The following is a 72089-nucleotide window of genomic DNA, read 5'->3' on the forward strand; positions in this document are numbered from 1 at the left end:
GGAGGTACGTTCATGTTCGTTCATTTAATAAATAAAAGAACAAAAAAAAATTTTGTTCATGTTCGTTCATTTAATAAATAAACGAACATAAACGAACACGAACATAAACGAACACAAACATAAATGAACAACAGCATAAACGAACATAAACGTTGGAGATCCTACCTTCCATTGTTCTTTCATGAAAAATAGTCGACAATGCAAATCAACCAAATCTACAGTGATAAATAGCGTAAGAGTTGATTAGTAGTGATGAAATGTTTGAAGATATCAGATATTTCGATCAATCTTTTAAAGATATTAAATGATTCACACGACTTAAATTTAACGCTATAACATTTATCTTAGTGGTCCATGATTACATAACAATTATTTTCCACTACGTTTTTCTAATAAATTCGCCGGCTAAAAGTTTTGTGACATCAATGTCAGACTTTAGTGAGATTTGTTAATAATGATACATAACCATTGGCAGAGTAGAAAATTTAACATCATGAATATTTTGAACGGTACAAATTGAACTACAAGGCAATAACATAGATCCGAAATCCCTCCGATGCTACATATCTAACTGATATTATTGCTAAACCACCATTCAAAATTTTAACGTGCCTAAAGTCTACTCCACAACTAAAGGTCACACAAGAACTATGAAAACAAAAGTTCATTGTCAAAGTGTATTTTCTACATATTAATGGGTTTTTCCTGGAAAACCCATTACTTCCGCTATTACACTCTTTTTTCAGAAATTGCATAAAAACCTTTGTTTTGTTTTTTGTCAAATTCTATATATTTTTCTCTTTACTGATGCTCATATACTTTCGATTGTTACCTTTACCTTCCTATCTATTTCTAGAAAGAAGTATGATGTTTTATTGAGTTTTAGATGTGAAGATACCCACAATAACTTTACATATCAACTATTAAGCCAAATAAAACAGAGAAAGAGATGAAAACAGACTTGTAAAACTTCAGATTGCACTATAATATTACTTGTTTTGAAGCTTTCACCGATCGTCTCCACTCTCCAGTGAACACTAGGGTTTGGGAAAAAAAAGGGGAAAATGAATATAGGTGCGAGGTGCCTCATGAGTTAACATTATTGGATTTAATCTCCAAATAAAATTGGGTTAATTATGGAGTTGGTCATCAGAATATCATATTAATTAATATTTTTAAGATACTTACAAATTGGTCACCAAAATTGATTTAAGAAGATTGGGTTAAACATAAATGAACGAACATAACCGAACGAACATAAACGAACGTTCACGAACGTAAATGAACGAACGAGACCTATGTTCATGTTCGTTCATTTAGTTAAACGAACACAAAATCTTGTTCATGTTCGTTCATTTAATAAATAAACGCACATAAACGAACTTCCCGCCGCACGGTTCGCTGAACGTTCAGTTCATTTACAGGCCTATGCAGGTACATTCGGACTTGAATCGTTTATTCTCAAAATAGAGTTATAGGTAAAGTTATTGAATTGAAATCTGAAAGTTCATTTAACTCAATGTAATATATATGTATTTCTAAATAATTATTATTCGGTACATTTTCACTAATATTAAATCTAATAATTCTCTTGTTAACGTATTAATCGATTTTTGTGGTTACTATTGTTTTTATTAGATATTTTAGATTCGAGCCACAATATCTTCAAAGTGTATATGAGTCTGTTAACAATTGGCTGGGAGAGTTCCAAATAGATACTAATAAATAATCAATTCATATTAATACTCAATTGATAGTTCATTAAGAATCAATCTAGCAAAGCTCAATCCAAAAATCAGTACTTTCATATTTCATCCACAACTAAGAGTCATCTTAAGCTCACAAGTCAAACCTTGAGGCCAAAACCAAAAGTTCTATTATTGTTTGTATGTCATTGGGCATAAACAAGTGAGTGAGCTATTGAAATTTACATTCAGAAACATAATAAAAATGGTTTCTTTAAAAACTCAAACTAAGGATGGTCATGAGACTTGAACTAGACGGTTTCGATTCAATTCAATATGATCGCGACAGATTTTAAAAAACAATATGGGTTCGGGTCGGGTTTTTTAAAAAATATGTTTGGGTCGAGACGGGTCATATTCGAGTTTAGGGTGAAAAATACCCGACCCGACCCGAAAAGTAAAATATATTTATCTTATATATTTAGGGATAATTACAATAATAATCCTTTTGTCGAACCTAGTTTGATATAACAATTTTAGGGAAAAATGTTTTTGAGCTTAGTTGAATTTATTCAAAGTTTTCAAAAATAATTCAATGTCCATAAAATTGCATGAATAATACCAATACTATTCTTGCAGTACCGATGCCAAAAGTAAGAGAAATATTGATACTCCCTCGGTAGTATCGATACTACCCAATATTTTATAAAGTGTTCACATTCTAGTAAGTAAAAATGGTATCAATACTCAAGGAGTACTGATACTACTTAACACAGTAGTATTGATATCATGGCATCCTAGTATAGATATTGGTCAAGCCCAACGGTCTCTAACGTCTAGTTTATTTAAATATTACAAATGCAGTACCGATACTCTTAGCCCGACTACCGATACTCCTTGTTTTGGACAATTTTGTTTTGCAGAAAATTAATCTCCAACGGCTCTAAAACATCCATAATTACTAGAAATAACTACAAACTCATTCCAACATATAAAAACTAGTCTAGGACACTTGAAGAAGGTTACAAAACATATTCAAGCAATAAAGATCAAGAGAAAAACTTTTTCACTATTTATTCTTTTTTTTTCTTATACATAGCATGCATAGTGTGCTTTTGTCAGCTTAATTTGTAAACACCTGCATTTGAGAGGTTTTTCTTATTTACATTCTTTATTCTTTGTAAAAGGGGAGGAGTTTTAGTTTAGCCATTAAAAACTAGGAAAATTGTAAATATTACTCTTGAGCCTAGAAAAAGAAATAACAAATTAGTGAATTTGTTAGAAAACCCTTAGTGTGGTGCTAAGGTAGTGAATGTGGACTTGGTTTAGAAGTATAACCACTATAAATCATTTTGATCAACTTTCATATCTTTTCTCCTCAATTCAAAATATTTCAAAAAAGCCAATTCACCTCTTTTAGACAATATTTTTGGTTGTTCATGGAGCCTAAAAATCTCAACAGTTGGTATCAAAGCTTGACTCATTTGAAGTTCTTACAACCTCTTGAGATGATCCTCATAGAGCTCTATCATTTTTCCATTCTACCAAGAAGATGACTTCTGTGTCTGATCATACTACCTTGAAGACTCCCACTCCATCACAAGGCCTCCTTACTTCAATGGGTCGATTATGCCTATCAGAAGAATATGATGTTGTTGTTCATCGAAGTCACTGACCTTGCAATTTGGGATGCTATTGTTGACAGTTCTCTCACCCCTCTAAGAATCCAGTTGGATTGGACAAATGAAGATAGAGCTCTTGCCCAACTCAATGCCAAAGCAATGCACATCCTCATTTGTGCTCTTGGCTCGAACAAATATAATAAAGTATCTTCATGCTCTAATGCTAAGGAAATTTGGGACAAGTTGGAGGTGACTCCGAAAGAAAAAAGCCTAGTGAATAAGTTAAACATTGATATTCTCACTCTCAACTATGAGAACTTCAAGATGAAGCCCGATGAAGACATAAAGATGATGTCCATTGTTGAAGCATTCTTTTTAAGTGCCAAATAAAATTAGGGGTTTTTCAAAAAAAAATGGTTGCCTCAACTAATTTGGGACTCGAATTTAAAAACAGTAAAATCGGTTCGTAGAGTCGCCACCAATCTTTGACACGATTAAGTTTAACTTGCAACAAGGAGTTAATTTTCTACAGTTTAGGCATGCCTAAGAGCAGCACATTCATAACATTACCTGCATGTACACAATTTTACAAATGGTTCGAGCCAGTTTCAACAACTCAACTACGACGGGCTATTTTCCAAGGGAGGTCTTCAAGTCTAGAAGGAGACCCAAAATTGGTTGTGATTTAGCAATGAAGAACTACTTCCTAGCCTAGATTTCGACATAACTTAAGAAGAGCTATTTGTCGACCAAAGTTTTCAAGTTTAGTTCCAAGAAGAAAGATACTCAACTTGAGAGCACATTGACTGCATGATAACAATAAGGAACTATCTTCCAGTCAAAATTCAAATCAAGGTCTTTAAGTCTAGAAGAAGACCCACATTGGCTGCGATTTAGCAATTAGAAAGTACTTCCCAGCCTAGATTTCGACATAGCTTAAGTCGAGAAGAGCTATATGTCAATCAAAGCTTTCAAGTAAAAATCCACGACGAAGGATACTCAACTCGAGAGCACATTGACCACATGGTAGCAATAATAAACTATCTTTCAGTTAAAATTCTAACCGAGGTTTTTAAGTCTAGAAGAAAACAAACATTGGATGCGATTTAGCATCAAGGAACTACTTCCCAACCCATATTTTGACATAGATTAAGTTGAGAAAAGTTATCTATCGACTAAATCTTTCAATTTTAGTTTGTACTTCATAACGAATGATACTCAACTCGGAAGCGCATTGACTGCATGGTACCAACAAGGAACCATCTTTCGATCAAAATTCAAATAGAGGTCTTAAAGTCTAGAAGAAGACCTAAGACAGACTGCGATTTAGCAATAAGAAAATATTTCTCATTCCAGATTTTAAGTAAATATTTCAACTTCACAACGAATGATATCGAGCTCAAGTCACACAAAATTGAACTCACAATAGAGGGGTTTCCCACAACATAGCTTAAGTCAATAAGAGTTATCTGTCAACCAAAGCTTTCAAGTTCAACTCCACAACGGAGGATATCCAGTTTGAAAAACCAATTATCCAAAAATAACTTTAATATTCACATGCACACTAACTAATAATTTTGTTGACTTTTACATATTCAATTACCATGGGACCAAGATGAGCGAGAGGAAGATTCTCAAACCTCTATACTTAAAGATGTAAAAGATGTATACAAGACCTTACAATGGACTCAAAAAGGCCTAATCTTTCTTGAAGATGCAGATAAAGTGTAAGAGCATATCGATCGAAGGTTAAAGGAAAATAACAACACCATTGAATGAAGCTATATCAACCGAACAAAAATAATTATTTTTTATCTTTTCTCTATTCGCGTTACACACTAATGAGTAAAGAGGGATAGCTGTAATACCCGATTTTTTTCGGTCTACCTTTTTCCTAGGCCCAAAACATTTTATTAAAGTCAATTTTGAAGTTTAGAACATTAGCCAACTTGTAACACATTTTCATGTAAGATATATATGTTTTCAAGATATTACGTCTTCTTGAGATAGAACTAGATTTCAATTATCTTTCCAATTCATCTTGAAACGTCTCAATCGGACATCAGAAACTCAAGATATGCTCATTTTAGTAAAGACAATACGTGTAGAAAATTAGATACGGGTACAATACGGAAATTTTAATTAATTCAAATTTTCAATTATTTTATTGATTATTTGTGAATAAATTCAATTTTATACTTTCCATTATTTATTAAGGACAATTTAGGATCTTTTCATTATGTTAATATTACTTTTCTTAATTAGTGTATTTAACATTAATGAAAAGATTCAAGGGTTTTTTCTTTTAGGGTTTTTTGGAGTCTATAAATAGACACTCTTATTTTGTAACGAGGGGAGGAATTTTGAGTGAGGAAAGAAAAAATGAGAAGAAGAGAGTCACTCAAGGCATTGTAATCGAAGATTGAGAGCAATAAAAGAAGAATATTTGTTTAAAGATTAGACTCACGTTGTTTTTTCATAATCATAATTTATTTTATTTTTCAATATCAACTCTCAAAGGTAAGTAATCCAGATAATTTTTAAAAAAAAAAATTATTTAAATCTCAAATTTCTCAATTAAGACAATTGGGTAATCTTGTGATACTGAAAGGGCAATTTGAGGGTACTCATCATTCCTCGATTGTAATCGACTCTTGAATCCGACAATTCTCTGGTAAGGTGCAAATTTGGTAAATGGTAAATTTAAGGTGTCTGATCTACCTAATTTGAAAATGATCGGTAGTGACTCCATCACTCAATCCAAGTCAAGATGAGAATCTAGGACCACTCGAATGATCGTTGGAACACATGCCATATATAAAAAATTTGATGTTAAACATGTGTTTTTATGACACTTTAAGACCTATAGTAATTTTCTAAAGCTTTAAGCACATGATTAAAAACCAAACTAAGACATTTGAAATGATTTTTGTGTGTTTCCCGAACCTAAATAAGACATTTCTAGGTTCGAGTATCGATACTGGATGAACAGTATCAATAATAGTTGAATTGGGGAAAAATCTAAGGATTTCAAGCAAGGAGTATCGATATTCTAGAGTATCAATACTGCTCTCACAGTATCTTTACTCAAGGTGTACAATATTGATATTGAGCCCCATTTTTAGTAGCAGAAGTCATTTTTGGTATCAATACTAATAGGGGTATCGATACTTGACCCTAGGGTATCGATGCTACTCAATTTGGATGGTTAGAATTAACCTATTTATGGCTCGTAAGAGCTAATGATGGTCCGTAATGGTAGAACTTAGTCCGTGAGGCACGTAAATTGTCAAAGGGACCCAGAGACACTTATAGTCGTGGGTTACAACCAAAGTAACCATAGTAGGTGTAATGCGTCCAAGAATATTTGGTTGAAAACATATAAAATACCTAAGAATGAAGGACCGTTATAGAGGATACACTAGCAAGCAATATGATATAATAATCAGATTACGAAATAGCAGAGTTGCGTACCACTAGAATGTTAGCAAATGGTAAACGTACAATTGTCCCTCCAATTCGAGAGTGAATTGAGTGAAAGAGTGGTAAGAGTAGATACAATGTCGCTACCCAACAATGAACCCGAGTTAGATATCAGGCTAGCTAGTGTTACAGACAACAAACATCAAACATATTAATTGTCGTAAAATCACGTAACACATAGAGACTCCTCTAGAGACAGAGAACGACTAAAGCACCTTTAAGTAACGAACGACTAGAGTAGAGTCGCTTAGCAAACTAACATATGTAATAGACCAATAAACTCTTGTATAACGTTCTAGATGAGAGAACGGGCGAGGTAAAAGCTAGTGAGAGAATGACCTTACTTCAGTGTGTCCAGTTATGCTAGGTAGCTAGGCTACCTTAGTTATCATAGAGGCGTATTGTTAGGGCGCGAGGCCCAAATACTCACAAGGACTTGGTTAACGATGTCAGTGGCGTATGGCCTTTGGGCCATTAGATATGCATGTATAGTTGCATTAGTCTAATACAACAAATATCCTGAAAGCTTGGCTTGAAGGCTATGTGAGACTGAGCCAATGCTTCAGTTGAGCGGGAATTGTACCGATGTTATGTGACACTAGGTTCCCTTTCATGAACTACATGATGGCTACGTGAGGACTAGGAGATCATTCAACAGATTAGTAGAAATTTCACCAATGCTATGTGACATCGGGTTCCCTCAGTTAACTAGTTTTTGATGCCTATGTGAGACCAGATACTAGTCAATGTTGGATTCAGATAATGCACAGGAGTGTCAGTGACACATTTAGGAAATACGTAGCAGTTGCAGTCAGTAGGGTTAGAGACCTTTTAGTGGTGTACTCATGGCAAGGCCCTTAGTAGAGGATTAAGGGAAGCGTGAGACTCCTACTTCAGTGATAGATCAATTGATCCCTAAGTAGATAGCACTTGGTCAAGATCATGCATGTACCTACTGCTTAGTACCATGTCTTTAGCATGGTTATGTTTATGAGACTCATAATGTTGCTCTAGATTAGCGATTATACTACATGCTTTGTAAGTTTAGCGTTCAGATGTTTTCCATTCGCAGGTCAGTAGCTAGAGCTGTTCATGGAGCACTGTCATAGCAGGACTTCCAGAATCTCCTTCATAGTATTATACTGTAGCTTTAGTGGGCATATGTATTCATATGATCCTTATTATTCTATTCAGATTTATAACTCAGCGTTTCATTATTTGAGTTCTAAATTATGTGTCATTGAGTTCTGATTTATAAAATGTTTTGTAACTGTTTCGTATGTCTATCTTGATATCATGTGTTATGTTTGAAATGCAAATGAATAGTCTTTGAAAATCATGGGTTGTCTCGGCAGCCCAATGTGGCATTTTAGGCCCAATGATTTAGGGTGCTACATGACTTGACCTAAATATATATAATTCTTTTTCATCATGTAAAATAAAAATTTAATAAAAAATAAAATAAAAAGAGATGTTATTGCAATTATCTCTAAATATATAAAAGATAAGTATAATATTATATGGTTGGGTCAGATTTTTTACCTTAAACTTTAATCTAGTCCGAACTAATCAAATTCTAGTAAAACTCGACTCAATCTTACTCGAATCTGAATTTTAAAAAAATTGATCAAATTAAATTAAATTGAAGCCCATAAAGACGAGGGGAAATTCCCATCCCTAGGTTTGAAGATGAATATAAAATTTGGTTCATTTATTAACGGATGCAATTAACCCTGTCCCTCTGAATGCAAAACTTCCATATCAAACTACAATAAATTCAAAAGTCATTTAAGCTGACTAATCTCGTAACATACAACCATTAATGTAAAGTTCCATTGACATTTAATAAGTCTATATAAATTCCCAGCATCCCATTCCAAAAAAACCAACCACCAGTTCCTTGTTCCTTGCACAATGGGTTCATCTCAACAGCACCTCTTGCTCTTCGCAGCCATGGCATTGGCCATAGCCATCACTCCAGTTTTCTCGGTTCTCGGATGGGAAGAGAGATACTCGCCGGACCCGACAGTGTGTTGGGCGGAAACAGTGATGAAAGTAGATGGGTGCCAGCACGATATTTTCAAATCCCTGGTTGAAAATAAGATAAAAATCAGCTTTGGATGCTGCGAAGCGATTCTTAGTATGGATTACAGGTGCAGGAACTGGATTTTTAACCATGGAAGTTTCACGCCCGAGTTTGGTAATCAAATCAAAAGGTTTTGCGGTACCTTGGGCGTCACTCTTCCGCCTAGTTATCAGATTTATTATCCCGATCACGATGCACCTGATCACGGTGGCATGAGGGATTGAATGATTGTTTAAAGAGTTGAAAGTTGTTGTAAGAGAGTTCATATGTGGGAAGCAAAGTGAAATAATTTATAATTTAAAATAAAAAGGTGGTATTTTGAATCATAATTTATAATAGTTTAAGTTTTTAATATAAACAACTAATTTTGTTAAAAAATATATCTAGAATTATAATAAATGTTTATAACTGTAATCATAAACTAAATACATAATTAAGATATTTTACTACAATCATTGACATGCAAAATTACTCACTTGAGATCATATAATGACCATATACTGAAAAGGTTAAAAATCCAACCAAAATACTCGAACAAAGATAAATTACGAATATATCTGATTGTATGAACAAATGAACCACTAAATGGATCAAAATTACTAAAAGATCACTGACAAACCACGTTTCAAAGTCTAGTGACCTGATAAAACTATCAATGAACACAACCGCCTATCTCAATTCAATACGAGGGTTTAAAGCAAGAAAAATTATCAGGATAACAAATAAGCGTCATTTTAATCAGTAGAGATATTATCACATCCAATCCTAAAAAAAGATAAAACAAAAATAACTATCAAATGATAGAATCAAGCATTAACAACATATGTTTTTGCAATACTTTGAAGTGTAGCTGGCACATGTTCTCCGGCTATAAGATTTAAGAAAGAAAGTCTAAAACAGTGAAATATTTTAAGCATAAACCATCATACATATAAACTTGTATCTAAACACCAACGCTTTAATGATAAACTTTGTCAAAATGGTTTCGATTTCAGGCCTTTTGGCCATCCATTGTGTTGAAATTAATGGTTCAACATAATGCCGAAGGCATACGATTTTAGCAAAGACAAGGTCGAAGCCGAAACTGAGATCATGTCATATTCTACAGCATATGTTTCCTTACACTACAACCTTTCTCCATCAAAGATTCATGATTCCATGGTGCCGAGGATCAGAACCATAGCCCGCTGCAAAACCAAGATTGCAGCAGCCCAATATCAGGCAATATTTGCTTTCTCCATCTGTGGTTTAATTTAAGTTGGTGTTCCTGATTTTGATGTTTCTTCATTCAGATTACGGGTTATCGGTTGAGACACCGGAGGAGAAAATCGGAAACGTTGCACGTACAGTACATAAACTCGAAGGATGTGAGGCTTGCCTGCAAGATGCTTATGCTTTAAAAGTGTAAGCCTTTAAGGTGTTGCTGTTTTAAATTTATTTGAAACATATCATGGTTGCCTATCGGGTGATAATAGGCACTTGGAACGTTTCTGGAAGACTTCTATGTGAAGGTGACTGGCTTTGCACCGAAGAGCCGGCAGATATTTACGTTATCGGTCGGTATTTCACTTCGCTGTCTGATAGACATCTTGATGTTCTATTTAACCATCTTGAAATCTTTTGCAGGGATCTGTTTCTGTTAGTATGAATGTTCTCCAATCCAGGCTATGCTTTGTGTGTTCACATTTGACGTCAGGTAAAAGAAGACGGAGCTGAACAAAGACGCAACTCCGATGTGCACGAAATCATACGACGAACCTGTTTCTCATCTGTCATCTATGCAAACAATACCATCTCACGAGTAAGTAAAATGTCAGTCATTTTTCTTATCATTAAGTTCTATGAGTACTGAAATAAAAAAAGAACAAAAATTTATGCCAACTGTTAGAGCAACTCATACTAATACTAATACTAATACTAATACTAATACATGGATTAAGGGTTAAAAACTGCTATTATGTTTTTGCATTATGGGTTAAGCCCGTATAATAACAGACGTGTACTATGATTTTGCTCAATGCATAAAAGACATGCGTTTGCCGGGAGTCGAACCCGGGTCTATTGCTTGGAAGGCAATTATCCTAACCGTTGGACTACAAACGCTTTGACGCTAGTTTTTACATCTAAATTTTTTAACCCATATATCTCCGCTGTCTATATCTAAAAGTATCGTTGTTCATCCAATAAAAAACAAATAAAGTAAAAAAAAAAAGAGAAAATAAACTTTTTAATAAATTCACGTGATTAATTATCTTTAAAATATAATGTTTGATAAACCTTATATTTAAAGAGTTACTATTAGGTACATTTTCGCAAATAATATATCTAATAATTCTCTTGTTTAGAACCTATTAAGCTATCTTAATGGTTCAATGAAATGTTGTTTTCATTGGAGGTTTCAGATTAGAGCTATGATTTCTGCAAAGTGTATGTGCATATGTTGTCAATTGATTGAGAAAATTTCAAACAAATACTGATATATAATCAATTCATACTAATACTTAACTGATAGTTCGTTAAGTATCAATCTAGCAAAACCCAATCCAAAAATAAGTACTTTCATGTTTCATCCACAACTAAGAGTCATTATTATGTTAGAATCAAACCATAATAATTATGAAAATAAACTAGGATCAAATCATCAAGAACAAGAAATGTTAGATTTAGGTAAATGTACCTGAATTAATTGGTAGGTTGAAATCTTTAAGTATTTCTTTGGTTGTGATCTTCTAAGAAGATAGAGTTCTCTTAAGTACAAACTCTCTGACGAGGATAAGAGTAAATATGAGATAATCTATTTATTGGGGATCATAAACCCTTTATATAGTTGGTTTAAAAATCAGTTATTGTTTGTACTTATAACTTTGCCCCTCATTGAATTATAAATACAAATTTAATAGTATCTACACTTTTATTTCCATGACACTTCTAATACCTTATGACTTTATAACATAGTTGGTCACTTAATTTATGTCATATTTTATGATAACAATATACATTAAAAATATGTGCTCATAATTTGGAAATTTTAATCCAATAATCTCCCACTTAGGCAACATATGTTTCTTGATAAATGTATATCTTATGAGCTCAAAACTTGTTATCATATAATAGGTATTTTATAACAATCTCGTCCATTAACTATATTCATATAGGATCAAAGCGACCTTTGCTATAGCGTCATGACTAGACCCATCAATGGTCATGTATACAAACACAACCAAATGATATTGATCAATCATGGAGCGTATTATGAAAATTACAAGCAATGTGAACCACACATGTCTATTTTCAACTGGTCCTATTTAAACATTAGTGAGATCAAATTTTACCAAAACCAGAGTATGAATAAATAAAAAACTTTATTTCTACAGAAAATAATTTTAATATAAATGTTATTAAACTGAAGTAATTGAAATTGTGTTTATAATAAACTAGCATTAAATACAAAGTCACACTAAAACTGAATATCCTTAAATGATATTACACCTACATGAGTAGTGTGCTCATGAAATACCTTAGGTGACAGTTCTTTAGCAAGCGCACAATTATGAGTTTGTACTAATATACTCTATAAACACATAACCACTCTGAATTTTCTTTAATAACTAGAAACATAATGTATATGTTCTTAGACTTAAGGTGTTTCTGTTATATATGGAATAAAGGACTGCAACTTAATTGTTACAAAATAAATCAAGTGGTATTTCTTATCAATCTATAATTAACAGTTCATGTGACAAAACTTTGCATCCATATTCCAATAAATCGGAGTCTATAAACCTAATGATCTCTTACTTACAAGACCTCTGATATGTGAGCATGTAACATTTTTATTCTTAAATACAGTGTATGAATCAATTTGGCTGCTATCTAACGATCCATACCCAAACTGCTTAAATATTTGCTTAATATCCTAAAATCATGCCTAAATGTGTATAAACTTGAGTATACATTAAATTCTTTGTTTATTTTGAAATATGAGGAACTTATTTCTTTTAGTAATAAAAGGTATTATTTGGATTACTCCCACTGAATTTATAGTATTTAAAATTATCAACCAAATTCATCTCAAAACCAAACGAGATAGTCACTTGGTGAAATTTTTTATACAATTAATGGGAGCCATACTTAAACTCATAAACTACAATTTTTTAATTGCACCACATAAAACATCTCATCAATGTTATCATTGAGAAACACAATTTTGAAATCCAACTTATGTAACTCAATATCAAATATGAGCAATAAGTAGCATGACTGTCCTGAAAGGGTCTTTTAATTAATGTTTTATTTATGAGTATATCTTTTATATACAAGACATGCCTTATACCTATCAACATCACCATTTGCATCCATCTTGGTTCTAAATATTCATTTACAATCAATAAGCTTTACACATTCAAGTAATGAGATAAGTTCTCAAACTTTATGATCTTGTATAGGACTTATACTCTTCTTACATAGCATTAATCCACTTTTGAGAGCCATAAGTTTTATGACATGATGAAAGTTGATTAAATCATCTTCCATCATTCCAATGTCATCCTTATTTCTTGTAGAAACATAATAATATAAAATAATATTTATCTCATCTTGTGGATCTTCTGAATGACATTTATTCTTTGAGGTTGTTGAGTTTGATCTTCCAAAATAATTTCTCATCTTAAATAGAGAGTTGTTCAAAATAACCTTGTTGAGATTCTAGATTCAATTTTTAATTAACGAAATGTATGAATACATGGATATCATAAAAAGTGATCATAAGGATTGAGTTATAATTTAATTCCTCCTCAAAATCAATTTCTCAAACCTTAGAACCCTCTAAACTCAACATCCTAAAAAATTAAGTTATAGATCTAAAATTAAAAATATTGCTAATTATGGGATCATAAAACTTATAACCCCTAATTTGCTCAAAATAACAAAAGTAATTGCTTACTATTTTAGATATCAATTTCTCCTTATAAATCCTAACTTATCTCAAAAGAGAACAACCATTTTAACATATCGCTGTCTCTTTTGAGCTGAACCCTTAACAACTACATTCTGATTTTATTTTTGTCTTTATCTTTTATGCATTTTTAAAATGAGTACTTTAAAACTTATTATGCTTCAACCTTTCTTCCTTTTGCACACAATGAAAAATGAACTCATTTAGAGTTCATTTCTCCCTTTAGGTTGATTAAACTCAATATGAAGTGATACTGAAATTATAAGAACAAATAATTCTTTAGAAAAAAACTCAATCTTAAGTGGCTTAAGTCTTGAAACAATATGAAACATATCCATAATATACTCCCTACATTTCCTTGTCCCTTATACTTTATAGACAACAAAGAAATCAAAAGTGATGTCATTTAAACCTTATTGTTTTTGAAAAAAAAAATTCTCAAATTTGTCAAGGAAACAACTGACCTAAGTAATCTTTTAAGATTATGTGCCCCTAAAAGCTTCTAAAATGTTTTGCTTCATGACCATTAAACTTATACAATTTGAACAAAGTTTACCTCTTAAAATATATTATACCAATTAAGGATGTTATCCCCAATTAGAGCTAGAAATTGTTCTTTCCTTGGTGCAAAGTTTATGTTCATACAACCAAAACCTTATAAAAGTGTATTTTTCTCATTCATTGAGATTCATTTTCTTAAGAATGAGCAGAAAAATGTATAATAGCAGATAATGTGATAGCAATAAATAAATAAATAGTTGAATACATAATAAAGTATAAATAAAATTGAAGCTCACATCTTAAGTAAACAAATAAAATCAAAATTATGGCTAATTTACATCTCAAGAAACCAAGCACTACATCTTAAGTAAATGGTACTCTTGTTGTAGTAATCAAACATTGACAATAAGCTATGTCGAAAAATAGATTAATCTTTGGACTAATATAATGCTCACATAAAATACCTTATAATTATCACATATTATTACCACACATGTCTCTTGAAATCCTATCAAATATTAACTTTCCTTTGGGTCCATTAATAAACGCATGAATCACAAGAAACACATAATCATCTTAATATTCTAAATAAACCAGTCTACATAAAAGATATCACTTTGGTGGCATTATGTTTCATCTAATATATCAAAATATCATACATAACCATAATATGAATTAATTTGTTTCAATATATATATATATATATTAACTAACAATAAAAAATGGAAAACAAAATTGAATATATATGCATTAACAATATAAATAAAACCATAAAAATATTGTCAATCAATCAATTTCTCTTAATTTATCTTTTAATTAAATTAAAAGATAACCAAAATAATAAATTTGAGTACACTCTCTTAAGATATCAAATGCTCTATTAATATTTCATCTTTAGACAAAATATTTACCTTAAGTGATATCTGGTACAATAACTAAACACTGATAATAAGAACATGTCAAGGAAAAATCTTCCTTTTGGCCAATTTATTACTCACATATTAAATCGAATAATTATCACATGTTTATTACCAAAGTAGTACATGCGATTATATCAACTATTAATCTTCTTTTGGGCCGATCAACACTAATCTATCATAAGTTACATGTACATAACCTATATTTTTTTTTTCAATTGAGGTCACTATAACGACTTATTGCTTTAATTAATCCGTCTCAAAATAAATATTAATGTTCAAATTTAATATTTCTATAACAATCAAAGATCAAAACTGAAATTTATGATTGCACTACATTATCCAAAATAACCCGAAATAAGGTTAAATAAATGGTGCTACAAAAAATTGAAAACTCAAATCTTTGATTGTTTCTGAAGAATTTCTTAAAAATGCATTTAATACATAACTTTATAAATTACTAAACATAAACTGCAAAACAATGTTTAACCAAAAGTTGAAGTAAATCTAAATCCAATATAAATTTCATTCCAAATATATATTCTATCATCCTTAACAATAGTAGCATACGCTCAAAACAACTTTGAATCTGGAAAATAAACACTATAACATCTATATATTTATTTAAAGCAAACATCGTGTTTGTATACTGGTTATTTCAAGATGAAAACCTTAAAAAAAAGCTCAATAATTGTTAATGAAAATCCATCATTTTATCGTGCTTTTTAACCTCTAAACCATGATAATAATCAAATCAAACAAAATAAATAAATCTTATCAAAATTATCATCATATGATTATTGTCGTAAAAGATATAATCACTTATTGATCACAACCCTAAACCGCTCCTATATGTTGTATTCGAGCTGTCTCTACTTGATTACTTCACTCAAGTGTACCCCCTCGAAACATCGGATCCTTGGACATTTTTTTCAAAATAGATATTTTATGCGAAAATGGCATTTAACTTCAGAACCACCCCATTCCCATCCTCTAATTCCTTTACCCATCATTTCCACGAAACAATTGCTATTACATTCCTCATTTAATCATTGAATATGATGCATAACATTTTTCAAATTTTGACTAAAATAAATGAGTTAGAGATCGAGTAGGGGAGATGAGAAAAAAATTAAATTAAACCCATATTTATCACAATGGCTCTTCTATTTGAAATACATTAGAAAATTAAAAATAATTTTGGTCAAGTATATTTAGAATCGAATTTTTCCTCAAAAAAAGAAATTATACAGGAGTTCCCATAAGTCTGACGACCCTCATTCCTAATTCTTTCTTACTCTTTCATGGAACTAAAAGGGTAGAAAGTAAGTGTTCGGTAAAAGGTTGATTAATTCACCCTACTCCCCATTATGAAATAGGTACGTAATTTATACAAGAATTTACATAGAGTTTAAATTAAACAAAACTAGGTTAATCTTATCCTTATCTACACAGTAGGTAGGAATTAATGTTAGACTAAACTACTAATATATACAAGATTAACGTAATCTTTATCTAGAGAATAACTAACATATATTTCGTATAACTTACACTCCCTCAAGCCGAGGAGTAGATATTGTAAAGACACAGCTTGGACGTAATCTCATCAAATCTAATTCTTGGAAGCACTTTGGTGAGAATATCGACTAGCTGATTTTTTTATGGAAACATAGTTAAGCTTCACTGACCCACCATTTACTTTCGCGAAGATAAAATGTCTATCAATCTCTATGTGCTTCGTTCTATTATGGTGAACTGGGTTTTTAGCAATAATTATGGCAGACTTGCTGTCACCGTGAAGATCAAATTTAAAGTGACATCGCCCTAAATTCTGCTTCAACACTGCTTCTGGAGACCACTGCCTATTTTTTACTTCTCTAGGTCACTAGATTCCTTAAACAAATGAGAAATAACCCATAGTCATCCTCCTGTCCGTTAACTCTCCAGTCTAACTATAATATATAAAAATCATTACCGACTGGTCTTCATGTATTCTAAAAACTAACTTGTGTCATGATGTCATTTTCAAATATCTCAAGATTCGATTCACAGCTTCTAAGTGTTCTTCGTACCAGCCATTGATACTACTATTAATTTACAGGACTACCTTCCTTTTGTACCTTCAATTTTCCTTCCATGGGAGTTTTCGAAGGCTTACAACCTGACATTTCGGTCTAAAAAACAAGTCTAGAATGTACTTCCTTTGGTTGATAATAATTCCCTCTCTCGATCTAGCCACTTCCATTCCCAATAAATATCGCTAGATCCCCAAATTTTTGGTTTCAAACTCTCTCGCCAGCAGCTTCTTCAACCTCACTATCTCCACTAAATCATCACATGTGATGATGATATCGTCAATGTAGACAATTAAGATTTTATTTTTCTTGTCGGTGTCGTCTTTTCAAATAGTGTGTGATTATATTGGCACTGCTTATAGTCATCTCGCAAAAGGACCTTCGTGAACCTGTCAAACCAACCCCGAGGAGATTTTTTTTAGTCCATATAACGACTTTAACAGTTTACACACTTGTTGATTCCCTTATTTTATTTGAACTCCCAATGGAACTAGCATGTAGACCTCCTCTTCAAGATTACCGTTGAGGAATGTATTCTTGACATCTAGCTGGTGAAACACTCAATCCTTACTTACTTCTAAGAAAAGTAATACCCTTACAGTGCTAAGTTTCGCAACTAGATAAAAAGTCTCTTGATAGTCTACTCCAAAAGTCTGAGTGAATCTTTCGCCACCAGTCTAGCCTTATAATGTTCAACACTTCCATCCACTTTGTATTTCACAATGAAGATCCATTTGCAACCAACTTTTCTTTTGTGTTTAGGAAGATTAACAATGATATAGGTTTTGTTACTTTCAAACATCGAGAGCTTTTCTTCAATCACTTTCTTCCACTCGGGACTTTTTAGCACTTCTTCCATTGTGTCTAGAATGTGAATACTGTCTAATTTAGCTATAAAATTATTAGGTATCAGTTTATGACAAGCAACAAACTTATTAATTGGATAAGTTGTACAACGTAATACTCTCTTCCTTTGAGTAACCGGTAACTCACTTGTATCAACCAAAACACCTAACTTACTCTGATAACCTTCTTCACTTTCCAAAGAATTCAAACCTGGTTCTGATTCTTGGCAGTACATAGGCTGAGTAGAGACTTTTGGGATATGTTTTGGTATTCTTTTTTATGCAAGGTGTTTTTTCTTTTGGTTTAGGAGATCAGTGGTGAAATAGATAAATTTGGTGTTATGGGACTAGATGGAATTTGAGAATTTTAAATTTAAGGTATTGTATTTTGAGGCTCATAATTTTGTGTTTCAGTTGAATCTATTTGGGGTAAATTTGCTGGCAAGTTTGGCATTGTTTCTGTTGAATCTATTTGAGGTAAGCTTGCTGATAGATTTACTGGTATTTTGGTTGGTAGGGGCGGTTTTGAAACAAATTCAAAAGGTTTAATAATATGAAATTTTGCTAATGGTTCCCTCTAAATTTCAGATTTAGTAAAAATGATTTATTTTCAAAGAAGATGACATCCATAGAAATGAACACTCATTTAGTATGTGGATAGTAACATTTGCAACCTTTTGAGAAGAAGAATACCAATTGAAAACATTGCAAAAGGCTCAATGATCTAACTTAGACATGGGTTTATCATTATTACGAACAAAGACCGTATAACCAAAAACTTTGAGAGGTAAGGACAAAGCCATGAGTTTAAAATGGGAAAAACTCTGAAGAAACACATTCATTGGACACTGAAATTGTTGGATTTTACTAGGCATTCTATTAATTAAATATGTAGCAGTTAAGAGAGCCTCACCCCAAAGGTATTTAGGAATATTTGTAGAGAATAGAAGAGACATGGTAACCTCAATAAGATTTCAATCTTTTCTTTTTGCCACCCCATTTTGCTGAGGGGAATTGACACAGGAAGTAATATGGAAAATATCCTTCGTATGGAAAAAAGACCCAAAGGTTTGAGCAAAATATTTACTACCATTATCTATTTGAAAATTTTTGATAGAGCTTTGGAACTGAGTTTCAACCATTTTGTGGAACCTCTGAAATATCTCACTGGCTTCGAATTTTTGTTTCATTAGTAAAGTCCACGTAGTATAAGAGTGTTCATCAATAAACTAAATAGACCATCGAGACCCATGAAAACCATAACCCTAGAGGGACCCCAAATGTCACATTGTGAATTATGTTAAAGAGAAGGATGATAAAACTCTTGGTTTGCTTGGAACATTGGCAAATATCATAAGAAAAATGCTTAGGATTTTTATAGATAAACAACTTAGGGAACAATTTGGCAAGATAAAAGAAAACTAGGGTGTCCTAATCAAAAATTCCATAACCAGGCATCTACAGAGAAATAAAAAATGGATGTGATAAAGGAACAAACTGAGATAAAGAATTGGAGTAGGCTTGATTTGGGAAAGGCTGGTTCTTTTCAAGAATATAGAGGCCTCCACATAGCTTAGCACTACCAAGCACCTTCCCCGAGCTTGAATCTTGAAATTCACAAAATTTGGAATTAAATTGGGTATGACAATACAAATCAACAGACAAAAAGAAGGTTTCAGACGAGGTTTGGAACTTATAGAACCGAATCTAAAAAATATTTGGATTTATCCGGATGGAGCCAATCCATGCAATAGGAGACAAAGAACCATCTGCAGTTCGAACATGAGATGAAGACTTCCGTTCTTTAAAATAGTGAAACAACTTAATATCTCCCGTCATGTGGTCACTAGCCCCGGAATCCACGATCCAAGTAGTAACTGGACGCTTGTCAGCCAAAAAAGAAATACTACAATCATGTACTTTGCACGTCTATGTTGAGTTTGGAGAGATTGTAAACGGACCAAACATGTTTTTTAACTCCTCGATCGTCTGCTGAGTAAAGGAGCTACCACTGGAACTGACAGCAGTGGTAAAACGACCCGGACGCTGCTGAAAAAAATATCAGATCAACTGGTTTAGTAATGAGCATGATCTCAAAAGGTAGTTTTGCTGGCAACGGATTTGTGTGATTAGTTGTGCATCCTTCGAACAAATTTTGGAAGAGGAAGGAGTCAGCATCACTGGCTACGGTTGTGAGTAAGATCGACAACCTAATCTGAAACCACGTAGAAAGTAGGTATTCGGTAAAAGGTTGATTATTTCACCTTATTCCCCATATTAGAATAGGTCTATAATTTGTACAAGAATTTACATAAAGTTTAAATTAAACTAAATTAGGTTAGTCTTATCCTTACCTACGCAGTAAGTAGGAATTAGTGTTAGACTAAACTACTATATATATACAAAATTAACCTAATCCTTATATAGATAATAACTAACATATATCTCGTATAACTTACAAAAAGATCCTTAAAATATTTAGCGGAAACTAATATATACAATGATGAACCAGTAAAAACACTCAATTATTCCATCGATTTGAAAAAATTTAATCGTATAATAGCATAATTCTTTAAAAACTTAATTTATATTAAAATCAAAACATAAAACTTCAACGTCGATTTACAATCGAAACACAAGATCGAGATATAAAATTACACTAAACGAATCAATTCAAAAATAATAGAAAATGAATTTATTCTCAATGATTCAATATGACGAGACATTGATACCACTTGTTAGAATAAAAAAATATATTATGAAAACAAATAAGTATCAAATCATGTCAAATCATCAAGAACAAGAACTACTAGATTTGGGGAAGCGTACGTAGATTAATTAATAGGTTGAAATCTTTAAATTTTTATTTGGTTATCTTCGAAAAATTTAGAGTTCCCTTAAGTACAAACTCTCTGACGGAGATAAGAGTAAATACTCGATAATCTATTTTCCGGGGACCATAATCATTTATAATTGATTTAATAATAAGTTATTGTATGTACTTATAACTATGTCCCTCATCAAATTATAAATACAACTTTAATAGTATTTACACTTTATAACATAACTTGTCACTTAATTTATGTTATTTTTTATGATAAAAATATATATATTAAAAATATGTACCCATAATTATAAAATTTAATCCAACATATTAAGCTCACCGGTCAAACCATGAGGCCAAAACCAAAAGTTCTATTCTTGTTTGTGTATGTCACTGGGCACAGACAAGTGATTGAGCTCTTGAAATTTTCAGAAACAGAATATTTGAAAACTCATGCTACTATTACATAAGAAACCAACTAAGAAAGAATACCCGAGAAGGACAAGACTGCTGCATGACAATAGAAAGTTGCATTGGTTCCCTTATTAATGGCGTTTAAACGAACAACACCCTTACGCCCAAGTGTCCTTTGAAGTTTTGAATAGGGATGGTAACCGACTGGGTCACATTTTTTACATACTTGAATTCGATCTGGAAATTGAAGTTTTTACTCGTATTCGATCTGACGTGAGTTTAGTAGGCTCTCCATCTTACCCAAAGCTCGACTCAATATTTTAGGTTAAAACTCACACTTGACTCGACCTGAGAAAATCTAAATATATATATATATATAATTTATTTTTATTAGGTTAAATAAGGATTTAATTGAAAATAAAATAAAAGGAATGTTATTAGAATTTTCTCTAAATATAATTTCACCCTAAACTCGAACTTAATATGATCTGATAACATTCTAAAAATTGATCTAATTGAATTAATATGGTTCGAAATCCGTGGAGTCTAGGTGAAATGGCTATCCCTAAGTTTGAAGATGAATATAAAATTTTGTTCATTGATTAACGGATGCAATTAACCATATGAATGCAAAACTTCCATATCAATCTGCAATAAATTCAAAAGTCATTTAACCCGACTAATCTCGAAACATACAACCATTAATGAAAAGCTCCATTGACATTTAACAACTCCATATAAATTCCCAGCACCACATTCCAAAAGAAACCAACCAGTTTGTTGTTCCATCGCAATGGGTTCATTTCAACAGCACCTCTTGCTCTTCGCAGCCATTGCATTGACCATAGCCATCACCCCAGTTTTCTCGGTTCTCGGATGGGAAGAGAGATACACGCCGGACCCGACGGTGTGTTGGGCGGAAACAGTGATAAAAGTAGATGGGTGCCAGCACGATATTTTCAAATCCCTGGTTGAAAATAAGATAAAAATCAGCTTTGGATGCTGCGAAGCGATTCTTAGTATGGATTACAGGTGCAGGAACTGGATTTTTAACCATGGAAGATTCACGTCCGAGTTTGGTAATCAAATCAAAAGGTTTTGCGGTACCTTGGGCGTCACTCTTCCTCCTAGTTATCAGATTTATTATCCCGACCACGATGCGTCCGGTCACGGTAGTCTGAGGGATTGAGTGATTAATTAAAGAGTTCATATGTAGGAAGCAAAGTGGAATAATTTAAAATAAAAAAAGTTGGTATTTAAAAGAGTTATTATTAGGTACATTCGATCTTTCCACTGATTTTTTTCATTAATATATCTAATAATCTTCTTGTTTAGAATATATTAAGCAAACTCAATGATTAAATGGAAAAATCCAAACATTTATTATTATATAATTACCTCGTATTAATAAAAAAATGTCCTTAATTGATAGTTCATTAAGTTCAACAGTGTTGAAACTATAGCAGGAAGACAAAAATGTTAAGGTAAGGATAGGGATTCTATTAAAGCAGATCCTTCGAGAGTAGACATTTGCATGGCAATAGGCTACATTGTTAATGGCGTTTAAATGACCAACACTCGGGTTAATTGCACCCGACTCTCTAATAAGTTACGAATAGGGAGACAACCAGTTAGGTCGGGTCATATTTTTGGTCTACCTAAATCTAATTTGAAAATTAAAATCTTTCACTCACATCTGATTCAATCTGAGTTTAGGAGGGTTTTCATCTAACTCGAAATTTGACTCAATATTTTAGGTTAAAATCCACATTTGACTTGACCTAAATATATATATAATTTATTTTTATTAAATAAAATAAGGACCCGATTGAAAAAATAAAATTATAATTATCTAAATATATAAAAAGTAATTATAATATTATGATTGCGTCAGATTGATTCGTGTCAAACTTTTCATTCTAAACTTGAATTTAATTCGATCCGATTCAAAAAAAAATTGAATAGACTCAAGATAGAATTTTCAAAATAAAAAATTAATCTAATTTGAATCGAAATCCGCCGGCTCTAGAAGAAACGTTCATCCTTATATTTTAAGGTGAATGTAAAATTTGGTTCATTGATTAACGGATGCAATTAATCCTATGAATGCGAAACTTCCATAACAATATGCAATAAATAAAATTAGCTGACCCTTTTTCCCATATGTAATAGGGTAATGGGGAGGTAGGATAGTAGGCTACCCCAACACCAGGTTGAGAGTAATTTCCTTAGGAGGCCTCCAAATTATGAATTGTCTACCATAAGACTCGACATTTAAATGCGATAGTCAATTAAGCTGACTAATCTCGTAACATACCGCAATTAATGAAAAGCTCCATCGACGACATTTAAAGTCCACATGAAAGCCTATACATGTTTGAACATACGAGAGAGTTCATATGTCGGAAGCAAACTGGAATAAATTTAAAACAAAATTGTGGTGTTTTCAATAGGATAAATTACAGAATTGGCCACTTTTATTTTAGTTTTATAATCGTATGGTCACTCGATTCAAAAGACATAAGTTTTGGTCATTTACGTTATCATTTTATTAAGATTTGGTCATTGAGACGTTAATTACTGTGAGTTTGATGACGTGACACATTAGTAAAAATATTAATTGTTATTTTAAACCATAAACTTTAGATAAATTACTGATCATAAGTCTTTTTTTTATAAATCTAAAATAATTTAATGATAAGATATCAATTTACCCTTTTTTTTATTTTATTTCATATAGTTTAGAGATAAAATATCAATTCACTCTTTTGTAAATGTCTGCCGCTTTCCCTGGTTTTTCTGTTTGGGTTACTGAAATACTTGATGGTTCATTTTGAGAGTGATTTGATTTCAGAAAATAACAATATCTCTTTCCTTCATCAGGATTCTGATGATAAGGATCTAGTTCCAAATGAAGCTTTAGCATAAAGTGGTAAGTGTTTTTGTACTTGAGAGGGAAACCAATCAAAAACCAGATGATTCTTTCGGGAATCTTCAAGAAGAGGAGCTTCCATTGCTGGTTCAAGATTCTGTGGTTCTTTTGCTTCTGTACAAAGAGTATTATCCTCTTCATCAAACACATGCCTCTTTATACGGACGCAAAAGAACCATAGAATCTTGAACCAGCAATGAAAGCTCTTCCTCTTCTTGAAGGTTCCCGAAAGAATCATTTGGTTTTTTTATTGGTCTCCCTCTCAAGTACAGAAACCTTACCACTTTCTGCTAAAGCTTCATTTGGAACTAGATCCTTATCATCAGAATCTTAAAGAAGGAAAGACATTGTTATTTTGTGAAATCAAGTCACTCTCAATATGCACCATCAAGTATTTCCGTAACCCATATAGAAAAATAAAATTCAGATGAAGTAGTGAAAGCGGCCAAGAAGATAAGGCTGGAGAAGAAAACATATGGAAAAAAGGGATAAATTGATATTTTATCCCTAAGTTATTTTGGATTTACAAAAAAAAAACCATGATTAATAATTTATCTAGAGTTCAAGGCTTAAAATAAAAATTAAATCTTTTTATTAATGTGTCATATCATCAAACTCACAATTAGGGGAGTGTAAATCCGGGTACCCAAAGTGTCGGGTACCCGAATCTTCGGGTAATTGATTTCTCGGCCGTGTCCCGACCTAGATGTTGTGGGTACCTGAATTTTGTGGGCACTCATATTTCGGGTACCTAGATACCCGTTTTTTCTTCAAATTATTAATTAAAAAACACACAAATTTAAATGTTTGAAACTTTGAATTACATAGTCCAACATCCGAACATAAAATTTAAAAGTTCAAGATACAAAATCTAATAATCCATACTATAAATAAAACATAAAAGTTCATAGCTACATATATGAGTAGATATCTTGATACTTGAATCATGATCATGGTTACACTTCTTCATTTGTCATTCTTCTTTCCTACAAGCAATTCTTTTATTAGATTTAAATAAACCATAAGTTTACAACAATCAATATCTTTTGAAAATGCACGAAAACATAACTTAACTTTCATTATAACAAATATCAAGTATAACTTTCATCAATGAAAATATAACTAAAAATTTAATAGCTTACCAAAGTTTGGGACTTATGGCCTATGGGAATTGTTCTTCATACGTGACATTCGGAACTTCACTTGTTTCATCAATGATAATTGTTGGTTTCTCCGAAGTTAAATCTTGTATTTTTATATTAAGTATTTAAAGTATGCAATCGTTACAATGTATTACATATGTTTTAAAATACAAACATTTAAATATCTAAACATGAAATTGAAAACTAACCTTCTTCCATAATCTCCAAAGCTAGCAAGCTCTCCTCTACCATAATAGTATTATGAGAAGCACGAATCTAATCTTGAGTATAAGAGCTTCCACTAATCTAGGAGTCAAAGAAGTACATAAGGAATCAAGCACACATCCTCTCGTACTAAAAGTGAACTCTGAAGCAACGGTAGAAACCATAATTACAAGTACATCACGTGTCATTCTCATAAGAACAGGATAGTTCATTGTTTCCATAGACCACCAAGACAAGATATCTAATTCATCCATCTCACGAACACATTTATCCCCCATATACTTGTCTAGCTCAGTTGTTTCAGAAGTATCAAATAATTCTACTTCATTCACAAAATCCTTTTCTCAAATTTGTTCCTTTCAACTTTTGTATTCTTTCACCACTATGGGCACTAGACTCCATAGAGTAATAATTCATTTGTGGCACCGCCGATTGCGAAGAAGCATAAAAATCAAAAAACGATGTCAAAGTGTCTTTAATTCGTTGACACAACTCAAAAGAGCTGCTAGGATCAAGAACTAAAGCAATGAACATCAACATATTCACATTATTAACATTTGCCCAATACTTATCAAATTTCATTTTCATTTGGTGTGCCATGCTCTTAAGCCCAACATTTGACTCATCGAGATAGTGATTAATCGTATACCCAATGTCAAATATTTCTTCCACAAAATTATTACCAGTCACATATCTTGATCCAGAGAAGCTCAATGAAGCCTCATAAAAGATCTCAAGAAAAGGCAAGAAAGCAGTAACTTTGTCCCAATACTCATTATTAGGAGGACCACCAACCTTTGTAAGCTCTTTGGTGTAAGGAACGCACTTCGTTTTCATATTTTTTTAATGCCTTTCTAAACACTAAAGTACTCCTGAGCATGCAATAGGTGGAATTCCACCTTGTTTCAATGTCCAAACAAACAAGAGATTTGTTGTTTATATTTTATTCTTTAACACAATATCGAAACTTTTGTAGCCTTGTAGGGGAAGACCTCACATATTTCACAGCAACACAAACTTTCATAATAGAATCATTAATATCCTTCAACCCATCTTTAACAATCAAATTCAGAATATGCGCATCACATCTCATATGCAAAAATTGAGCATCCAACACGCTTTCATCCCACAAGTTAACAATTTACTTCAAATACTTGATCGCTAGATCATTTGAACTGGCATTATCAACGGTTACCATCAAGATTCTCTTAAGACCCCAATCTAGTAGACATTTTTCAACGTCTCTACCAATAAGTTCCCTAGAATGACCAGCAATTGGACAAAAGTTGATGATCATCTTGTGCAATTTCCAAGTATCATCTATGAAATGAGCAGTAAGACACATATACGACAAATCCTGACCATATGTCCATGTATTTGTGGTAATACATAGCCTAGAGGACAAATTCTTGAAAAAGTTCTTCAGCGTCTTCCTTTTTTCAATAAACAAAACATAACAATCTCTTGTAATAGTAGTGTGTGAAGGAGGAATAAAATCAGGAATGGCTACCTTGCAGAACATACGAAATCATTCATGTCCAACAAAGCTAAATGGTAACTCATCAACAATCACCATTTTAGCGAGTGCTTCTCTAATATTCTCTTGATCAAAACGCCATAATTTAGGAATACTAACTGTCTCTATGGTCCCATCAGCATTGCATTTTGTCTTGGACTCGAAATCTAAGATTGTTTGTGTTTTTCCAAGTTAAAGGGGGCTTTCTTGCACCGGACAGTGTGACGCTTCATTGCATTAGTTCCATTGGCAGCTGCACAACTTATTTTTCGAGAACAATAAGCATTTGGCATGTTCTTTATCACCATCAAATGCTTTAAAATGATCCCAAGCAAAAGAAGTTTTTTTTCTTTTTGCCTCCTTTAGCTTCAACAGTTTCAGCAATCTTTTTCCCCTTCCTTTTATTTTTCGTATTAACTGGAGTCTCAACCACATTAATCTTTTCGGATTCCTTAAACGACTTAGCTGATGAAGATAACATCTCTATATCATCAATATTTTCTCCTGTCATCGACATTACCTAGAAAAAAAACTCTTTGATTAATAATAAATTGACCAAAGGATTTACCACATTACCAAATTATCATACCCAAATTAGTCTCAAGTAATGAATTACATTATGTTTATAAGTTATAAACAACACACAATATACGTGTAATGCTAATAAAACAAAACAATACACAATAATAACAATAATGCATATAAATTTTACATTCTATTTATGTTCTGTAATGCATTACTAGAATTATAACAATAATGCGTTATACATGTAATTCATTTTAAATCAAAATAATCAGTACATTCTTCCTAATTTATTATTTTCATACGTTTCTGTTCCATAATTTATGTGTGTTGATTTAAAGGAAGAAATAATTCTTTTAATATTTAATTCATATGTTTAGTAATTGCAATTATAGAATTAATCCATTCTTTTGATATTTGGTTTGCAAATCGTGTGAAGTAATTTCAATAATTCTTTTTTAGTTACTAGTTTGTTTTGTGCCACATGTTATCACCATATTCATATGATCCGATATTTAATAAAAGTGGTATGCTAATAAATTTAACCTTTAATTTTCACTTTCATTTTAATTTAGCCATAATTTTTTTTGTTGGGGGGAACCCTCAATATTTTAATACTCTCAAAAGTTAAAAGAGAAACTAAATTGTTATAATATCAAAATGTTCAAGATCAACCTTTTAGAATTGCAAATTAAAATAAAGTGTAAAATTTATGGATAAATTTATTATTATATCACTTTTATTAACTATTAGGTCAATTTCTTGCAATTTTTAACGGAAAATGATTAATTTTTTTAGTTAAATGATCATTATAGAACTTTTGATAGTTAGATGATTCAAAAATATTTTCCCATTTTAAAGGGACTATTTAAGTAGTTTACCCAAAATTTCAAAACTTGATGTTTGGTCTTTGCTTGGAATTTCTAGAAGACGGAAACGTGTACAGAGATGCAAAGAAGATTAATACATTGGGATTTTTAGTCACTCAATCATTAAATAGATAACGGTGTTAAAATAACGTCATTTTAAAAATAAAATTTTCACTAAAATAACATCATTTTATATTTATATAACAACTTATTTATAGCACCGTTAGTGAGAAAACTATTGAGAGATAAAAAAATTATTGCATTAAATTTATTGAGAGAATTAAAAAGATTTAAAGTATAGTGAGTGAAATAGGAGAGAGAGTAAAATTTAGTTACCAAATCTGTAGTTTACCCTTTATTAATAATGGAAAAGTCATTTAATTACTCCGTATTTATTAATAAGGAGGGGTTATAACTGTAATTTCATTTAAAACGGAGGAGATTTAAAACCTTCGAGGATTTGGTTCGGACACAGTCAAACGAGATTATCCAGTTTTACCATCCGAAAAAGGGTACGGTTTTTCTCTCTCTCATGATTTACCCTTTTTAATTGGCTGATCCAACGATTCCTGTCCCGTGATCTTCTTAACTGCTTAATTTCCCCGTTGGGTTCATCGGAAACCCTAAGAAATGGGCAAAAAAAAGGGTCTTTTTCTTGGGGTTCTAATGCTTTTTCTTTCTAAATTCTGGGAACCCTTATATTTCTTCTTCATTTCTCCCGTTGATTCAAAATTCGTGAGTTTGACGGGAGATCTGATGTGGGTATTACGTGGAATTTGAAACCTTTATTTTATGTTTTGATCTTTGATGTATTGAAATTGATTTCCAATGGAAAAAATGTTGGCAGCAACCTTACATTTAGATTCTGTTGTTTGATGTGAATAGAAGCTTTAGCATTTAACTTTTAGCTGGGAATTCTTTCCATGATCAATTTATGAAAATTCTTTCCATGACTTGGCTTTCGAAATTGATCTTTGTTTGAGTTCTGGTAATTATGTTTTCCATGCTCGTTCCTTGATGGAAAATTGTGTGTTGCTTGACATGTTTATCTGATAATACCTCGCTCTTAGCTACGATAGACTGTATGATCGATCCAAGGAAGCGCGGATGTCTTTGATCTGCTCATATGAAATCATAATTAGATTGTATATTTGGAGAATATGATTATGATGATGTGATAAGAACTTATATACATTGATAAAAGGGACTTCCGGTCCGCCTTTTAGCCTGAAGAATGCAAGTAAGCATGTATCGTCGTTTTCATATGCTGTTCTAACTCCTAATTTAGAGCTTCCGATGTCACGTTGGGCTATATATGAAATGTGTCATTTGGGGATGTAAATATGTAATTGAATGACCAAGGTGATGCTTCAAATCTCGGGGGTCTATTTTAATGGTGGATGTTCATCTCTGCTGTATACGCTATCCTGTGTTGTTATACTTGAGGATTCTTTATTCTTTAACAAAATCGGGTTTTTAAGTTTGCGTTTTCAAATGCAGGAGAAAAATTGACATTATATGGACGGTAAAGTACCGCCTCAAAAGGATACTCAGGAGCTAGCTCGCGAGTTTCTTATCGCAATATCTTATTCCGTACCCGATTCTGATCCTAATCCAGATCGCTCATCGAAGATCGTAGACAGTTCGAATGGGGCTGTGGCTGCAAATGTCGATGAAGTCGAAAAATATAGGTCTGAACTGATTTCTATATCCAATGCACAGTCACCTGACGCTCAAGTGCCTCCAGTTGTGCTTGAGAACCACGTAGGTTAGTGGAAACATATTTGTAATGGGAAACTTTATTACAATACAGTGGCTGTTGAAGTTTACCAGAAGTTCCCGTTGTAGTGTTGTCTGATTTTACAGATAATGTTGTTTTGCTTTCTATGTGCTTCTCTCCATACGAATGTAAGTAAGGAAATGTACTTTTGCAGACATTATGTTGTGTTAATAACTCGGAATTCTGGGTATGATGTTCATCTCGGCCACCGGATGTTTGCATCGATATCCTCTGATTTCGTTTGTTTTGTTATTGGTAACCAAATTTCTTTGTCCTGATCTATGTTTATCCTCAGTGTTAACTTCTCTCTTTGGGTTTCCTGCAATCCAATTGTTGAAAAACATGTGAACAGGATCGTGTCGCCGGGCGGTTGAATGTTCTGCCCGTTGGCTCCTCACCATCAGCCAAGAATTTCGCTATAGGAGTCCTTTATGGTCATATCCGTAAAAGAAAAAATTGAAGGTCAAGTAATATTTTTTAAAGTGAGATTCTTAAAATATTTTATAATACTATAAAATTATAAAATATCAAACTTTATTATACTGTGATTATTTTTTATAAAATAAAAAATCAAATATATGAAATTAAGATAATATCACAAATCAACTCTATAATTGTGAGATTTTATTAAAGTGTAGACTCCCAAATTTTGAGGTTTTGTGACGTATTGCATTCTACATTTATTGACGGGTGAGTCTGAAAAAAAAACAAAACTTAATATTATAATTTTTATATAAAAAAAATCAAACCCCCTTCAAATTTTATATCTTTCGTCGTCGATCGGCCACTGTCGATTTGTGGCCGTCATCGTTGACACCATCAGAACATTCTTGTCATCGCAACCAAAATTCAGTTCTTCACCCACTGTGAAACTGTATCGATCGTCGTGAAAAATGCTACGAAAGTCATCGAATTTATAGGTTTTTCGTTGTTATTTCCCAACGATTTCGATGGTTATAGTGACCCTTTGTCATCGACGGTGGGGAGATGGGAAGGAGAGGGAGGACGCGGGGGGTTTGTTTTGTTTTTAATTTTATCTTTTTTAAAATAATATTTTTATTATTAATTCTTTTAGATTAAGTTTTGTTCATCACTAAAACAAGGAACATAAAATCCTATGTGTATCTAACTAGCGGCAAATTTTCCCGGAGAATGTTGTGGAAAAAAAAAATATTTTTTTCATCTATTGCACCCATGGCATTATTTTCTTAATTACCTGGTTTGAACAGTAACTTTAGATGATGCATAGAGCATAATGCATATTCAACTTTCTCAGGAAAGACACATGAATCATAATATGCCTTGAGTTCTCTCGAAATAGAGACATAGACGAGATAAAAGTATGGGTGAATAGAAAAGACGCACCATGATTTATGTGTATTCTTCGAAGAAATTGAAGATATGTTTTAGGGTTTAGAGTTTGTTAAATAATCGGGTAAAGAAAACGGAAATAACACAAGAATTTTAACGAGGTTTAACAATGTGCTTACGTCCTCGATGTCTTAGCCAACGCTAGAATTTTTATTCAATGTCTCATAGATTTTGGTTATATCTCATTTTATAATAAATAAATCCTGATATATTTATGAGTCATACCTAACAGAGTTTAGTTAGCGTCTTTTAAAATTATTGTTCAAAACATCTTATTTGAGAAAATAATTATATAAATACAATATATGAAAAGATTATTTGTTCCACACTAAGTCGATAAATTTAATGGTTGAATTATTAAAATATTAATTAAAGAAATATTATTTAATTCACCATTGCTTAGTGAAAGAAAGTTGTTCAACCAAGAACGAGGACTACCTTAAGAAATCACAAATTCTAAAATTCTAGAAAATGAAGAAAATATTTTAAAACCTAAAATAAAACCTCGGCCTATGCATCACCTGAGTTTCCTTGCCATGCTTCAGTAGGTAAATGGACATTAGGAGGCATATTGAGTGGCAAATTGAAGAAAGGCAGTCCACCCGGTCCGGCGCCGGCATCGGGAAACATGTTATTTCCGCCGCCATCGCCGTCGCCGACTTGAATATCATCCTCTTCTAAGGGAAGTTTCTCGTAAGCCACATTCGCAAACGACGATGCTATGAGAATAACAGGTCCAGCCGCCGTCAGTTCACCAACCACACTTCCACCAACAACCTGCCCTTGCCCGGCAGCCAAAACGATCGTCAAACTGGTGGCTCCTGGAGGAGCAGGTGGCGGTAAAAACGAACCCGAAAGCGACAATATCTCGAATCTTCCATGAAGAGTTAAAACAGCTCCAGCCGCAGCCGGTTGTCTAATGCTGACATTCGTCACCGTACCGCTCCCACTCAATACACATATCCCTCTTTGCCTCCTCCGAGCGTAGCTCGCGACGGAGTCGAAAACATCGCAGCCGTTCGAAACTTCGAGAATGTGAGCTCGTAGCGTGTTGACACTCTCCCCAGCGACGAAAACCGGTGGCTTCGGTTTGTTCTTCGAACCTTGTGGACGACCCCTCGGCCTACGTGCTAGAACAAGGTCACCCGAGTGAGTACCGCCGTTGACGAAGTCCTGAACTTGGCCTGAACTGCCGTCGCGGTTGTTTGAAAAGTTGTGATCTTCGGGTTGGGGGCGCAGGTGAAGGTCGGGCCTATGAAGGTGTTGAACGTAACAAGAAGCATTGGCTAAATCGAGACCGGCCATGCGAGCATCAAAGGTAAACAATAGTGGGAAAAATGGATTAAAAATAGATTAAAAATGGTGTTTGAATAGATAATAATAATGAAAGAAAGGCTTTATTTTTTAAAATGAAAAACACCGAAGAAATTATAAATAAAGAAGAAGAAGAAGAAGCAGAAACAGAAGAAGAAGAGATAGACTGCTCTACAGGGAAATATGAAAGAAACAGAGGACGAAGAGGGGACGAAGTCTTGAAAAATTGCAATCACTACTCAACCCAAAGGTTTAAATAATATATATACTAATTGAATGATAATGTTTTGCGTAAATAACGTGTTTAATTTAAACTTTCAACTTTTTTAAAATCAGTTTAATTTTTGTTTTATTTTATGAACTTTTAAAATTTAAAGTTAAATTTTAATAATATTTAAAAGTTTAGGTACTGAAATTGTATGAATCTTCCCATTGTTGTCGCCTCCTCCTCCCATCGGTCCCACTTTAGACGGCACCCCTAAGCCGTCGCTGCCCCTTGGCTTTTTGACTTGACTTTGAGCAATTTGGAATTATATGATGGTTTTATCTATTACTGTTTATTTCACGAAGTAGCCTGCATTATTGCTTGTCCCTGCTCTTCTTTATAAACCAAAGGGATAATGGCAAAATAACCCCTGTTTTGTTAGCAAGTCTTTCAATGTGGTACCTATACCCTAAAAAAATCGATTTGGGTAACTAAAATTTCATTCTGTTTAGCATTTTAGTTCCTCGATTGTGAACAATGTGCTAACCCTTATCTCAAATTTCTCGAAAGTTCATTTCCACAAGTCAAGTTCATGTTTTTGTTAGATATATTGATTTAGCGATGAGTCTAAAATATAATCTATTAATATGAGATTAAAAAGACAAATTGGTTGTAATTTAGTAGTATAATCTTTTTGAGTAAAATTGGTAAAATTTCATGTTGAAAATCGAAAATATTATATTTTCATAACAATTTATATAAATCACATAATTGTTCTGATTGTAATATAAAAAGTTATCTTCAAAGGATTTTCAATTATAATTAAAATTATTATCAATTGTATAACATTTTAGAATAGACATGTAGCATTTTTAAATTAAAAAAAGGTATAATATAACATTCTCAATTATAACCGAAATTATTACAAATTATATAAATTTTTTATACTGTACAAGATAATATTTTAAGTTAATATTCATCATAAATTACATTCAGATTAAATGGCCGCACAGCATAACTACCCATTAGTGTAGTGTTTGATTTGATCTTAGTAGTTGAGTTTTAAGATCCTTTTATCAATTTGACATTTTGAAAAATAAACTTGTAATTAAATGAGAGATTTAATTTTCTTGATTTGAGTTAATGTTTTTCATGAATTCAAATTTATTTTTTTTATAAAATAAATATAATAATAAATTTTAGGGTAAGTTACACAAATGGTCTCTTGATTATATTGTATTGTTTTATTATGTCCATCGACTATTAAATGTTACAAAATAGTCATCCCACTATAAGATGTTGTTTTGTTGAGTCGACTATCAAAAGTTACAAAATGGTCACCCAACTATTCATTATGTTCCAAACTCGTCATTCTCCATTAAAATTGATTGTTATCTAAAGTTTGACGTTAAAATAGTGACTGAGATGTGATAGTCATTTTAGATTCTGAGATCGGATTTTATCATATTACAATCAATAAGTTAACATTCAGCTTAGAATACAATCAATTTTAAACAAAAAAGGACGAACTTGGAACATAATGAATAGTCGGGTGACCATTTTATAACTTTTGATACTCGAGAGACTCGACAAAGAAATACACTATAGCCGGAAGATCATTTTATAACTCCTAAATAGTCAAAGGACTTAATAAAATAATACCCATAGTCGGGGTACCATTCATGTACTTTACCCTAAATTTTACTTGTAATATTCATTCATTTTATCCATTTTCTTTCGGTCAAATTATCCGTGCGTGTGTACAACGCCACAGCTCATATAAAGGCTGTTTCACACACCGCCGGTTGAGTAAACGTGTCTACAAGTCTCAATTTTTGACTGGAGCATAGGCCGACTAAACTCAAATACTAATGGAGGGGGTAATCTCTCTTTTATCCCTTTTTTTAATTCCATTATATTATTATTATTATTTTTAATATATATTTTTAACTATTTTTATATCTAATAATATTAATATATTTTATTAATCAATGTGAATATCATAACAATTTATTTTTAATATAAATATAAATATAAATATCTATGGAGGGGATTTAGAAAATTGTATTGAGTTGGATCCTGGGTATATTTTTCAAGAATTCTTTTTGCTTTGATAGAGAATTTTATTTCTAGTAAAATTAAGTTGAGCGTAGATATTTTCAGGCTTCCAACGTTTTGGGAATATCTTAATATTTTACGCCCATTGGCATTTATGATCGTCCAACCCTAAATTTTAAATAACAACAACGATTTATTAACTACTTATCGCGGTCGTCTTTTGGATTAGGTCTGAAATTGGATTTCGACTTGAAATATGAATGTTAGAGTCGCCACCGATCACTTTAAAAACATTTAGGTGGATCGGACACCATCTTATATGATTTGCGTTTTACCGGAAATGTGTCGGGTTTGGGAGTATGTTACAGCCAATGAATGAATAGCACCCTTGTATTGCCCTTTTGGTACCAATTCATTTATCGGTTGTCTTTAATTACGAAAATTAAAAATTTAAATTTAAATTTAAAACATTCTATTCGAATTGTTTACCTTTAATCAATTGGAATTACTACTGAAAAAATATGTTAGAAAAAATAAAATAAATATAAATATAAAAAAGAAGAAAGGAAAAATGTTAATATAACAATAATAATAATAATAGATAAATAAATATAAATAAATTTAGTAAAAACAAAATAATAAAATGGAAAAATAAATAAATAAAAAATAAAAAAATAAAATAAAATAGTAAATAAAAAATGAAATGAAAAGAAAAGAAAAAAGAAAGAAAGAAATAATAACAAAAGACTAAATTCTAAAAAAATTGTTAAAGGATCACATGGTAATTAAACACAATACCAAATGCACAAAATTAGTTATTAAAATGTAATTATTATAAAATTAAGAGACCAAAAATAAAAAGAAAAATTGAATTTCACTAGTGACCAAAATAAAGCATGCATAAAATTGGAAATCAAAATTAAAAATAATGAAAATAAACTGCAGTGACCAAAATATAAAGGGTACAATATACAGGGACCGAGGATGGGATTTACCCATGCGTGAAATTACATAAAAGTCTCTACCCAAAATGACGTAGTTTCGGGGAAGGTATATATTTACTAAAACCAGCCCAAATACCCATCCCCCTTTCATTTCTTCACTTTCACTCTCTCTAAGAGAGAAAAATGCTCTCGCCTCTCTTTAGTTTTCCCTCATCGGAGGGAAGCCGGCAATGGTCGGCCACCGTCAGCCGCCGCTCCAGCCACTGGAAAAACCCAAACTCCACTCATAGCCTCCTCTTGACCCCGATACCGAATCCGACATCGAAACAACGAAAAAATCACTAGATCAGAGTAGATCTGGCCTAGAAGTTACATTTTCTTACCTTTCTCATGTGAACTTTTCGACTTCCGGTGTTCTTGTTTTTGTGTTTTGCTTAGCTTTTGAGTTTTCTTTTGTGTATTTGGTTATGTTGATGCCTCGGTTGACTCGGTTGAGGTTTTTGTGGCACTGTTCTTATCTGTTGTTGATGATGTTGTGAGTTTCGATCTTGCTGTGGATTGTGGCTCGATGATTCTGTTGTTTTTTGTGTTATGATGGGTTCGATGTTTCGTTTGGCCTCACTGTTGATCGTTTGTTCTCTCTGGTTCCTCTCGTGTTCGATCTGTGGTGGGGTATTTATAACCACCATCGGTGCTCTTTAGTTCCGATCATCATGGTAACAAACTTGTTGTTGGCCAGGGATTTCGGGATGGGTCAGTCCCGATTTCCTTGGCCAGAAATCTCAGTGCCGTTGAAACGTGCTAGCGTGTGGATTCCACACGCGTGACCTCTTCTCCCCTCATGCGGCGTGATTCTTGAATGTGTAAACCTTAATTTGAGGATTGGGTTGGGTCAAGCCCAACCCTGATTGGGTATCTGTTTAACTCGCACATTGGACCCCAATTTTGGACCTAAAACAAACAAAAATAAAAAATAAGTAATAAATAATAATAATAAATAATAATAAAAACACAAAATCATTTTTAAAAATATACATATTATATATGTTTTTTTAAAATTATTTTCAAAACCACATAATATATATTCAAAAAAAATCAAAATGTTTTAAAAACTATATATAATATATATTTTTAAAATGTTTTAAAAACTATATAAGTTTTCAAAATGTTTTAAAAACTATATATTATATATATTTTCAAAATGTTTTAAAAACTATATATTATATACATTTTCAAATTTATTTTAAAAAAACTATATATTATATATATATTTCAAAAACAATTTTTTTAAAAAACAAAAATTTTACGGTATTAAAAAAACCCGGACGAAAATGAGTGTCTACAGCTTCCCCTCTTTGTCATTTTTCGTGGAACAAAAAATAGAGCAAAGAGAAGTAAATTTTCGTTCGATATGAAGAGGTCCCTGAGTCTAATTGAGTCTCATATTGCAATTAGGAATAACTCCCTGTCAAATTGAGTTGCGGATAACTCCTCCGTCGCGAAGTAGAGTCTTTCTTTAATCGATATGAAATTGAAGCCGTAGTTTGGAATTTGAATCGGAATGTGGTTTATCGTATCCAAATTGTAGTCAACTTCGATCTTCTTCTCGGTTTAAAGACCTTGGTTTGAAAATTCGACTGGAAAATAGTTCCTTAACTCCATCATGTGGTTGATAGGCCCTCGAGCTGAATGATATCAAACTCGAAAATCTTCAATGACAGATAGTTTTTCTCAACTTAAGTTATGCTGCTGGAAAATGGTTTCTTGTCACTAAAGCACAACCAACCCAAGTCTTTTTCTTGACTTAAAGACATCGGTTTAAACTTTAACCAGAAAGTAATTGATACGTCATCGAGCTGGATGGAATCGAACTCGAAAGTTTTCATTAACAGATAACCCTTCTCGCCTTGAGTTATGATGTACTAAGCTGAGAGATTGCCCCAAATCTTCTTCTTGACTTAAAGACCTCAGTTTCAACCAGAAAGTAGTTCCTCATTGCTATCATGTGGTTGATGTGTCATCGAGCTGAATGGAATCGAACCCGACAATTTTTGTTGACAGATAGCTTTTCTCGACTGAAGTTATGTTGTAAATATGACATGCCCTTAAGCTGAATGGAATCGAACTCGAAGGTATTTGTTGACAGATAGCCCTTTTCGCCTTGAGCTATGCTGTAAATTTGATGTGCCTTTGAGCTGAATGTAATCGAACTTGAAGGTCTTTACTGATAGATAACCCTTCTCGTCTTGAGTTATGCTGTAAGTTTGACATGCCTTTGAGCTGAATGTAATCGAACTTGAAGGTCTTTTGTTGACAGATAGCCCTTCTCACCTTGAGCTATGATGTAGATTTGATATATCTTTGAGCTGAATGTAATCGAACTCGAAGGTCTTTTGTTGATAGATATTCATTCTCGCCTTGAGCTATACTGTAAATTTGATATGCCTTTGAGTTGAATGTAATAGAACTCAAAGGTCTTTGCTGATATATAACCCTTCTCGCCTTGAGTTATGCTGTAAATTTGATATGTCTTTGAGCTGAATGTAATCGAACTCGAAGGTCTTTGCTGACAGATAGCCCTTATCGCCTTGAACTATGCTGCAAATTTGATATCTATTTGAGCTGAATGTAATCGAGCTCGAAGGTCTTTTGTTGGCAGATAACCCTTCTCGCCTTGAGTTATACTGCGAATTTGATATGCCTTTGAGCTGAATGTAATCAAACTTGCAGGTCTTGGTTGACAAATAGCCCTTCTTGCCTTGAGCTATGCTGCAAATTTGATATGCCTTTGAGCTGAGTGTAATCAAACCCGAAGGTCTTGGTTGAAAGATAGCCTTTCTTGCCTTGAGTTATGTTGCAAATTTTATGTGCGTTTGAGCTGAATGTAATCGAACTCGAAGGTCTTAGTTGACAGATAGCCCTTCTCGCCTTGAGCTATGCTGCAAATTTGATATGCCTTTGAGTTGAGTGTAATCAAACTCGAAGGTCTTTGTTGACAAATAACCCTTCACGCCTTGAGTTATGATGCCAATATTTCCTTTAAGTGAAAAATGGTTCCCTTTCACGGGTTTAAGTTGGTCATAGTTCTTTAGGTGGTTCCCCTTAACGGGAAAGCAAAGTGGTAAATTCTGTCAGCCGGATATCATCCTTCATGGAGATGAAATATGGTTTAAATATGTTAACTGAAAACTAACCACTCGTCATTAAGCTGAATTGGATTCGTTCTGAATTGGCTCTCGAACCCGTTTGAAGTTGATTCTGAGATCCATTAATCTTTCAATATATCAAGTTGGTTGAGGTGTAGCTTCTTACTGCTGAGTTAATCAACCACCATCGATCTTTAAAGGATCTTTTGAATCGAGTATCTTTCATCTTGAAGTTGAAACTTGACTCTAAAGCTGCAAAAATTATGTATGCAAAAAATGATGAATGTGATGCTCTTAAGTATGTCTAAGATGCATGCAGCATGAATTATTTATGTTTTATCTTTTGTATGGAGCCTTATTTTGTATGTCGGTCTTGTACTCGAAATCGACCATGCCCTATTTTCTTCTCGGGTTGCAGCCTTTCACATTTGAGACTGTCCTGTTTGAAAATATTTTTCTCTTTTCTTTTATATTAGAAGGGGAAAAAGGAATATTAGAAGGGGAAAAAGGATGTGGGAATATAAAAATTCTGTAAAACTTTGCCTCTTAAATCAGGCTCATAATCGAATCAAATTATAAACATGTGTTCAAATAATATCAAAGTAATCAATAGTTCTTTTAATGCTTTCAGAGTTATAGCTCTTTGACAAAATGTTCAAGTTGATGAGTTGGTTTCAGGTTGGCTTCCTATTTTCTAAGATTTCAGCCATAAAAAATGCCATTTTTTCTCGGTCATTGCAACAAGCTTTTTTCCATTGGCTTGGCATTTTAATTGTATGAAGTTAAAATGATGTAACTAGCATAATCAATTACTAGACATTCTATTTCGGTCTTCTGAAATCTTCCATTTGTTCAAGCTTTGTAGGCTTCTCTAAGAAAGATGGTGCAGAAATATCAGTCTAAAATGAAATTCCTGAGTGCCTGTGTGAAATTGACTATAACAGGTGTTCCTTAACTCCCTTAGTGCATCTTTTATCGAAACTCCTTATTTAATTTGCCATTGTCTGGCTAGCTGGATCAATAAAGCCGGGGTGTTTAACCAATTGCTCTATGAGGATAGCTCAATATTATAATCACCTTTATCAGGCTAGTTGACTCTCATCCATAAAGCCGGGGTGTTTAACCAATTGCTTTAGAGGGACAGCTCAAGCTTTATTATATTATAATAATCGCCTTTATCAGGCTAGCTGAATCTTATCCATAAAACTGGGGCATTTAACCAATTGCTCTAGAAGGACAGCTCAAGCTTTATTGTATATATATAAAATTATAATTTGGGTATACGGATTCAACTTCTTAAGTTTGTCAAGAATAACTTGTTATAGTCTAGGTGTTGTTGAAAGTCAAGGAATCTCATCTTTAGAGTTCAATTTCCAAGCAACTGACCTAAACTAGATTCACTTACTCGACTATTCTATCTGTAAAGATAATTATCATCATTGAACGTTTTAAACAAAAAGTATAGTAATGTCATATGCAAAAGATGCCCCATGTTGTCCGCACCTATACATACCTAAATACCAACCCTCTTTTTTATTCCCTTATTAGAGGAGAAGGCTATATTGGTTATTTACAAGAGAATGGTACGGTGTTTGAGCGTATCTTCTTGGGTAAGGTTAAAGTCCTTGTTTTACCACTTTTAAATTATGTTACTTTGTCAAAGATCTATAACTTTGAATCATTTACAGGGTTTTTTTAATTTGGTTGATATTCAAATAATTTCAAGTTTGCCAATTTGATTCGTTGCTCGCCATCTTTAAAGTAACATAAATTTATTTAAATGTCCTCACAAAAACTTGAGAAAAGATGAAAAAACAAATTCAAACAAAATGCCTCAAATGATGAAATGATCTTCCTCCTTACTTGGATGCCCCCGAGTTATTGAATTCAATCCAGTTCTTGTTACGCATTTTCTGTACGATTCTCTTGAATGTGTAACAGTTCTCAATAGTGTTCCCTGGGACACCACCATGATATTCACAATGAGCGTTTGTGTCATACCACTTGGGGTATAGGGGATTTAAAGGTTTCTCTGGATATGGTGATATTACATGTGCATCGAACAGCTGTTGATAAAGCTCCTTATATGTCATGGGAATGAGATCGAAATGCTCATTCTCCTTATCTTCCCTTGGCTCTCTCGAATCTTGCCTAGAAGTACCTGATGATACAAATACAATTGGTTTTGATTTGGAAATTGTAACACCTTTGCTAGCATTAAAAAAGTTGATGATCTTTTCTTTTTTCTTCTTCAAGGGAGGTCTTCTACTCGACCTACCTCCTCGTTTAATGGTAGTTTCTACCATCTTTATTTTGACTTCTTCACTAAATTTCAGAATGCAATAATCATCCGAATTATTTTGAAGTACTGGTAAGATTCTGGGTGAGATAACCACTTGCGGGGTAGGTGGCATAGTTACCCCTTCCGATGAACCTACGCCATGCGCACTTGTCTAACGTAGGCCAGCTAACTTGGCAACAATCTGATCGACCAATGACTCTTGGCTTTTCGTGATTGTGTCTAGAGTACTCTGGCTATTCTGATTTATCTTTTCTTCCAGATCCTTCTGTAATCTTAGCATGTTCTCTTCAAGTTGAGCAATCTTAGCTTCCATTTTCCTTTTCGCGGGTGTTGTTAGGATAACGCGTGTCCGAAGCTTGTGGAGGTAAACCCGATGTTTTCCCCCTTTTTATGAGACATCACTTGTTAGTTAATGTGAATGTAATAAAAAAAGAAAAATTATGAGAAATATGAAAGAATGCATGATGCATGAAATGTTCGAGGCATTGATCCAAAAATGAGTATGTTATTATAAATAATCTTTATTGGGGACAAAGTTTTATTTCTTAAGATACAAAAAACATTTTAAAGGTATATTCTTCTAGACCCCGAACAATTTCTGATAGGTTAATACGTCTTCCGCCTTCTTCTTTCATCGAACCGTTCCGGCCTCTCTGAGCTGTTTTTTGTACTTGTCCCAAGAAGTCTCGAATGGATGCATCTCTGGTTTTCATTCTCTACTGTGTCTGTTCTCTAATGGAAACAACATTGTGGCCCTCCATCGATAGGAACTATCCGAAGTTTATCTGCTTGTTTCTTGAGTTCGTCAACAATAGCCACTAGTTTCAGCTATCACTTTTTCATCTTGTTTTTATTGTCTTTGAAGGGACTCCCCAGGTCAATAACCTTTTTCTCGTCTTGCCCTGCAACCTTTGTCAGCTCAAAAAGTTGACTTTTAGTATACTCAGTGTAAATCTTGGTCTATTCTGAGTATTCTCTGACCATAGCCGGACCTTTGTATTTTTTATCTCTTGTATTATAACCCCTTTGTCCATTAATGCAAATTATTTACGTTTAACGAACACGTTTTTGGTGGATCAACACCTCTTTTAAATTATGCAGATGATAAAAAAAATGAAAGAGAACAAAAATAAAAGAGAGTTAGTGAGGTCAATCAAAACAATAATGAAAATAAAAAGTCATACCCCACATGATTTATACCTCACATGCTTATGATTCCTACTCGGACATGATCTCTATCTCACATGTTAATTTTGAACCAATCCTAACCACATAAATTTCTAGTTCACATGCTTTGAACAGGAAATAATCTCAAAGCAGTCTAGGGTTTGAAATGAGATTTTGGGGTGGGTTCTAATTCCCTGTAGTCTCCCGGTTTAGGTTTTAAAAACGGTACTCGAGTTCTACTTGCTGGTGCCCCCTTGGGCTTGCCATACCCTTAGTCCTAAGCCCATTACAAGCTTATATGGACTAAGTTAAACTCGAGATGATACGTTCCCTTATGCCCATACGGAGAATAAATTCACACGAAGATATAAGGTATATGAATTCCGAAGGTTACTTGCTATGCCCATACGGAGAATAAATTCCCACGAAGACGTCACTTTCACCCCCACTTAAAAGGGTTTGGAGCTTGGGTATAGAGCCAGAGATGAAATTTTTTCAAAAATGTGAAATCATTGAAAGAAACATCAGTACGACTATTTATTTGAAAAATAATCAAAGATAAATAATTAGAATCAAATAAATAAATTAGAATTTAAACTTACAATTTTTGCGCAAAAAGACAACCGAAAATTAATTTCGGCCTGACTCACTTACATTTCCCCAGCGGAGTCACCAAGCTGTCGCGACCGTCTTTCGGATTGGGCCCGAAGTTGGGCTTTGACTTGAAATAAGAATGTTAGAGTTGCCACCGATCACTTTAAAAACATTTAGGTGGATCGGACACCATCTTACATGATCTACGTTTTACCAGAAATGTGTCAGTTCGAGAGTCGGTTACAACCAAGGAAGGATTAACACCCTTGTACTTCCCTTTCGGTACTAATTAATTTATATGTTGTCTTTAATTGTGAAAATTAAAAATTTAAATTTAAATTTAAATTTAAAATATTCGATTCAAATTGCTTACCTTTGATCGATTGGAATTACTATTAAAAAAATGTTAGAAAAAAATAAAATAAATATAAATATAAAAAAGAAGAAAGGAAAAATGTTAATATAACAATAATAATAAAAATAAAAAATAGACAAATAAAGATAAATAAATTTAGTAAAAATAAAATAATAAAAATGGAAAAAAATAAATAAATAAAATAAAAAATATTAAATAAAAAATGAAATAAAATGAAAAGAAAAAAAAGAAAGAAATAATAACAAAAGGTTAAATTCTAAAAAAAATTAAAAAAATGTTAAAGGATCACCTGGTAATTAAACACAATATCAAATGCACAAAATTAGTGATTAAAATGTAATTATTATAAAATTAAGAGACCAAAAATAAAAAAAATTGAATTTCACTAGTGACCAAAATAAAGCATGCACAAAATTGGAAATTAAAATTAAAAATAATGAAAATAAATTGCAATGACCAAAATATAAAGGGCACAACTTTCAGGGACTGAGGATAGGATTTACCCATGCACAAAATTACAAAAAGGTTACTCCCTAAAACGACGTAGTTTCAGGGAGGGTATATATTTACTAAAACCGGCCCAAATACTCATCATTCTTTCATTTCATCACTTTCACTCTCTCTCTAAGAGAGAAAAATGCTCTCGCATCTCTTTAGCTTTCCCTCATCGGAGGAAAGTCAGCAATGGTCGGCCACCGTTAGCCGCCACCTCCGGCGGCCAAAAAAACCCAAACTCCACCGATAGCCTCTTCTCGACCCCCCGATACCGAATCTGACCTCGAAACAACGAAAAAACCACTAGATCGAAGTAGATCTAGCGTAGAAGTTACGGTTTCTTACCCTTCCCCGGCGAACCTTTCAACTTCCGGTGTTCTTGTTTTTGTGTTTTGCTTGGCTTTTGGGTTTTGTTTTGTGTATTTGGTTGTGTTGATGCCTCAGTTTAGGTTTTTGTGGCACTATTCTTGTCTGTTGTTGATGATGTTGTGTGTTTCGATCTTGTTGTGGATTGTGACTCGATGATTATGTTTTTTTTGTGTTGTGATGGGTTAGATGTTTCGTTTGGCCTCACTGTTGATAATATGTTTTCACTTGTTCCTCCCGTGTTCGATTTGTGGTGGGGTATTTATACCCACATGTGCTCTTTAGTTCCGATCATCATGGTAATAAATCCGTTGTTGGCCAGGGATTTCGGGATGAGTCAGTCCCGATTTCCTTGGCCGGAAATCTCGGCGCCGTTGAAACGTGCTAGCGCGTGGCTTCCACGCTTGTGACCTGTTCTCCCCCATGCGAAACGGTGTTTGAATGTGTAAACCCTAATTTAGGAATTACACTAGGTCAAGCCCAACCCTGATTGAGTATCTATTGAACCCGTACATTGGACCCCAATTTTAAACCTAAAACAAACAATAATAAATAATAAATAAAATAAATAATAATAATAATAATAACACAAAATCATTTTTAAAACTATACATATTATATATGTTTTTTTAAAAATTATTTTAAAAACCACATAATATATATTTTTAAACATTGTTTTTCAAAATATTTTAAAAACTATATATAATATATTTTTAAAATGTTTTAAAAACTATATAGGTTTTCAAAAAGGTTTTTAAAAACTATATATTATATAAGTTTTCAAAATGTTTTAAAAATTATATATTATATATATTTTCAAAATGTTTTTTAAAAATTATATATTATATATATATTTCAAAAACGGTTTTTAGAAAAAAACAAAAATTATACGGTGATATAAAAAATTCGGATTAAAATGAATGTCTACACCACTAAATATTAAAATTATTCAATTCGTTCTTCTTAAATCACATATTGAATTAATAAAAGAGTCACATTCGAAAAATATAAAACTAATACTAACATCAAGGATCAAACTTACATTATTATCTTATTATATCTTTTTAAATATATCATCAACTCAATCACATTTCAAGGTTGTAGTTTAATCTGTTTAAATTAAATATATATATAATATTATTGAAAGATATCAATAATAAAATTTATTGTTTTTAATGTTTTAATCTTTCTGCTATTGATTTGACGCCTAATCATAAATATTATAAATAATATAAATTATTATATATTAAGTGAAAAAATAATTATATAAAACTTTAAACATCTAACTCTACCAAAAGGCTATTTTGTAAGAAACTATTCTTACCTGCCAAAGCTGAAATTCTTGGGCTTCAACGTCATCATTACTCATATTCAATTTATTTGACTTTCCGTTTTTAGAAATTATTTGACTGTGCTTGATAATAACATGTAAAATCAATATTCATTTTTAAATATTTAAAAATGATGTAATAAATATAATAAAAAAATATGATTATCTTCGTCCCAAGGCATCACTGCATCATTTAATATGAATCTTCCAAGTACACTAATTTTCTCATTTAATGATATGTAGAGAATTTTTTTAGATAAGTAAAATTTTATTATCTAAATAAGAGATCAATACAAAACATCCCAATCAAGGATATCCAGTTGTTACAAAAAAGAGTATTAACATTATCTAATCTATTAAGATCTCTATTTCTAAGTTGATTACCAATAATCTCCTTTATAGAACTTAACATATCTTCTATGGTTCGAACTCTTCCTTGAAATAGTCGTCTATTTCTTTCCTCCCAAACAATGTAAATGAAAGCACACCAAGCAATCTTCATTATGGATGTAAGGAGAGATTTACCTTTCCAAGTTGAAGAAGCCCAAGCAAGCATGTTATCCCATGACACAGGAGGCTTGGCCAAGTGAGAGAGATTTAAAATTCCATTCCATAGAGAAGCAACCATTGCACAGTCAGCAAACAAATGATTTCTCGATTCAAAGGCATTATTACATAAAACACAAAAACTGACAGTGGTAATTCCCATACGAATAAGTCTCTTGGGAGTCTACCAAGGATTGCCAACCAAGTAATAATGTTGAATTTTGGGATATGAAGAGGAAACCAAATAAGCTTGTGCCAAGGTACCTTGTCATATTTGATTCGTATCTCTTCCCAGATGCCTTTAGAATTCGTTACTCCTGCATTAAGAATATGGAGGGCCTCTGTTTTTAATTTCAAAAGTCTTTTGAAGCTATAGTTGGAGGAAACACTTATATATTTTCAAATTTTCAAATTTTCAAATTTAAACAATTATATCTATCGATTAAATACTATCAATGATTAAGAAAAGTTTTGAACATGGATGGACTGAAGGAGGAACGGCTAGGGCACTCGTTCCCTTAAAATTTTCAAATTATTACATGTTATGGATTTTTTTTCTTTATATTTTCTATAGATAATTTATTTTCCCCGTATAATTTTATAAGTTTATCACCTCTTAAAATTTTAAAAATTTAATATTCCTAACATAATATCTTATGTCTGTCCTTGATTCTATACATATAGTGCATAATGACTATCCACTATTCACATATAATATGATTTAAACCACAATAAATCTAAAGAGAGCTTAGAATAATTTAAACTAACGCAAATCTAAAACATTAAAAATTTTCAAAGCAACAAGAACCAAGTGATCTCGATAATAAAAGAATTATTGTTGTAATACCCAATTTTCATCTGACCTACCATTTACAAGACCTGAACATTTTTATAAAAGCAGATTTTGAAGCTCGATACATCAGCTGATTTGGAACATATTTTCAGACAAGATTCAAATTTTCCAAGGCATGACTTCTTCTTGAGATAAAACCATCTTTCAGTTAGGTTTCCAACTCATTTTGAAACGCCTCAATTAGACAATGGGAGCTCAAGATATGTTTATTTTAGTGAAGATAGAGCGTGCATAAAATTGAATACGGGTCCAATATGAGATTTTTAATTTATTACGAATTTTTAATTATTTTATTGATTGTTTCTAATTAAATTCAACTATACACTTTCCTTTATTTGTTTAGAGTCATTTAGGATTTTTTTTATTATGGTTGGATTTTTTTAATCAGTGTATATAGCATTGATTAAAAGATGCTAGGTTTTTATTCTTTTAGGGTTTTTGGGAGCCTGAAAATAGGCACTCTTATTATGTGTTGAGTCAATCAAACCAATGAAATAATAAAAAGGGGGTGAGTTGACAAACAAAATTTGATGGAAGCTTTTTGCGAGAAAATGAAGAAAATTGACACAAGCAATTTTAGAGTGATTCAACTTCCTCGATGAAACATCCACTACCTTAACTTCAACACTAAGGATTTCAACAAATTCACTAATTTGTTCAAACCTTTTAGGACAAGGTGTAACCTTACAACACACCTAGACTTATACCCCAAAGTCTCAAGTGTACAACTCTTCCTAAGAAGAAATTACAAATAGTAAACTTAGAAAACCTCACTAGTAATGTGTTTGCACAATTCAAGAACAGAGAAGAACACAAAAAAATGAAACAAATGAGTACAAAAATGCTCTTTGAAAGCAAAAAAGAATATTGAAGAATGTTGACTTGATTTTGGCTCAAATTGATTGCTTTGACTTTCTCTATGATCTCTTGTCTTCACATATGACTTGGAATCTTGTTTTTATACCCCTTCATTCAATTTTAGTTGTTTGGGTTGTTGTGGGAGTTAATAGAGTCGTTGGAAGGAATTTTCCCACAATAAATGATTCCCAGACGCTTTGAGTACGGATACTCGGGGCTTGGAGTATCGATACTCTTGCATTAAATACAAAAATCTAGTCGTCGGTGAGAGAGGAGTATCAATACTCCACTTAGAGTATCGATACTTAAAGAGTATCAGTACGAAAATAGCCTACTGAAATTGTGTTTGTCAAAAACATAAAGGGAGTATCAGTACCAGTATCATAATGAATAGTCGGGTGACCATTTTTTAATTTTTGATACTTGAGAGACTCAACAAAGCAATACACTATAGTCGGAAGATCATTTTTTAACTTATATTAGTCAGAGGACTTAATAAAACAATGTCCATAGTCAGGGTACCATTCATGTACTTTACCCTAAATTTTACTTGTAATATCAATGTTATCAAAACCGGATCAATTTCAACTAATGAAGAAGTTTTTTCCAATATTTTGGAATTTGAGGAATCAATTTCAAAGAATATTATGTTGATTGATATTTGTATCACTTATGTACTTTTTTTATTTAATTGTTGATGAATTTCATTAGGTATTGGTCTTAAATATTATGTTGTAGTTTGTTTAAATCATTTTGTTTCACTTGATATTATGATATTTAACTTATATATGTTATGACTTGTGATATTTTTATAACTTTTAATATTGTGAACTTAAAAAGAGTGTTATATATATATATATATATATATATATATATATATATATAATATTGCTTTGAATATTATATAAAATTTAAAAAAATTATTTTATAAAAACTGATTCAATCGCGATTTAACTCGGTTGAACCAGTAAACTAGTCCTTTTACCGATTTAAGATCAGGTCCGATTTTAAAAATATTGTGTAATATTCATTTATTTTATCCATTTAATCCATCAACATTTTCTTTCGGTCAAATTATCCGTTCGTGTGTACAACGCCACAGCTCATATAAAGGCTGTTTCACACACCGCCGGTTGAGTAAACGTGTCAACAAGTCTCAATTTTTGACTGGAACATAGGCTGACTAAACTCAATACTAATGGAGCGGTAATCTCTCTTTTATCCCTTCATTTTTCTTTTAATTCCATTATTGTTATTATATTATTAATTTAATATATATTTTAACTATTTTTTATAACTAATCATATTAATATATTTTATTAATCAATGTGAATATCATAACAATTTATTTTTAATATAAATATAAATATCTATGGAGGGGATTTAGAAAATTGCATTGAGTTGGATCCTGGGTATCTTTTTCAAGAATTCTTTTTTCTTTGATATAGAATTTTATTTCTAGTAAAATTAAGTTGAGCGTAGATATTTTCAGGCTTCCAACATTTTGGGAATATTTTAATTTTTCACTCTTACCTTTCTTATGGTTAATCCCGAAATTTCAAAGAATAACAACAATTCTATTACTACTAAACATTAAGATCGTTCAATTCATTCTTCTTAAATTAATAAAAGGCTCACATACAAAAGAAGTGGTGGATGCACTATTATTTTAGAAAATCACATCCCCATCCACCGAAAGTCTCAAGTGCATGAAAACATCATCCAGCATAATCGTGCACTCTCCGCACGGAAGATGGAATGTGTGTGTCTCCTATTTCCACCGCTCGACTAATGCAGAAATCAAGTTTGGTTCTATCCTACAGTGGCCTTCATATCTAGCTATGTAACCGAATCCAACCTCGACTAAATACAACCAGACACGAGTTGGTATCACTAACTTAAGGTTACGGATAAAAGGATCTAATATACGGTCGCTCTCCTAAAAATATTAATAATTACATAAATTAATTTATAAACTAATAATAAAAAAATAAATTATTACTAATAATTTAAATTAAAATAAAATTTAAAAATGTTATTGTATCAACAAAATGTCTCGATATATGATTTCCATCTACACGAAACAGACCGCCATCCATTTTATAATTACAAAAAAATATAAAATAATTAAATAAAATACTATAATATAATATAATATAATATAATATAATATAATATAATATAATATAATATAATATAATATAATATAATATAATATAATATAATATAATATAATATAATATAATATAATATAATATAATATAATATAATATAATATAATATAATATAATATAATATAATATCTTTTATATAAAATTTGGATGAGGTTTGGTTTTTAATATGATTTGAGAGGATTTAGTGTGGTAAAAATAGTTGAGAGGGGATATTTATAAGATGGGATGGAGAGTGTGAACGAACAGAAAGGGGAGTGTGATCGATTCGGATTAAATACCAAAGGAGTGACTCATGCACCGCGTCTTTCTAACGTGTGTCAATTGGCAGAAAGGCGTGACTCATGCACCGCGCCTTACGCTGATGTGGCTCCAGCTGGAGTAAGGCGTGGTGCATGGGTCGTGCCTTACCACACGTGGTGCCACATCAGTGTAAGGTGCGATACATGGGCCGCGCCTTTTTGCAAAGGGTGTTAGATCTGTAATATTTTCTCTAACTGTATCTGACACGTAAATAATTAAGAAAAATGTGATTTTTCATAAAAATCGCCATCGAAAGATATAAAATTTATTGTTTTTAATGTTTTAATCTTTCTGCTATTGATTTGACGATTAATCATAATTATTATAAATAATATAAATTATTATATATTAAGTGAAAAAAATAATTATATAAAACTTTAAACATCTAACTCTACCAAAGGGCTATTTTGTTGGAAACTATTCTTACCTGCCAAAGCTGAAATTCTTGGGCTTCAATGTCATCATTACCCATATTCAATTTATTTGACTTTCCGTTTTTAGAAATTATTTGACTGTGCTTGATAATAACATGTAAAATCAATATTCATCTTTAAATATTTTAAAATTGATGTAATAAATATAATAAAAAATATGATTATCTTCGTCCCAAGGCATCGCTGCATCATAGTTCATATGAATCTTCCAAGTAAGTGCACCTGGAGCCGCACAAAATTTTCATTTAATGATATGTATAGATTGAAAAAATAGTTCAAAATATCAACAATTTATTACAACTGATTTAAAAAATAGTTCAAAATATGTTTCTTTCTCTAAAGGACGTCAAATCGAAGAATGATTTTGCTATTTTTTTTAAAGGACATACCTTAGAGAAAGAAATAGATTTTGGACTTTCATTTTTATATATAATATTTTTATTTTAAATTAATTTTGTTTTAGTCATTTGCTTTTTAAATTATTGTATTTATGTTTCTTTTCCATATTCATGGTCTTTCTTTTAAACTTTGTACATTTATATCTATTTTTAATATTTATTTTATTTTTATGTATATTCCTTTTATATTGGTGCATGCAACCCTTTTATCTTATTTTATAAATTAAATTCAACTCTTTTTTATTTATTTCATATCCTAATTTATTTAATTTTGCATTGATAAAATCTTAAAGGTAAGTAATTTGGATATTTTCTTTAAATTTTGGCTGTAACTTTAATTTTCTCTATTAAGACAATTCATAACCGTATTGGTACCGAAAGGGTTATATGGGGGTGATCATTCTTCCACACACTTAACCGACTCCCAAATCCTTCTAAGTGAATCTCTAGAAAGACGTAGATCCGATAAGAGGTAAAATTTAGTTATCCGACCTTACCTAATCCAAAAAGGTTGGTGACGATTCCAAAAATGTAAAATTCACTTTAAGTTGAAATGTGATCCTGGATCACCCAAAGGATCATTACGACAATTGTTATTCTTAGAGTTTTTAGATTCAAGTATAAAAAATACCAAGAATGCGAGCATTTAATATCAAAAGTGTCCAGTGTAATATCATGATGGGTCTAATTTGTACATTTAGGCATATATACTGGGCCTTTATTACCATAAATATTTTCTGTTTTGTTAAGATTCTATATTGAGCGCTAGGGACTTCAGTGGATTTTGGCCCATCATTTATCCTCAATGCCCAATATCTCTCACTATCGATACCATTAGGAATGTTTTGAACACGAACTATATAGTAACTAGAAATAAAATTACCAAGATATAATATTATTTTACATATTATTAAAAATATTATATTATATTATTTAATTTATTTAGTCAAAACATTGATCATGGTGTTAGGGCTACAAAATGTACGATTATTTAACAAAATATTTTACGAAATTGTTCTTATGATATTTTTTTTAAAAATAAGAAATCGGTATGGAAGTTTATAAGTCACTTTTAATTGGAATCTCTCAATTTTTTATTTAATGTATTATTAATATAATTCACATATTAAATGCTGTTTAAAAAAATACATATGTTATTAACATACTAATATGTTTTCCATGCCATGCCATGCTGTTGAGATTAGGGATGGCAAACGGGTATAGTTTCGTGGATTCCGCACCGCATCCGCTCCAATTGGAGTGGGGATGGGTATAATTTTAGTGTGTAGTGGGCGGGTGTGGATTTATAAAGTGATACCCGTCGTGGGTGGTGGGCGGGTAATGGGTTTGAGACATTACCCGCCCCACATCCGCCCGCCCCGCATCCGCCTGCCCCACATCCGCCCGCCGAACTAAATATCTATTAAATTTTGGACCATAATGAATTTAGGTGTAATTTTAGAGACTAATTTATAAATTTTAATATTGTATAATATATAACATATAATTTAACCAAATATTAAGGATATTTAGTCTTTAATCTGGTCTTTAATTAGGGAAATATTCGGCTCTTTAATTAAACTCATAATCCCACTAACCACGTCACTTTCCATGTTCTTTAGCCCATGCTGCCCATACAAACACAAATTAGCTGTACTATAAGCATTAACATCAAAAGAAGCAGTTTCCATGTTCTTTAGCCCTTCAAAACCCATATTAGGCGCATTATGAGCATTAACATCGAAAGCAACTCAACAATCCAACTCTGCGACTACATGCTCCCTACAATCTGTCTTCATAACATTCGTAGAGCCACTCCTCTGACAAATTGAAGCATGCACTGCTACCCCATCACGAACTGTCTGGGAACCAACTCCAACATCCCATTAGTTTGCTGTCAGGCGAGTCTAGATGGGTATGTCGCTAGTGGGTAGTGGGTGTGGGGATGGATTTGAAAATGTACCCGCGTGGGCGGGTGTGAATTTGAAAATTTGTACCCATCATGGGTGGTGGGCGGGTGGTGGATTGAAAAATATTAGGTGGGTATGGGGATGGGGGAGGGGTATCCGCACCCGACCCGCCCGTTTGCCATCCCTAGTTGAGATCTCTACCCCAAATTATCCATTTCTAATTAAATCCCTTTTATGACAGTTTATCGATTCATTCATAAATGTTTACGAAGCAATCTACCATTTTAGTTTTCTCAATCTGTCCACCTACTTCAATATTGCATCAAGTTTTGAAAAGAGATAAAAAAGATTATTAATAATTGTTATTTTTATTTTAGAACATGGAATATATATTGAAGAAAATATTTTAATTTTATTTTTATTCACCCATTTTGAATTTCTGTAAGTGAATTGTACTGCCTTTATTGGAGCTTGTCTTTTATTTACCGAAAACACACTTTTTATTCGAAAAAATACATATGATAGGGTTTAAACTAAAATAATTTTAGAATAAATCCATATATAATATATACAAGATGAAACTCAAATTTTAAATCTCAAAATATTAAAAATTTTAAATTTACTATTAAATTAAAGTTTCACGATTTAAACTTACAAGCTGCTATCATATAGTCACAAGGGGAACAAGATAGCTAGTTGAGTGAGCTAAGGCATTTACTAAAATTGATTTTGCAAAAATCCAAATGCTTGCTGCAACATTTGGGTGATATGCCCGGTGTTAGGGTTTCATTTTTGTCTCTACATTCCCAAACCCCATCCCCATTTCCCCCTATATTTAACCCCATTTCCCCCGTCAATATTTCATTCTCATCATTCATCTCTCATATCTTAAATGCTTCTACAACCATGGCTGCTGAGCTTGGCTTTCTCTCATTAACCCAACTTCAAAAGCTATCCCAAAACCCGAACCACCACCATCAGCCCGACACGAACTTAGCCGTCGGCTCGGGGATGTGGTACCCTAAGGCGCAACCTCTGGAACTAGACGATGATTCTTGGGAGGTTAGGGCCTTTGCTGAGGACACGGGTAACGTGATGGGGACGACATGGCCGCCGAGGTCTTATACTTGCACTTTTTGTGGAAGGGAATTCCATTCGGCTCAAGCCCTCGGCGGTCACATGAACGTTCACCGCCACGATAGAGCTCGGCTCCAGAAGCCACATCCCGGTGGCCTGAACTTGCCATCCGCTAAAGAATCCGCCACAAATGGCGGCATGTGCCTCCTCTACCAATTACATAACCCTAATGGGGTTTTCACTTCTCCACCTAGGAATGCAAGGTCATTTCCACCATATCCCCCTTTTGACTTGATGGCAGCCACGGCGACATCTATAAATATTCCGGTGCCGCCTCCAGCGTTAAATAGCTCTTCGTCTTACATCACCGGCAGCAGCAACTGCAAGGAAACATCCATTGAAGAGCTCGATCTAGAGCTTCGCCTAGGGCATAGACGTTCAACAACATCTTGAAAAGAAAAAAAAATCAAAGACAATGAAGCGAGGGATTTATTATTATAATTCAAGAGAAGAAAAGCAAAGGAACAAGATTAGGGTTTGAGTGGTGTAGTGTTAAAGAGAGCAGTGCAGTGTCATTTTCATGGTACAGGTTTTTCTTTTCTTTTCAGAGTGCGTCAGTACTGTGTTTCTGATATGGGCATGTATTTCCGTGGGGATTATTTCAATTAAGACCAAATTTCTGCAACCTGGAGTTACTTTGAAATGGAAAGTAAACTACTTTTTCTTTTACCGTGCGTTAATGGATAACAATAGAGTAAATCTATATACGGTAATATTACATAGTTTAAGCCATTCCACTCTAGGAAGGCCTCATCATGACTTCATGTCGTTGAATTTTAGAAAAAAGATAATGTGGTTTTGTTTACATATGTTGCAGGCTTAAAGCAAGTAATGGACTATACTAGGAGCGACGTTTTCCTATTGAATGGCACATAATTTTGCATTAGCGTGTATGGGAGACATATATATATATATAAAAGTTATGATTCATTTACATGGTGTAAAACTCTTTTGGTTTTATATAGATTTAAGATCGTTGGATGAGTGAAAATAGACATTTAAGATTAACAATAAAAAAATATAAATATACTCAATGAAAAGCCAATGAGTTATCTCCTTAGTCTATTTTCATTTATCCAACAATCATAAATCAATATAAAAAAATTGACATTGTGTAAGTGAATTCTAGATCATATATATATAGGGCATGATCCACTTACATAGTATAAAACTTTTTAGTTTTACATGTTTTTTGAATCGTTTGATGAGAAAAAAAGACGACTGAGATTTACCGTAAGAAATGAGAAGATATTCACAGGAAAAAATCAAAATAAATAGATAATATTAGCTAGAGTTGGCATCAGGTAGGATTGGGTCAGATATTTTTGTTAACCATACCTGATTCGAAAAATTAAAGACCTATTTTTCATAGTATAAATCTGATCCAACCCAACTTGATATAAATTAAGGACCTAATTAAAAAATAATAGAAAGAGAAGGTATAATAGCAATTATCCATAAATTATATGAAAATTACATAATTACCCTTAGGTCGGGTAGGGTCAGAAGTTTTCTCCCTCCACCTGAACCCAACCCAACCTCACCCTTATATAAAATATGGCCGACCCCATCCAAATTTGATTTTTTTTAAAAGTATGACCTTATCAGATTGGATCAGATGTGAATCCACCGGTTTCAGGTTAAATTTTCATCTCTAGTCTTAGATGTTTATTTTCACTCATCCAACGATCTTAAAAACTATATAAAACTTAAAAGTTTTACACAATGTAAGTGAATTCTAACCCTATATTAGACATGATCTACTTACACAAAATAATTTTTTTTTAAAACATTTTTTAAGATAGTTAAATGAAGCTGGGAGAGAAATAGAGAGCGAATAGAAATTCTAGGATTGGGATATGAGTTTTATTGGCGTTGTTTTTGTTTTTGTCGGTCATAATCAAAATCGAGGGTTAACATAATAAGACCTAACATGAGATTTGGAGTAAATGAGCCTTTAAGCCATTGTTTTATAAAAATATGATAAGATTCAATGAAAATTTTGTAATAACTTTTAAAAACTAATGACTATTTTACAATTTTAAAAGTTCAATGCTCAAAACTATCGTTTGAGCTTAGATGGATGAGTTTTGATGTACTTTATCCTATATTTTCTGGGGTATACTAGTCGGTTCATGTCGTTTCCATTGGACTGTATCAAGCCTGCAATGCAACCCTACTTCCCAAAGCTGCAGCAGCTTCAGGTCTTCACCGCACGCAATTGCCCAAATGAAAGACAAATAAGATCATTGCAAAACTTTCAAACCCATTTTCTTGTTTAATTTTCCGATCCCACCTGTACATCCTTATATTTTTTACCGAAAATCGCGTACCTATAAATTTTTAATTTATTAACCACGTACACACACCTTACAGACGTAACTATTTGAACCTAAATAGGTTCGACATAAATAATAATTAAATAGGTTCAACATGAATAATAATTAAATCTCACAACACATGTGTAAGTGATCCATTGTATAAATAGAGATAAACTGTGATCCACAAAAACCCATGGCCTGAAATTGAAATTGGCTAATCTATATCTCTATACCGGGACATATGTATAATCTATATAAAATACAAGAAAAATATTTAAAATGTAAAAGAATTTAAAATTTATAGGATACAACCAGTACCTCCTCTGTCCATCCTATATATTATTATTATTATTATATGCTAACCTATATATAGTTTTTACTCTCTTTTTTTACGTAGAAATCTATGTTTTTATTAGCCCTTTGTTTCTGGGACCCCACCCCTATCCGTATCCAACTAAGCTAAGACACATTGCATTTATAGGCCTCATATGACTTTAACTACCAAGTACCACTATTTAACCACCCTCTGCAAGGCCCCCCACCCCCCCTAAGGGCTCCACTTTTCCTTTTGCACTCATCATCATCATCATGCATTCATAATATACACAAACATAAGCCACCAAAGAGAAAATCCATCGACCATGAATTCAGTGTCCCACTCCCCCCACCGATTTCTGTTGAGAGTGATATTTTCAATGTATTTCATCATATTTTCATTCAATGAATCTGTAGTTTATATATAAATTATCTACCCTTAATTGACTAACAAATTCAACGAACCAATTACAAAACTGCTCTAACTAATTACAAGCTGTTTATTAACTAATTAATATTTCTACACTCCTCAAGTTGGAGGTTGGAAAATATCTTTCAACCCCAACTTGGAAGTTAAGTATTCATGTTGTTGAATTCCCGGGGCTTTTGTCATCACATCCGCCAACTGATCTGAAGATGGTACATAATCTGCTTGAATGAGGCATGATTATATCTTTTCACGCACAAAATGACAGTCTATTTCTATGTTCTTTGTAATCTCATAAAACATAGGATTTGCTGCAATTAGTAAGGTTGTTTTATTGTCACATAGTAGCTTGGCTGGTGGCAATTCTTCCACTCCTAATTCCTTCAGTAAACCATTCAACCAAACTATTTCTGTTGTAGTAGAAGCCATGTTAATTTATGTACTCAGCTTCTGCTGAAGACCTTGTTATTATGCCTTGTTTCTTTGTCTTCCATGAAATCAATGAACTTCCAAGCATAATACAGAAACCAAACACTGATTCTCTTGACATGGGGCAAGCTGCCCAATCTGAATCACAGTAAGCAGTGAGCCTGCATTCACTTGTTGAATCCAACAAAATTTTCTTCCCTGGATTTTGTTTGTTGTATCGAACAATTATGATTACAGCTTCTTGATGAGAATTCTTCGGTTGCTGCATGAATTGACTCAAATGGTGTACTACAAATGTTATGTCTAGTCTTGTGTGAGTTAAATAAAGTAGCCTTCCTATTAGCCTTGAAAAGATACCTTGTCTTATAACTACTCATCATCAGGTTGTGATAGACTTTCATCAAATTCTACTATTGTAAGCCTTTTATTTTGCTACAATGGTGTACAAGCAGGTTTAGCTTCCCCTAATCCCATATCTTTTGTCAGTTCCATTGCATACTTTTGTTGATTCAACAGAATACATTCTTGGATTTAAGCACTTCAAAACCCATAAAATACTTTAAATCTTCTAAATATTTCATCTTGAAATTCTAATTTAGAATCCTTTTTAATTCCCTAATTAGTGACTCATCATTCCCCGTAATCAGCAAGTCATCTACATATACAAGTATTATAACAATTTTGGTTCCTTGCACCTTTGTGAAGAGAGAATAATCATGCTTGCTTTGCTGATACCCAACAGAAATCAAAGCCTTAGTTAATTTAATGTTCCATTTTCTGGAGGCATACAATGACTTTTGCAGCCTGCAAACCTTAGGCTCCCCCTGGCTGCAAAATCTAGTTGTCAGCTCCATGTAGACTTCTTCAACCAAATCTCCTTGTAAGAAGACATTATAGACACCCATTTGGTGAAGTCTCCAACGAAAATGGAAGCAATTGCAAGAGTAGTCCGAACAGTAACTCTCTTGACTCTCTTGACCACAAGAGAAAAGGTGTAAAAAAATACACTCATTCCTTTTGACTATAGACCTTTGTTACCAGATGAGCTTTATATTGCTCCATTTCACCAGAGGCTTTTTATTTAATTCGATATACCCATATGCAGCCAATGGGTACTTTTCCCGGAGGCAGACTGACCAAGTGTTATTGGACTCCGGGGCCTGAATTTCCTCATTCATAGCTTGGACCCAAGCATGATTCTTAATAGCTTTAAAGTAAGTTTTTTGGTTCAACAAGAACTAAATTATAAGGAAAAGTTGTGTAGAGATAGGTAAATGGGAAAAAGAAATATTTTGAGTAATGGGATACTGACCTGGGAGAGAAAAGGATTGGCAAGAGCAAATGAAATCATTTAACCAATTTGGCTGTTTAGAAACTTTACTAGACTTTCGAGCGAGAACAATAGGAACAATGATAGTTGGTTGAGATGAGCATGAAGGGGATGCACTTGTTGAAACAGGAAAATGTGAGATAGATTGTGAAGGCGAAGGTGGAGTAACATGATCAACATTTGAGTCAGGTTATTTGATTAAAACAGGATCAATATTTGAGGGATGAACTAGAACAGAGGTTCAAACTAGGGCAGAGGTATGAACATGATCAAGGATAAAAAAATATGGATCAGGAAAGTGAAGCTGTGAAGGAAAAATTGGTGAATTAGATGTAGGATGCTAGAAAGGAAACTCATCCTCATGAAACTTAACATACCTATGAACAAAAAACTGTTTGAATTCCAAATTGAATAAAATGTAGCCCATTTGGGTGGTAGAATAGCCCACAAAGATAGCAAGAACAACTCGGGGTAGAAAACTTATCTCTAGGATGAAGTTGAGTGGCATAACACAATCATTCGAAAATTAAAAAATGGGAAAGGTTTGGTGGCTTGTTATAAAGCATTTCAAAAAGACTTTTCCAAGATAGAATATGTTGAACCTATATTCTGATATAACAAATAAGAGCAAAATGTTTTTGACCTAAATTGAATTTGCTCAAATTATTCAAAAATAATTCAAAGTCTAAATTAATTTAAAAAATATGTCTTAAATGTTTTCTAAACTTTGTCAAACTTTTAAACATTGTTTTAAAGATCAAAACTCTTGAAATTTGCTAAAATCCCTAGCCAGTATTGAGATCAACATGTCAGTCTCGAGACCGAAGTTCCAGATAACTTTTCTGGTATCAATACCATGGTGTGATATCGATACTGGAAGGTGAGTCTCGATACTCCTTCAAATAGTATCGATACCTAGGTTCAACGACTATACTTTTGAATATTTTTCATACTCGGTCATGGTACCAACTTCTCAGTATCGATACCACAGTTGCATATGAGCATTTAATGCTCAAAATTAAGGTTTTCAACGGCTCCAAAACATCCCCAATAACTAGAAACAACTTGTAATTCGTTCCAACATGTAAAATCAAGTTGAGGACACTTGAAGAAGGTAACAACACCTATCCAAGAAATCCACATCAAGAGAAAAACTCTTTCAATCTTAATTTTCCTTCTCTCTTGTATATAGAGTATTTTTATGAGCTTAATTTGTAAACACATACCTTTTGGAGGTTTTCTTATTTACATTCTTTATCCTTTTGTAAAAGGGTTTTGGTACTATCTTAGCCATTGTAAAATATAGAGAATTTGTAAAGGTTACTTTTGAGCTTAGAAAAAGAAAGAACAAATTAGTGAATTTGTTAGAAATCTTTATTGAGGAGCTAAGGTAGTGGATGTAGACTTCATTGAAAAAGTTGAACCACTATAAAACATTTTATAATTTTTCCTATCATTTCTCCTTAATTACCAATTTTTTCAAAAAGCCAATTCACCCCCTCTTGGCAACTATTTCAGTTGATTTCTTTGAGCCTCAAATCTCAAAAATTGGTATCAAAACGGGTCACAAATCAACAATCTACAACCTTGTATAAAACTCCTTGAAGACTCTCTATCAATTCTCGACACAACCAAGAAAATGACTTCAACATTCGATGCTTACGACCTTAAGAGCTCTCACTCCATCCATAGGCCTTCTTACTTCCTATTGGAAGAATAAGATGATGTTGTTTATCCAAGCCACCGACCATGTGGTTTGGGATGTAATCATTGACGGTTGTCCCTCCCCTCCTAGGAATTGATCGGAGTGGATAAGTGAAGATAGGAATCTTGTCCAACTCAATGCCAATGCCATGCACATCCTTTTTAATGCTCTTAGTCCGGACGAATATAGTAGAGTATCTTCATGCCCTAATGCCAAGAATATTTGGGACAAGTTGGAGGTGACCCATGAAGGAACAAACCAAGTAAAGAAGTCCAAGATTGATATTCTCACTCTGAACTACGAGAACTTCAAGATGAAGCCCAATAAAGACATAAAGACAATGTCCGATTGGTTCACTTCAATCATCAACGAGTTGAAGAACTTTGGGAAGGTTTGCCCTAATGAAGAAACAGTGTGAAAGATTTTTGCCTCATTGTCTACATCATGGGAAGGCAAAACAACTACCATCAAAGAAGCCAATGTCTTGGAATTGTAATTCCTTGATGAGCTTATCGGTTCTCTTCTCACTCATGAGGTGAGACTCCAAAAGAATAAGGTAGAAGAAGAAAATAATAAGAAAATTAATGAGGAACGAATCGCCTTCAAATCCACCAATGAGAGTAATCAAGACTCAAGAGAAGAGGTGGATGAAGATGAAGAGATGGCCAAGATCTTCAAAAGATTCACTAGATTCATGTCTTTCAAAATAAAAGAAGTGAAGCATGAATCGAGAAAGAGGAAGGGTCACTCGGTGTGCTTTGAGAGTACCAAAGAATGGGAGATGTCAAATACGAGTGTCCCCTCCTAAAGAAGAAGAGATCAAGCAAAAAGAAGGTATTTGTGGCGGCTTGGAGTGATGAAGAATACTCCAATAATGAAGATAAAGTTTCCAACCTATGTCTCATAACCATCGAACAAGATTCAAAGGTAACTTCTAACTCTTGTGATTTAAATTCTTATTCATTTAACAAGTTACAAGATGCCTATGATGAATTTTATTTAGATTTTGATACATGAATTTCAAATATAAGAAATTAATTTCAAATTTTAAAGTTGAAAATGATTTTCTTTTGAAAGAAAAAATAGATTTTGAAAAACGAAATGAAATTTTAAAAAATGATTTTGAGTTTTTAAAATTCAAAATCAACGATTTAGACAAAAAAATCTTGATTTAAAAGTTAAGCTTAAATTCTTAACAAAATAAAAAGAAATAATCTCTCAAAGCAAATCATCGTGTTTAAAAATGGCAAGATGCTCATTACCATTTTAATGGTCACATGGAACATACTTGTCCTTTAAAACTTAGAAAACATTTAAAATTAGACAAGGATGAGTTCACAAGGGAACAAGAGACTTTTGCAATAACATTCAAGGATCCAAAGCAATTTGGATACCAAAAGCTATATATATGTCTCTTGTATGTGTGGGAGAAATGGTGATAAAAGTGAAGAAATTCAAATGCTCTAGCCACACAAAATGAGAATTGAGTGAGCTCTAAACTTAATTCTTTTTATTTTGCTTAATTAGTTGCCTATTTTGTTTTATGCATGCATGAGTTTTGAGCATAAATGGTTATATGTTGTTTTTCATCCCATGTATGTCAAAATGTGTTATGGTAAACATTTTAAAGTTTCAATGATTTTTATCAAAATTTTGTTCATCATAATGTTTTTTGGTCAAATTTGCTTTTAATGTTTTGTTTTTAATTTTTTTTATTTTTGACCTTAAATTTAAATGTTTATGCATATGGTTTTATTGCAAATGATGTCTCTCTAACAATTGATATCAATTTTTCAAATGCATAACATTTTTTTCTTGAAATTAATTTGTTGACGGGGAGCTTTTGATTTTTTAAATGGTTTTTTTGGTTAAAATTTCTACTATCTCCCCATTGTTATTTTTAAACATAAATGCTCGAATTATTTTTGATATAACAAAAAGCGGGAAAAATATTAGTTTGAAAAAAATCAATTTCAAGAATGAAATAGGGGAGATTAAATATTTTCCTTATTAATTCTCTTATTCAACCTTTGTTTTAATAAGGGGGAACTTTTATCAAAATCTATTTTTAGAGATCCTGTAAAATGTAGAAGTAGGAAAAAACTTTATAGAATAATTGAGCTCTCGAGTAAGTTTAGAGACAGAGAGTAAGTTTTGAGTAAAACTTGGAATGTACAGAACATTAGCAATGTGAGGACCAGAGGTGAAAGTATAAGAACCAATGAATGTGACTGGCACAGTTTTACCATTTGGGAGATTAACAAGCCTGGATCCTAAAGCACAAGAAATAGGAAATTTTAGACTCTAATATTCAGATATCATATGGTTTGTTGCCTCTGTGTCCAAAATCCATTTAAGATCATTAGTAGAAGCAGATAAACAATTCACAGCAATACCTGCAATATGGGTAACCAAATCAGTAGACGAGGTCTTGTTGGGAAGACTCAAGATCTGAGCATACTGCTTCTGAGTGAAAACAGGAGTAAGAGAATGATTGATAAGAATAGCAGTACTGGACTCAAGACCTTCTTCGACAGAATTAATATTGTTTGCCACAGTTTGTGTTCCTCGCTTCTTAGTGAACTTGAAATCATCGGGGAAGCCAATTAACCGATAACAGTTTTCTTTCTTGTGCCCTTTGATTTTACAGTAATCGCAAGTACCTTTGAACCGATTCCGATCATAATTCCGAGAAGCACCGGAAAACATCACAGTTGCATCTGGGAAGGATTTAGCCCATAGAGGTGAACACGCTGAGACTCTTCTTGGACGATCATTGAATACGCCTAGTTAACTGAGGGAAGCGACTGCATGAGTAGGATTTGACTTCTAATGGCTGTATATGTTTCATCAAGACCCATAAGGAACTGAAAGAGTCGTTTGTGAACCAAATACCTGAGATTCTGTTGGGAGAGATCACACGCACAAGTAGAAAAAGGAACCAAAATGCTATACTTGTCCCACAAAAGCTTGAGACGAGTGAAGTAAGCCGAGACAGTTGACTTACCTTGATTCAAGGTAGCAATCTCACGATGCAAGAAATAAACTCTAGAGCCATCAATAGTATCAAATTGCTCCTTGAAATCCTTCCACAAGAGCATCGCACTTGAGACGAAAACTATGTTCGTTGATAACTCCTTGCTTACAGTGTTTAAGATCTAGGAAAGAGCAATTGCATTGCACCTTTCCCACTGTAGACAAGTGAAGATAGGAAGCTTGTCTAACTCAATGCCAAAACCATGCACATCCTCTTTTGTGCTCTTGGCCCGGACAAATATAGTAGAGTATCTTCATGCCGTAATGCCAAGGAGATTTGGGACAAGTTGGAGGTGACCCATGAATGAACAAACTAAGTAAAGAAGTCGAAGATTGACATTCTCACTCTCAACTATGAGAACTTCAAGATGAAACCCGACGAAGACATAAAGACAATGTCCGATCGGTTCACTTCAATCATCAACGAGTTGAAGAACTTTGATAAGATTTGTCCCAATGAACAAATAGTGAGAAAGATGTTTGTCTCATTGTCTATATCATGAGAAGACAAAACAACCGCCATTGAAGAAGCTAATGGCTTGGAGTTGTACTCCCTTGATGAGTTTATCGGTTCCAACGACTCCAAAACATCCCAACGACTTGTAACTCGTTCCAACATATAAAATCAAGTTGATGACACTTGAAGAAGGTAACAACACCTATCCAAGCAATCCACATCAAGAGAAAAGCTTTTTAAATCTTATTTTTCCTTCTCTCTTGTACATAAAGTGTTTTTATGGGCTTAATTTGTAAACAACTACCTTTTGGAAGTTTTCTTGTTTACATTTCTTTATTCTTTTGTAAAATGAGTTTTGGTTCTATCTTAGCCATTGTAAAAGATAGGAAATTTGTAAAGGTTACTCTTGAGCCTAGAAAGAGAAAGAATAAATTAGTGAATTTGTTAGAAATCCTTAATGAGGAGTTAAGGTAATGGATGTAGACCTAATTGAGGAAGTTGAACCGCTATAAATCATTGTGTAATTTTTCCTATTATTTCTCCTTCATTCACAATTTTTTTCAAAAAACCAATTCACCCCCTCTTGCCAACTATTTCGGTTGATTTCTTTGAGCCTCGAATCTCAACAGAATAGATGTGGGAAGTCTGCTAATGATGCAGGATGTTGTTTGGACATACTCTCCCCTAAACTTAATGGGAACATTAGAGTGAAACATAAAGGCAGGAGCAACTTCTAATAAGTGTTTATGGTTTCTTTCTGTTATATCGTTTTACTGAGGAGTTCGAGTGCAAGAGCTTTGATGGACTATTCATAAAGAGGAGAAAAAACTAGAACATAATGTGCTAGAAAACTCAGTACCATTGTTTTAACAAGTGTTTATTATTGACTAAAGAACAGGAAAATTTATTATTGACTAAAGAAAAAAAATGTTTAAAGAATATGATGGCTTTATTTTTGTGTTTCAACAAGTGTATCCAGGTCATGCGTGAGTAATCATCAATAATTGTAAGGAAATATCTATGGCCACTATGTGTAGATATTATATAGGGACCACATAGGTCAACATGGATTAATAGAAACGATTTATGTGCTCTAAAAAGGCTATTAGGAGAGGGTAATCTGGCTTGTTTTGCTAAAGGACAGATACTACACTTATGAACAGTATCATCAGAAAAAGTAAGGGAATCCAGAAAAGGGACTTTATGCATTTTTGTAATGGTTGCATGCCCTAAATGTGCATGCCAAACACGTGTTTTATTTATTAAGGAAGAAGACATTCAACTCATAAGAGCATAATGACCAACATGTGTAGAAACAGAATTACATTTTGGTAAAAAAGACAAGCCAAGGTTAAAGCTCGACGAATCAAAATTGTAGAGCCCTCACAATTCCTTAGTAATCCCCTTTTTCTTCCCATTTGAGAGATCCTGTAAAATGTAGAAGTTAGGAAAAAACTTTATAGAATAATTGAGCTCTCGAGTAAGTTTAGAGAGAGAGTAAGTTTTAAGTAAAACTTGGAATGTACAGAACATTAGCAATGTGAGGACCAGAGGTGAAAGTATAAGAACCAATGAATGTGACCGGCACAGTTTTACCATTTGGGAGATTAACAAGCCTGGATCCTAAAGCACAAGAAATTGGAAATTCTAGACTCTAATAATCAGATTTCATATGGTTTGTTGCCTCTGTGTCCAAAATCCATTTAAGATCATTAGTAGAAGCAGATAAACAATTCACAGCAATACCTGAAATATGGGTAACCAATTCAGTAGATGAGGTCTTGTTGAGGAGACCCAAGATCTGAGCATACTGCTTCTGAGTGAAAACAGGAGCAAGAGAATGATTGATAAGAATAGCAGTACTGGACTCAAGACCTTCTTCGACAGAATTAACATTGTTTTGCCACAGTTTGTGTTCCTCGCTTCTTAGTGAACTTGAAATCATCGGGAAAGCCAATTAACCGATAACAGTTTCCTTTCTTGTGCCCTTTGATTTTACAGTAATCGCAAGTACCTTTGAATCGACGCCGATCATAATTCCGAGAAGCACTGGAAAACATCACAGTTCATCTGGGAAGGATTTAGCCCATATAGGTGAACACGCTGAGACTCCTCTTGGACGATCATTGAATACGCCTAGTTAACTGAGGGAAGCGACTGCATGAGTAGGATTTGACTTCTAATGGCTGTATATGTTTCATCAAGACCCATAAGGAACTGAAAGAGTCATTTTTGAACCAAATACCTGAGATTCTGTTGGGAGAGCTCACACGCACAAGTAGAAAAAGGAACCAAAATGCTATACTTGTCCCACAAAAGCTTGAGACGAGTGAAGTAAGCCGAGACAGTTGACTTACCTTGATTCAAGGTATCAATCTCACGATGCAAGAAATAAACCCTAGAGCCATCAATAATATCAAATCGCTCCTTGAAATCCTTCCACAAGAGCATCGCACTTGAGACGAAAACTATGTTCGTTGATAATTCCTTGCTTACAGTGTTTAAGATCTAGGAAAGAGCAATTGCATTGCACCTTTCCCACTGTGGATGCAACACTTCAGCATAATCCTCTTTTCGACAGTCACCATCAATGAATCTGAGCTTGTTCTTGGCCAAGAACGCGATTTGCATCAACCTACTCCAAACGGAGCAATTGTCCAACCCAACGAGTTGATGCGAGACTAAAAGAGCCCCAGGAGTGTTTGACGGATGGAGATAGAGAGGATGATTGAAATCAATGGTGCTTTCCATGACGAAAAAATCGAAGGAGAAGATGAAAAATGCATGAAAGAAACTCTAGGATCGAACCCATCTGATACCATGTTAAGAGTCATATATTCAATATATTTCATCATATATTCATTCAATGAATCTGTAGTTTATATACAAACCATCAACCCTTAACTGTCTAACAAACTCAACTAACCAATTACAAAACCGCTCTAACTAATTACAAGTTGTTTAATTAACTACTTAATATATCTACAATTTCATTTACACCTATTATTGTAATAGTTAAGTTAAAACACATTATTATAAAAAATATCATCAATGTCATCATCCGTGTATTCTTCCTTCCCATCGCCAACCTAAGTAAAAAATATGAAATAAATATATAATTTATACTTATTTAAAGTGAAGTATATAACTATCAAAGAGTACTAAAATGACCAATTTTACATATGCATTCTTTGAAGCATATGTAAAAATAAATTTTACACATTTAATTAGTAAAAATTCTCATATAAATTATATACATTATCACGACACGAATTCAAAGTTTTCAGTCTTGCTAATAAGTACTTACATTAATTTGTTTAGAATATCATCCTACTTGAAGTCCATATGATAGTTGTATGACTAATGTGTATGCATGATATGACAGATATGTATCAGAAAAGTTTGCTTACATTCTTATTGACCAACACTTCAAGCCCGTTCTCGACTATCTCTTTCATGAACTTACAAACATAATATCCACACTCGGTACCTCCCGACTGATCGGGACACTACAAAAAGTTTACAATAAATGATTACTCAAAATGAAAGCTGCAATTTAAACAAGGAATGATTGATCGAAGTCCTCACCAAAACATTGATCCAATTGAGGCTAACCCTTTTGTTAGATCCATTTTGAACAGTGTACAATATCATTTCCCTATAAAAATTGATGAAATATATCAAAGAATATACTATAATGTTTCGATAATTTATGTTACTTACGCATCAATAATCTGCTTCAACTGCTGATGGACATTGGTGGGCTCCAAGGAATCAAGATAATAACAACTTGCTGCTTTCATATCTATCACTGCCAACACCCAATGTCTTCTATAAAAACCAAAAAAACAAATTAAGTTACTAAAATATATTGATAATCAAATGAAAAATCAAATGAAAAAACAAATCCGGGATTATATGGCACTAGGACGATGTCATTGTCCTTTCTTAGAGACAATTGATCTGCAACGCTTCAAATTGCCTCATCGCTATTTTTGAATTTTGCCTTACGTCCTGATGGCGAGATTGTAGACGGGCTCACAAAGCAAATTCCATGATCTCTTTTTGACCCATTTTTTATTTCCTCAAACAAATACCTATATATTAACATACAAAAACTAAAATGATTAAATATATTGTGTTTTACTAAAATTAAAATTAAGCACTTACATCTTATAACAAGTAATCGCAGAACCGGTCATCTCATCCACAGTAAAAACCACTTCAAAATCTTCCCAAGTTATGTACGTGAAACTCTCGTACCCAAACATATCGTCCTCACATTGCACTTTCACGGACTCCACATTTTTAAGTTGTATATCCACCATGCGTGAAAACACTTTCAAAACACGATTGCTTTCAACTCTTAGCCTTGTCCTCATTTGTGCTCTCGTCCTCCTCCTCCTTTGCGGTGTTCCCTCCTCATTTTCTTTCTTCTTTTCCCTCTTCAGTGTCCCTTCTCTTTTCTCCTCTTCCTTTTTCCTTTGCGGTATCCCTTCTCCTTTCCCCTCTTCCTTTTCTTTCTTTTTTTCCGTCTTCGGTGTCCCTTCTCTTTTCTCCTCTTTCTTTTCAATAAGTTCTCTTTGCCCTTTTTTTCCTTTCTTACTATCTACTTCATCTCCGTTCACACGTTTTTTTCCTATCAACGCCTACACTTTTTCCTACAGAAAAATATAAAGAAATCATTTAAATTAGACCTATATAATTTATTTAAATAAATGAAAATATTACCAAATCAGAGCATCAAATGACTAGATGTCTAGGCCACTTCACTAGGTACCCCACTGCATCTTTAACCTTATAAATGAACTCCTCATTTAATGGGAACGGTAGTAAAGCGTCTCCTTGCACACTCATTTCCATCATTACTTCAATGTTTTCACCTGTTATATAAAGGTAAAACTAAGATCCAATATTCTAAAAATAAAAAAAGAAAACTGATATTTTTTGTAATACCTGATAGATTGTGCTTCACTATTGTTCCTTTGGCAACTATATTGGAGGCAATATCAATCACAAGATAACATGAAGTATCCTACAAATATATAATATTAGTTGTAGTCAAGACTTACATTTAATTCATACTATAATTTAAAAAGACTTACAAGTAATTCCTCGGGTGAGTTGTCTTCAAAATCTGCTTTGTCCCACCCTTGGCAACTTGTGCCTTCAGAAGCTTGATTCATTTCTTTTTGTAGTTTCTCTATTGTACCTTCAATTTTGTTGAACCTTTTTTCATTATTTTTCTTCTCACCATCTAAGTAGTTATTCACGGTCTTGGGTAAGTAAAAGTATTGGTGTGGCCTTACAAATTTGCCCATCCCTCGTACACGCCCACGTTGTTCCTGGTTACCTAGGGCTTGGGTAAGCATGTCATTTGTTCCACAAGTGACCTCTCCTAAAGTTTCTAAGTTCTGCATCTCTTCCTGTAGTGAAAGAAAATATTCATATTCAAAAAAGTCAAAGGATTAAAGCTCATAATATCAAACCAGATGATCCTATCATTTTTGAAAGTTTGATGTTTGTTTATTCAGATTGTATTGAAGGACGCTGAGCAGTTTATGAACTTAAAAAATAATTCTATAATGGCATATATCCTGAAGGCTAATGCGCTGATTTGGGTGAGTATTTCAACTTATTCTGCACTGTTTGCTTAAAATTACTTTATAAACCAATCACAACTCCATACGGGCATACTTTGGGTGATTTTGACCTATTTGCTTTTTAACTAAAGACATTGAATCAGGAGATGCTGCAAATGAGAGTTTTGATTCTGAGAAAGAGTGGTCTTTGGTGTTTGTGGAGCAAAGAAAGAAAATAATACAAGTATGGAATGAATGCAACATACCATTGCATCACATGACCTATTTTTTCTTACTTATCACACGTGATCCATCAGATTCTGTGTATATTGAGGTGGAGCTATTTTTCATAATATTTTATAGTAATTGATGGCATGATGAAGACGTTTTATGATATTCTCTTTTGCATTGTTCATAATACTTTATAGTAATTGATGGCATGATGAAGATTTATTTGTAGTTGAATGTTTTTTGTTGTTGTTGCAGCTACTTACTTATGGGCGAAGAATCCAATTTATTGAATTATTTTCTAGAATTGATACAATTGATGTTGCCACCATCAAACGTGTATCCAACAGATTCATATTTGACCAGGTTTGCTAGAACTAATCTAATTCTTGTTATTGATTCAACAAGGGAGAACCCAAGGGTTCTTAATATTTACTTGATTTTATTTTTCGTGGGGTTTTATTTTAATCATAATAATAAGATTATTGCAAGTATGGAAATAAATAAAGTAGATTGAAATAATCAGACATATATATACTAACTTGGTGCTATAACAATAAGTAGAAAATAAAAAAAGTAGGAATGTTCACAGGAACTTACCATTTTATCAACAACAATCGGGTCATAACCTCTTTTTTCATTTGTCTTGCTTTTTTCCACAACAATGCTCTATCAATCTCGTCTTCCTCCTTTCCTATTTCTTGCATCTAAATTAAAAAGAATAACAACAATGAATTAACATAAACAGATGCATATCTAAACTATTCAATTAATTTACTACATACAATCTCAAGAGTTAGTCCATCATATCCTTTTCTACTCAACCGATGATTGTATCTATGATGTCCACACATTTGTTTAGCTTTCTTACTTGTTTCCTGCATTAGAAACATTAAAACAGTCAAGTCTGGTTTCTAAAACTAATATATATAACAAATACAGACACATAAAGTTTAACTAAACTCCCACTTCTTTGAAAGTCTTTGCGATACAAAAACCTTCTAGTCATCTATCTTCAAATAAGGATACATATCTGGAGGGTTGAGCAGATTTGCATTAGGGTCATTTTTAAACTTCTCAATGAATTTCTTATACAGATTGTAATACCCCAACCCGTATCCAACTCGAATACGAGTTCGAGATGTCGCATTGACTTTTAAAAACGATATTCTTACAAAATATCAAATCATTTGAATTCTTTTTAAGAAAATACGATTATATATTGTTGAATTGTGTTTGTTATAAAAATTTGAGTAAAAACATATTTATGAACAGTAAAATACGGTATAAACAGTACCATATGAACAGTAATGAACACTACCGTGAACAGTAGAAATTTTCGAATATAAATTGTGTATGGATGCACTGCTACAATGCATCGATGCACTGCTACAGTAACTTTCGTAAAAATACGTATAAACTCGTAAAAATCTAAGCTTTCATCCGTATAAAATTTATCAATTACATATACACATTTAAAACATTACAAAACTTAATCGTATGATTTTTCAAAATCGATTAGAACATATTGAATTTAATCCTTTATTTACATGCCAACCACTTTCCTTATTACAAAATACATACTATTC

At 32.8% G+C, this 72089-nt stretch overlaps 3 protein-coding genes, 1 long non-coding RNA gene and 1 other non-coding gene across 5 annotated transcripts; 2 read left to right on the forward strand and 3 right to left on the reverse strand.

Moving 5' to 3' along the window:
- Positions 1 to 10907: 10907 nt before the first annotated feature.
- Positions 10908 to 10979, reverse strand: TRNAG-UCC. The gene has a single exon. It is a non-coding gene; the product is annotated as a tRNA-Gly (tRNA).
- An 18071-nt stretch (positions 10980 to 29050) lies between these two features.
- On the forward strand, positions 29051 to 30600 carry LOC120175042. Its single transcript, XR_005521222.1, has 2 exons — positions 29051 to 29124; positions 30113 to 30600. It is a non-coding gene; the product is annotated as an uncharacterized LOC120175042 (long non-coding RNA).
- A 1601-nt stretch (positions 30601 to 32201) lies between these two features.
- LOC120175088 (AT-hook motif nuclear-localized protein 23-like) lies at positions 32202 to 33118 on the reverse strand. The gene has a single exon (XM_039181790.1). The coding sequence runs from the start codon at positions 33066 to 33068 to the stop codon at positions 32274 to 32276; it is 795 nt and encodes a 264-aa protein (XP_039037721.1). The 5' UTR covers positions 33069 to 33118; the 3' UTR covers positions 32202 to 32273.
- A 21309-nt stretch (positions 33119 to 54427) lies between these two features.
- On the forward strand, positions 54428 to 55063 carry LOC120175124 (zinc finger protein 10-like). Its single transcript, XM_039181823.1, has one exon. The coding sequence runs from the start codon at positions 54440 to 54442 to the stop codon at positions 55061 to 55063; it is 624 nt and encodes a 207-aa protein (XP_039037754.1). The 5' UTR covers positions 54428 to 54439.
- Positions 55064 to 58163: 3100 nt separating this feature from the next.
- Positions 58164 to 59067, reverse strand: LOC120175170 (uncharacterized mitochondrial protein AtMg00240-like). Its single transcript, XM_039181859.1, has 2 exons — positions 58858 to 59067; positions 58164 to 58424 (listed from the first exon to the last, which is right to left on the reverse strand). The coding sequence occupies exons 1-2, from the start codon at positions 59065 to 59067 to the stop codon at positions 58164 to 58166; spliced, it is 471 nt and encodes a 156-aa protein (XP_039037790.1).
- Positions 59068 to 72089: the final 13022 nt, after the last annotated feature.

This window comes from Hibiscus syriacus, unplaced genomic scaffold (genome assembly GCF_006381635.1).
Source record: "Hibiscus syriacus cultivar Baekdansim isolate YM2019G1 unplaced genomic scaffold, ASM638163v2 tig00112159_pilon, whole genome shotgun sequence".
NCBI classification, from domain to species: Eukaryota; Viridiplantae; Streptophyta; class Magnoliopsida; order Malvales; family Malvaceae; genus Hibiscus; species Hibiscus syriacus.

Bases quoted from the DNA above. Each gene is read 5' to 3' on its own strand.
- LOC120175170 (XM_039181859.1), bottom strand. From the start codon at position 59,067: ATGGGTGTCTATAATGTCTTCTTACAAGGAGATTTGGTTGAAGAAGTC. The intron at 58,425-58,857 runs GTGCAAGGAACC...CAATTCATGCAG, and splicing joins ATTATTCTCTCTTCACAAAG to CAACCGAAGAATTCTCATCA.
- LOC120175088 (XM_039181790.1), bottom strand. From the start codon at position 33,068: ATGGCCGGTCTCGATTTAGCCAATGCTTCTTGTTACGTTCAACACCTT.
- LOC120175124 (XM_039181823.1), top strand. From the start codon at position 54,440: ATGGCTGCTGAGCTTGGCTTTCTCTCATTAACCCAACTTCAAAAGCTA.